Here is a 71359-nt window from a genome sequence, read left to right on the forward strand (position 1 = left end):
TGGAGTTGAGTACCTATATTTAATGCTTAAATTACTATGGGTTCTTAACCATGTGCCCTGTCTTTTCCCAGTGTCCTGGGTTTAGCAGTAGCAGTTATTTTTTCTCCTTCTTAGTAGCTGGTGCAGTGCTGTGGTTTTGACTTTCAGCCTGGGAACAACGCTGATAACACCGATGCTTTTAGTTGCTGCTCAGTAATGTTTACTCTGACCAAGGACTTTCTGATTCTCATGCTCTGCCAGGGAGGAGGGGAAGCCGGGAGGAAGCAGAGACAGGACACCTGACCCAAACTGACCAAAGAGGTATTCCATACCACAGCACGTCATGCCCACTGTATAAACTGGGGGCAGTTACCCGGAAGGGCTAGATCACTGCTCGGTCTGGCTGGGTATCGGTTGGCAGGTGGTGAGCGGTTGTATTCTCTTTCCTTGTTATTTCCTTTATCATTATTATTATTGGTGGCAGCAGTAGTGATTTGTGTTACACCTTAGTTACTGGACTGCTCTCATCTCAACCCGTGGGAGTTACATTCTTTCGATTCTCCTCCCCATCCCTCCGGGAGTGGGGGGGAGGGAGAGGGAAGGAGTGAGTGAGCGACTGCATGGCTGACTGGGCTTAAACCACGACACCCAGCCACTCATAGAATGTGGACCCCACAAAACACGCATGCTTTAAAGGGCTTCTTTTTGTAGAAGTGAACTTTCAGAAAATGACCAAAACTTTCTGCAGAGGTGATAGCTTGACATGGGCTCTGATACATCCCACTTCATAGGTATTCAGCAGCATCCAAACATATAAATACAGGAACTGCATTTCACTTGTTGAAGGCTCCAGCCGGACATTGGCAGCTTTTGGACTAGTGGCTGTTTTCTCTTCCCAACCAAAGCCTGCTCTGCATGTAATTTTAATGAAATTTCATGTAACTAATAGTTGTATTGCTGCATCTCAGTCTAAGCACAATTGTTTGAAATCAAACAATTTCAACACACTAGAGCAATCGCCTCTTCATAGCCTTCAGCTACTCGTAGCTTTGTACAGGGGGTACCAGGAGGAACATTTCTACAGTATGTTACTGCAGAAGGAGCCTTTCTGTCTGATGGAGCTGTCAACACCATTAACTCTGGCATCTCGATAGAATCCTGAAGGTCTTAAAGACCCAGTAGCTGCTCATACTACTTCTGTACTACAAATACACAGGTTGAAGTTCAGCACTTCAAGAGGAGGCATTGCAGATGGTTAAGTGAGAGGAATCCTTGGGAAAAATCTGCAGAGGGAGAACTTCATCATCCTGATTCCCAGCTGGAGAAAAGTCCTGCTTTTCTTCAGGGATACACAGACTTTTTCTACAGATTTCATTCCATTTCCCATGAAGAACAACTGCTACCCACACACATTAATCTATCCTGTTCAAACATGTCATCTAAAAAATAGAAAAAATTGAATACTTCAGTTTTTTTCAGAAGCGACAGTTTATCATTGAGAAAAATATATATATTCACTTCAAAAGCTCAGCTTCTGAGCACAAGTTAAGTTTATTCCCATTGCAAAATCTTGTTTCAGGAATGCTCAGATTGAAAACATGATAAGAAACTAAATACTAGAATCAAGATTTCCATTCCGAAAAGCACAATTCAGGCAGAAATAGCCCATTTTGCTCAGCACGCATGTCTTGTGAAAGAGGAAAAAAAAGCAACAAGGGAATGAACAGAAATAATCTCTGCATTTAACAAAAGGTGCCTTTAAATCCAACTACATATAAATGTTTTCAGTGTAACATTATACACTATATTTTAAAGATCAGTTGTATGTGCCATCACTTGATTTACAAGATCCATTCATTTTAGTTTATAGTTTCCTCAGTACAACAACAATCTTCCAGAAAGTGCTAGTACAGCATCCAGAACAAAAACTCTGCAAATTTATCTCAGGTTTTGGCTTGCTACTTCGACATCACTGATTACTCAGCTAGATTACTTGAATAGTGGAGAATCAGTGGGCTTGGTGAAAAGAAGCACGTTAAGGAAAGGGATAGAAATTAAAGTATTGCTGCATTCCCATTCCATGATTTTTCACAGCTTAAGCTTTCACAGAACCCAGGACTAAAACCTGCAAGAAAAGAAGCCAATTTAAATAAAAGCAAGTAGTGAGTAACTTTCAAAAGAGGGCCTTGGTCATTTAAATATATGAAAAACAGCAGACCTAAGAGGGAGTAGTCCAAGGATACGACCCCTCTTATGCTCCAGCCCAACCCTCACTTCAACTGAAAACTCTACTGCCTCAGACCTGGCTCTGGATCCAGTTCCCTTTGCAGATATGTACTCAAATGGGTATCTAAAGCCTATCTACTTGCTTAGTCCTACAGGACTACCAGAGCCAAAACTGTCTCCTGAAATTCTCATACTGTGCTTGTCCAGAGTAATGACTATTTTGGCAGGACAGAGAAAATCTCTGTATTTATATCAAGTCTAAATTTATTTAACATCCACAATAGATGTCTACAAACAAAAGACACTCTAGCCAGTAGGATAACTCGGACCATATGTAATACCGAGTTCAAAAGAAAGCATAACCATTACTCAGAAAAGCTCGGCTTCTAAGAAGTGTAGGTCAGTTTTGCTGCAGCCTGATATATGTGAGTGTGAACCCATCTCAATCACCAAAAATTACTGAGTACACAGAGGTAACCTCTTCCCAGGTAAGCATGCTAGACTGACTAATGTTTTAAAAAAAGCACAGGCTATTACCACCTTTCCAAGTACCTCCGAAATCCTGAGTCAGGGATTCATGATCAAGACGACTAAATCCAGGACAGGATTTTGGAGGGGGAGTCCCAACCCTGCCTGCAGGGATAGCTCAGCTGGGGAGTTGGGAGAGGGAGAGAGCAATCACAATTGTAGTTTCACAGGTACATCTCCCCGTTTGTGTTCATAGAGACCTGGTTTCACATCCTCACTGGCACAAACCCCATTCCCAGCCACGGCCACTGGCTCCCTGACACCGCTTAGAGACTTCCTTCCAGGCTGCAGATTCCCCTCTCATTCCTGCAGGCTGAGTCTTGGCTCCATTACCAGCCTGCCAGGTAATCCCTGGCAAGTCATGTTGCCTGTGTAGGTCTGTTCTCCAGCAGAAAGAAAAGCATAGTACTGATATCAGTGGTGACGTACTTTAAAGTCCACTAAGAAGGACGTTGCCACACAATGGCTTTAGAAAAAGAAGCTGTAGGACAGTAGCTATAAACATTTAGCCTGCATTTGGGAAAGCCAGGGACTCCAATCCAACAGAGTAGAAATGAACACCGTAACAGCAGAAAGTCAGATGTTAGGACAGAGAGACTAGAAGGCAGTTAACTCAGTCCTCCTTCATAAGGTATTACAAACAAACTAGCCTGGAAGTACTGTTCAAAACACATATTCTCTGGAGTTATTAATTTCATTCTACACTGACCCAGTTAATTTTCAGTTTTATACAGGAAGTAAAAGAAAATAAAAGGATTAAAGGAGTGGTAGAACTTTTGTCTACCAATTTTCATGTCCTCAGGATACTTAATTAGGAGCAATAGTTTCAGATATAGCCACAAGAAAAACAGCAGAGACCATGCAGAAGCTTCAAAGAACCAGCAGACTCTGAAATGGCAAAGCAATCATGAAAACCAAACCATAATAATAATAAAAATAACCTCATCTACCAGTTAACACTGTACTCAAATCAGAGCTAAACCCCCCTCACCTTCAACACTTTGGGTTGTAAGTAAATGCCACACATCCTGGCTCCTTTAGTCTCCTAAAGAATATTAAAGAGCTAGACACTACTATATAATCATTTTAATTTCTTTTTAATACATAAAAACCACCTCCTATGCCCGTCACCCACTATTTATGCTGCTTTCATTCCTGACGGCTTCTTCCACAAAAGGTGTGTGTGTGCATTAATAGACCATCTGTATAAAGAAAAGCCCCACCCAACTTTTCTTTCTCCTTTCACAAAATATATTTCAGTGGTAGTAGGAGGGGATAGGGAGGAAAAAAGAAATCAGGTTAAAAATGTAGTCAAAATTATATTAGGGCTGGTACAAAAAACTGCCAGTATTACAATCTGCTATGAGAAGAAGTTAAACTTGTCCTCTTGCAGTTCAGTTGTGTTAAATAACACTTGGCAAAAGAAGTTGAAGGAAGAAAAAAAGAAAGGTCTGTTTATCAAACTAAAACTAGAGATGCTTAGAGCCTTCCCTGAATCCCATTTTCATACTTGTCTTGGCTCACTAGATCCTATTTCTTCCTATCTTAGAGGCTTTGTTATAATGATGTGTGATATACAGTATTAGTATCAAAAATTTAAACATGCATTGTGCTGAAATTATTAGGTACTACTGCAGTATTCTATACATGAGATTTAGAGTGATCAGGACTTGAAAACTTCAACTGGATTTTACTGTGCAACAGAAAACAAACAAAAAGAGAATAATATTGTGGATAACAGACACCATCAGATATGGTAGAGTGCGGTAATCCCTGCACAGCTCCTAATAAAGTGCAGTAGGAGTGGAAACGTGCCATGGGCAGAGCTTCATGACACAGCTGCAGAGCCGGGGCATTTATCAGGAGATGGCCAACAGCGCTCCAGGCAGACTCCTAACACTAGTTAAGTTGTGCAAAAAGCCTCTGACTGCCAGAGCAACTCAGGATGGGAAGCATGGAAAGCATGTGGCATTCTGACTAGTTAAACTGGATTTACAGCCCCTCTGCACTGCCGAAACAGTGCTAAGCAAGCAAAGAGTAATGCTGCTGCTTACATCTCCCTCTGCTCCCTTTTCCTCCTCTGCTCTCACTTCGCATGTGGTTTCTTCCCCATATACACCCCATGGCCCTAAGACTGCACACTCCCCTGTTTCTCACTGTTTCCTCCACCAAAGTACCTACTTATTTCATAATGAAATACATTTGGTGCAATGAATAGTTCATATGAAGAAATACTGAGCAGATAAAAGAACTGATAAAAAACCTGCTTTTGTGGAGTTTTTTTTATCTTTAGAAAAATAATTCAGGGGAAATTGCTTACAGCTCTCAACTTTGGAAATTTGCTGTTATTTGCAATATGACCAAGGTCACAAGTGCTCCTCGTTTTCATGGATCAGGCTAGAAATGGCTGGTGTCATCATCTACAGATAGACTGAAAAATGACAGGAGCTTTGTGTAGAAAATTGCTTCTGAACATCCTTGTTCCTTCTTAGCACATTCATAAGCTCAGTACTTTATTTTTCAGCTTTCAGTCATGAAAAAAGAATAGTCATGCCAAGATTAGGAACTTCACAAAAGAAAACTGGCACAATCACATTGAAGATCCCTGATGACACAGAAATTCCCACAACATGCACCTAATAAAACTTGTTGAGCAGAACATTTTGCTTGGGATTTGGGAGGCTAAAATTTTGTTCCCTCCTAATTCGACTGTTTGCAGATTTATATTTGTCTGCTCTGCAGTTTCCTGATCTAAAATCAGGATCTCCCCCGTGCTTTAGCCTTTGGCACAGCTTCAATAAGGAGTAACATGCAAAGATTTTCTTACAGTTCTGTGGAAAGGACAGTGTTCTTGAAACTGGGAGACGGAAAGAATGGCTTGAACAAAACCCATGTATCTTATTTCCTAAGCACAAGCAAACCAGTTGCTATGTGAAGCAGAGAGACCACTTTGCTTGCTGGGGTCTCAGAACTGACAGTAAACCCTGCCTCTCTGAAAAACACACAGGTCCCAGTCCTGAGAAGAGAGCTGTGCGATATGGATTCCAAATGGCTGAAAGCAGTAAAGCCCATAAAAGATACTCAAAGCCCTACCATTCCTCTCCTGAGCACTACTTACGCTGAGGTTCAGGTGAATTTAGTGCTACATTAGCCCAAGTTCCCTTGTGAACCACATTACACTCACTGCTGCCATTCTGAATTTCACTCTGACCCTTAAAACAAGTCTCTAACTTGTACCCCTCAAGTACCTGAAGAGCCTGCATTTAGTAACTTCTGCTGAGTAAGAAAGGCTCCCAGACTTCCCACAACAAATCTCCTAAAAGTACAGCATGCATTTCAAAGTAAGAAAAAAATCCCCAAACTTCGATTTAGAAATGACTGCTGAGAGACTGTGGCACACCACTGGTTAAGTGTTTAATTGTTCCATTAAAATTGTTTGCTTAAAGCCAAGATTTATCTGGCTTCAGTTTCAAGACATTTCATCCTATTATAGCTTTGTTACATCAAGAATTCTCTTTTATCAAACTACTTTTCTCTATGGAGGTAATTATAGGTAGATACTCATTTCATAACCATGTCTGCCTTTAAAGTAAGCTCTCTGAGCATTACAACGCATGTGCTTGATTTTTGGCACAAGAACTGGATACTGCATTTGGCACTAGTGTAAGCACTACTGGAACAAAAGTAGTATTACCTCCCCCATAGCATCTGATATTCCCTTTTTAATGCATCCAAGAATTGCATTTGGCCAAGTGGGAGCTTACGTTCAGCTGACTATCCATCACGTCTCCCAACTTTCTCTCAAAACACTGATTCTTGGGACAGGCTCCCATTCTGTTTCCAGCTGTATGACTTTACACTTGGTGATAGTGAAGCAGGCTGTACAAGCTGGATACCAGCAAAAAAATGAACAGCAATTAACTGTAAAGCCTATAAACCTTCACATCCCTGAAAAATTTGTAAGTTGTTAGTGTTTCAAAGCCTCCTGCTGCTCCTTCAAAGGCTATTAGGTAAAGCTTCTGGCTTCAGTTCTGAGGGAAAAAGGAAGATGTTGGTCATTCTGAACAAGGATAAGAGTTCATCGAAATTTTATTTCAGAATGTGTCATCAGCTGGCAGTTATGGACAGGGAGAAATCAACAGCATGTTCACAAGAACCTGAACTTTGTCACAGAATGTTGACAAATGATCTGTACTATTTACTGTTTGGGGACCAAGCGATTGGCTTTATTAGCTACATTTTTCACTCAAATTACCTCATAAATGCCCTAAAATGTACTATTCATGCATCAAGTAAGCAGATCGTGCCTCATTTCCAGTGCAAATTCTGACCTTAACTATTGGATCATGAACTGTTTCTAAAATTGCCTACTATGGGACACGCATAAAGAGTAACATTAAAACTCCTGAAAGCAATGCTGGTATAAAAGGTGATCAACTATACAGGGTTACCAGCTTAAACGAAGCTATGCTTTTCATGCGAGTTCCCACACTACGTATCAACATTTTGCAGCTGTTATTTGAAAGTGCATTTCAGAGACAGGTAAGGAAAATGAGTTGCTCAAGTACTCTGAACACCAAACTACTTTTCTTCTCACTAACACTTCAGTGCATGTGCTCCTTAAAACAAAATTCAGGACCTACGGAGCATTCTTATTAGGTCTTGTTTGTCTGATATGATTTAACTTCACCAGCTAATCTTTTATTCTCTATACCTATCATACAAAGTTTGCTATCTATTTGCATGGCTTCATTATATCCATTAAATGCTTTTCTGCTAAGAATATACAAAAAAAATATATACGAATCAAAGGGAAATAACCAAGAACCTTGTAGCAAAGTAACAGAACTCTACAAATTGAAACAAAGACACTGAAGTCAAAACTTCTCAGATACATCAATTTCATTGCCCACTGGTGCAGTTTTAAGCTGAAAGGAGTCAGACTACTCTTACAAGATCACAAGATAGAAACTGGGGTCTCCTATTAATAGTACAAAGTTATTATTATAATTTTCACCATTCTTTTCCCCTCATCCAGCAACTTAATGGGAATTTACCTGCTGATCAGTCTGCTTATCACTTTACAAGAGATGCCTAACAAATTAAGCAGTTCTATAGTTTTCATTCACTCATTAAACCCTTTCCAGGCACGTTATCAGTAGTCCAGTTACTTGCACTGAGTAACTGGAAGGAACTGCCAAGTTCTTCTGACTTGGCGGTTATCTTAAATGGACAAAGGTGTTGGCACTTTCATGCTTAAGACAGAAGCTGCATTACCAGATTTTGGAGCTCAAGTCACAATTGTCACTTCAGGTTTCAGAATTCAGTTGTTCCAAGGATCTGGAAACCCTCCAGTGTCCAAACACATTAACCAAAAAAACACACCCACTATTTTCAGTTAAGCCACCATCATAATTGGCAATTATTTAAAATCAAAACTAGCTTTCGGCAAGCTTTATGAGCTTTTGTGCAAATTGGAAAAAAAATAAACAATGCCAGTGATTTTTAAGTGGACATCCTTCACTAATAAACTATGTAAATACAGTCTGTCACTGAGAAAAGCTCATCAGTGCAGAGGCAGCTTGTTGAGCTCTTGTACCAAACCCCTCCTCCTCAGGCTAAGGCTCCATCACTGAAGTGTTCATAACATGAGCAGTCAGCCTGAACACAAGCTGAATTACATGTTTTACCAGTCCCTGGGTTTCTAATATGTACTCTGCCAGACCTGCATGCACAGTATCAACAACTGTCCATATCCTCATCAATCCCATAGCCTCCACTTCTGTAATATTTGAAATAAAACACTGCAAACAAATATAAAGCGGAGTAATTGTTTACAATGTGGAAAAATTCTGCTATTTGTTAAAGTGTTTTGTGTTTCCTCTGGTAAAAAAAATACCTGAAGACGTTCAGAGCTGGAAGGAATTAGTCAATATCTTAAGTGAAGAACTGATTTACTCTTACCTCTTCTTTATATACAAAAATTTTGCACAGCTTCCTGGTACACTATAACTACACAGGAATCCTGCCCACTCAAGAGCACACAGCTCAGTCATCTGCTGTACTTTTAATAACAACAAAGTAATTGCTGCCACCCTAAGCCTAATGTGCTAGCTGCACAAATCCTTCCACATTTTCTTCCTCCAAATGAAGGTGAAGGAATATTATTCATACACTCTTACTTCAAACTACACATGGTTCTTTGAAACAGGTTACTCCGAAGTTAACTTAGCAACTACATCCACAAGAGGGTCACAAAATGAAACCAATCGAGACAACACTGTTTTGTGCAAGATGGTTTTATTAAAAGACCAAAGTTTGCAGCTGGGCATCTGAATCTGAAAGGTAAAAAAAAAAAAAAAAAAGGTATTATTAGACATGTGAATCTGAAGCTATTTTGGCCACACAAAGAATTAACGCATTTCTACAGTTTATCATTTGGGCTGAAAATACTAACTTTGTTTAACTGAATTTAAGATTTCAATAGTCTTGCAGACAATAACTAACATCTCTTCACTCAAAAGTCACGTGCCAGAACTACAGAATAAATATTTCTGCTTTGAACTATTGGTACCTATTTTCCTATTTGTCTACAAGCTTAACAGGGGGAACTCGATATTTAAAGACATACTGAGGCACTGTGAGTATTCTAACTTTTGTTAGGTAACTATTTTCATCACATTTTATGGACTGTCTACATACAACAATGAAAGCCAAAAAGACTTAAGACCAGCTCCCATAAAATTTGCTTGAGAACTAATGAAATTCAGTATTTTGCCAATACTGGACTGTCAAAATTTGTTATCAAGTAATATGCTGTTTTTCACGATCTATATGAACAAATTGGTACTGGATGTCTTTTTATTTTTTCAGATTTAAGACTGTCACTTAAATATAAAATTAAGACAAACAGCAGGAAACCATCTACGTATAGGGAAGAGGAATATTTACCTTCAGAACTTACAGTACAGAGTATTACCATTACTTTAGCTGCCCATTTCCTCAGTAGAAACTACAACATTCTCCTATTTTCTATGTGTACATTATTTGTATTTCAGACACGTACTCTATTCGGAACAGTAGGAAAACAGTGGAAATATAAAGTGCAGGAAACAAGATCAGTTTTCTCAGCTTTATACCAGAGGTCTGTCTGTTTGCAGTCCAAGCAGACCAACTGCTTCTAAGCATGAAGTAAGGTCACTTCCTAAATTGAAAGACAGATTAAAGCCCTGATGTCTGCTACCTATACGGGATGCTGAGCTAGAAGTCCAATGAAAAACACAAGCAACCAGCTGAATATCTGTAGTTTCTCTGCCAATACATTACTCCTCTCACAGGCATTTATAGACATTGCAGTAGTGAACTAGAAGCTTCCTTCCTGTAGGAAGGGAAGAAACCCCTCAAGACCACCAGCATACTTTTGGTGTTTGGCAGTGAAGAGGGAGGAGAAAGGATCCACACTGACTGAAAAGCTGCAGGTTTTCAATTAAAAACAGCAGTTTCCATCTTATGCTCAGAAACCAGACAAGAGCACAGTGAAAGTAGCTTAGCTCAATCTTGGTTACGCTGCCTCATGCTAACTTAAGGGAAATGTCTGCTGGTACTGAACTTTTAACAGTCTATGCCACCAGCAGCACAATTTCTACAAGAAAGTTAGTGTAAGTAAAGTATCTCCTCAGGCACCAAACATTACAGCAATTCTGCTTCTCAATGTTGCCCACTTCTTCCCAGAGTACAGCTAAAAAGCTTTACAAAAACACTGTCCCCAGTAAACAACAATTTTCCTAAGCACAAGTTTCCATGTGCCATGTAACCAAGTGCTTTAAAACTCTGCTGCTTCATAGATGGAGCCAACAAAGCAGCATGCAAGAAGCTTGGGGGAGCAGAAACTGAGAAAGAACAGCCTACAAAAAGGCTTCAAGAATAAAAAAAAGCTGCCAGGCAAATGGAAAGATATTTCATAAGTTTCCTTTAGCTCCTTGGACAGTCAGCAGACCTTCGTAAACGCAACTTGCTTTGCCCTGTTGGCTATAAAGGCTTAGAAGCACCTTTCAAAAAATCGTATTTCTGAGAACTCCCACAAACAGCAACTGCACCTGTTTTAGGCTGTAAAGTCACATCACTACCCACTGTATTTTTATTAACCAACCCTCTGGAAGTTAGGAATTCCTAAGTAAACTGCACATCTTACTTTTAAAAAACACACACCCCCTAAAACAAGCAAGCAAACAAACACAACACCCCCAAACCCAAAACAAACCAACCAAAATCCTTTCCTTGGGGAAAATTGGGTCTTTGTTATTCTTTCCAAGCATTCCAACACAATGAAGTTTTCCTAAATTCCAGCACAGCTGTCATACCACAAAAGCATTTCTCCTTGATTGAAAATAAGATACAGGCAACACCAAAGCTACTCTGGTGTGTAAAGAGAAGTGGAAAAGTCAATGGGAAGTATGAGAACTAAAGAAAAAAAAAAAAAAAAAGATTTAGCTTTGAATGGCAGACTTTTCATCAAAGCAGGAACAGCAGAATGACAACAGCAGATGGGAACACAGATTGTTTGAACTAGATACTAACTTCAGGACAAAGCCATCACTGTCAAACTGCTTTAAGTATTAATAAACTCTCCTATTTCTAAACGGTAGACTATTCAAATGGTCAAATTAGACTTTCAAAATTACCATCTTGGTTATGTTAATATGAAAGCTTAAACCAAATCATTCTGAAGCTTGAAGCAGCTGAAAATTTCTAAGATTAATATGGTCTAAGTTGGTAATTTAATTTCTCCCAGTTCTGAACAGGTTTTCAGAGCAGAAATCAGACAATCCAAAAAAAAAACCAAACCAAAACCCAAACCAAAAATCCTACTACTTGCAATCACGAGGCTTTGATTATATTCAGAATTCATTAATGAGAGCTGAAAATTTTAGCAGAGATCAAGGCTTCTCATCATAAAACCCAAATAAAGTTTTAAAACAAGTTATGGGTGAATGAAAAGTTATTGGCAATGTTTAAACTTCCTAAACAGACCACCTATAAAGAAGATTTAACCTCCTCACAAATGTTTTAAGCTTTATTAAGATTTTAAAAATAAACACTATTGCCCAAGTAGCTTTATACTGTAGGTACCACCCAAGCATGAGTGAGTATGTATTAAACCTGAACATTCAGTCAGTAACAGCAGCAGGCTACACAGCAGATAGAACAATGGGTAGTAATAACCTTTGGTAACAGCTCACCATCAGTTCATCCTCCTTATGAGTCTGTTGATCTGGTCTTCTCTGTTACCAGCATCCCCACCTTCCACGAAGTGGATCGTTTTCTTCTTCATTCCACCCCGAGGAGAGGACAACTTGAAGGGCCAGAGGAAGTTGTTCACAACTTTGAAGTTCTTGCCAACAGTGTAAATTTCATGGATCACATCTTCCATGCAAATGATACCAAGTTTTCCTAAAATTCAGAATGTTCCTTTCAGAAAGACTACAGAGCCAATGGTCAATAACAAGCTATAAATTATCACACCATTACAGTCATACCTACTTATTTGATAAGCTTCAGAAAGTCAGAAAGCACCCACTCTATCATGACACCCATTCAATTCAAATGGCTTAGCTGCAGCCAACTCAGCATTACTTAGTTGTTAGATTTCGCAAGAGGCACCAATTTCAACTGTTGAGTATTTGTAGCCAGCAATGAAGAACAACAAAACCAAACCCCACTTAGTGAATCTTAGAAAAAGACTGTGTTTTCTGAAGAAAAGCTAGATTAAATACACTTAAACCATAGTTATGTGTAGCTCAGGGAAATTCACTGAACTACTTATTCTGTTGAGCAGTGCACCACACATTTCATTAATGCCTTTCCAGAGTCTTCAGTGACAAGTCAACAGGTCATAAAATACAATGTTAAAAAGAAAACTTATCATAGCATAATGGTTGTACCCTCAGAACCTGATTATCTGTTGCACTGGAAAAGGAACAAATGTGACAGCCTAATAAGAAGTGATACGCAATCAACTGCCAAGAATTGGAGACATGTCTGCTTGCTTTCACTCCTAGCATGACTGGAAAACAAGAAGCCTCCTAGAACAGTCTATTTCTTGACAACTGACCACCACATGTTGTTTTAACTAAATACACTAATCACTTTTACTAGCTAGTTCTTCTAACAGGAAGTTTTAGAAGTCTGTCTACCAGATCACAAAATAGTTGGGGTTGAAAAGGACCTTAAGATGACCTAGTTCCAACCCCCCTGCCATTGGCAGGGATACCTCACACTAAACCACATCACCCAAGGCTCTGTCCAACCTGGCCTTGAACACTGCCAGGGATGGAACATTCTTCATGTCTTTGGGCAACCTGTTCGAGTATCTCACCACCCTCACAGTAAAGAGCTTCTTCCTTGTATTTAACCTGAACTTCCCCTCTTTAAGTTTGAACCCATTACCCCTTGTCCTATCACTACAGTTCCTGATGAAGAGTTCCTCTCCAGCATCCAAACAGTATCTAATACTGAGTTTGAGACTTCAAAGCTATCATAGAATAGTTAGGGTTGGAAAGGACCTTAAGATCATAGAATCATAGAATAGTTAGGGTTGGAAAGGACATTAAGAACACCTAGTTCCAACCACCCTGCCATGGGCAGGGACACCCCACACTAAACCATGTCACCCAAGGCCTCATCCAACCTGCCCTTGAACACCACCAGGGATGGAGCATTCACAACCTCCCTGGGCAACCCCTTCCAGTGCCTCACCACCCTCTCAGTAAAGAATTTCTTCCTTATAGCCAACCTAAACTTCCCCTGTTCAAGTTTTAACCCGTTAGTCCTTGTTCGATCACTACAGTCCCTAATGAACAGTCCATCCCCAGCATCCCTATAGCCCCCCCTTCAGATACTGGAAGGCTGCTATGAGGTCTCCACGCAGCCTTCTCTTCTCCAGGATGAACAGCCCCAACTTTCTCAGCCTGTCTCCATACGGGAGGTGCTCCAGTCCCCTGATCATCCTCGTGGCCCTCCTCTGGACTTGTTCCAACAGTTCCATGTCCTTTTTGTGTTGAAGACACCAGAACTGCACACAGTACTCCAAGTGAGGTCTCACGAGAGCAGAGTAGAGGGGCAGGATCACCTCCTTCGACCTGCTGGTCACGCTGCTTTTGATGCAGCCCAGCATACGGTTGGCTTTCTGGGCTGCGAGCGCACACTGAAGCTGGCTCAAGTTCATTTTTTCATCGACCAACACCCCCAAGTCATTCTCTGCAGGGCTGCTCTGAATCTCTTCTCTGCCCAACCTATAGCTGTGCCTGGGATTGCTCCGACCCAGGTGTAGGACCTTGCACTTGGCATGGTTAAACTTCATAAAGTTGGCCATCTAGTTCCAACCCGCCTGCCATGGGCAGGGACACCTCACACTAAACCATGCTACCCAAGGCCTCATCCAACCTGGCCTTGAACACTGCCAAGGATGGAGCATTCACAACCTCAAAGCTATCTATGATAGGTTTCTTTCCTCCTGCAGCACCCTTCCATTACTGAAAGATCTGCTGACCTATTAAAGGTCAAGGCATTTACGTTTAAAATTACAAATTTAAAATGCTAAAATTTGATTCTTTACACTGGTTTTCAATACTTTGTAACGAAAGCTACTTCCAGCTTGCTCTGTATTAAGCTGTTAAGAAACAAGGAGAGATTAACCAACCACTACTGTTCACCAGAGACAATAAGGATAGTTGTCCATCTTCACATTAACGATCCAAACAATGCAACAAGTTAGTTTCTTTTTTTCTAAGTGAAGCACTATTTACCAAGGCGTTTCTGGATCAGGGAATTATCAGTAAGAGCAATGCGCTGCTTGTTGATCTTGCCATAACCACGCTTGTAGATCAACTCATGCACAGACTTCAGATTGGGATAACTGAAACAGTCAAGTGAAAAATAATCAGAAACAAATTGTAGGTCTTTGCAAGCCACACTCCAACTTAACACCCCTGAAACTTCCATAACAAACAATTTAAGATCAATTCAGCATGTCCCAAATGTAAACAGAAAAGCAAGTGAGGCAAACATTCCTCACACCAAGTTCCCAAGGACGCCAGTATGAGAGCGAACTGTATCTAGCAAGGATCACCTTTTAAAGCACTGCCTTAATCATGCTTTCAATTCAAAGCAGGAAAAGCACACAGAAGACAGAAAAAGATTTAACACAAGGAAAACCTTCAAGTATAGTGCACCAAAATGCAAAAGACACCAATTTGATAAAACTGGCCATTTCACTCACCCCCATGCAATATACGGTTCAACAATCCGCAGCATGTTGATAGAAGCTTTGTTGAGTTTTACAAATGTGCCATTGAAAATCTGACGCAGGCGAAGCAGCTGCAACACCTTGCGGACTTTGGGGCTGACACCATTGGTGCTAGAGAACATAGGGAAAAAAGCCTCAGTTATCTACGTCCCAGAAAACACTAAGTATCAGGTTAGAAACAATTATATTATTTCCATATGAAACACATTACTATTTTACCAATTACACAAAGCAAACCTAGTAAATTATTTCTATACATTTCAGTATTAAAACATTAGAAATAAGCATTACACTGAAACCATTTACAACTGTCCTTGTGCTTTCCCTGAACATAATTCTTCCACTTGCACCTTTTGTTAGTTTCCTATAATACTTTGCCAGAGAACAGTTAAACAAACACTTCAAACAAAGCCTGCAGAATGTCAGGGAATACTGGCATGTGATTTTATCAAAATTAAGGCAAAACAGGACAACTGTCTGCATATATCTGTAGCCTTGCTGCCTTCTTAAAAATCAGGGATTCCTAAAGCAGAATACAGACAGCGTAATAATTTTGCACTTAGCTAAATAAGCCTCTGGTGCATGTACAACATCCTGCCAACAACTTTGCAAGCCACCAGTGGAATATTTGATTTGATTTACATATTTAAACCCTCAAAATAGACAGATAGCAGGAAAGCCAATTTCAGTGACTTTAAACATGAAATTGTTTACATCTTCATTCAATCTTACCCTCTTATCCTGATCACAAATGCCAGCTTTGGTTCTGCTGGAACATAGTAGTTGCCAGCTTTTCGGGCCATCCTGGCCATGCGGATCTCCTGCCGATACATGTGTCTGTACTCTTTGTGGTAGGCCTGGGCTCTAGCATAGATCAGTTTTCGTTGTGCCTTACGGAACTGCAATACATTCAAAAATTACTTAAGATTTTAAAATATCTTTTAACACATGGAAATCACCTTCACATACTGTGGCATATTCTAGAGCTTAACACAAATAGCACAGATTAAAGGAACATCTGCCTACATCAGGGAGTTTAGAAGCACTCTCAGTCATATTCTAGAGAGCCTGGAAGACCGTTACACAGCACTGCTGCTTTACCTTCAGCAGTGTTATATGTCAAGCTTACCCTCACAAAAGTGATAAACCTCTCACCTTGCAAAAGACTAACACTGCAGTCCTAAACATTATGAAAATACCAACATGCTAGACCTAAATGCTGCAAACTTCTGTATTGCACTCTATCAGCAGTAGTGTCTGATATTTCTGCAAATGAACAGTTCCAGTTAAGAAGCCATGAAACAATCACCTTTTTTATAGCCAAAATCTTCTTCTGACGTTTGGCTTTCAAAGCTGCATAAGCCTGCCGTTTCTTCAGCAGGCTTTCCGGTACAGATGGCACCTTCTTTGCTCTAAATGAAAACAGATTGGGGAAAAAAAAAAAAAAGGAAATATTTCCTTTTAGCCGATTTGAAGTAACTGGTCTTTAAAACTATACATGATATACAATCAAGCACAGCAAAACTCTTAACACAACGTGCACATGGCCCTCACTTCTTTAAGCCAGCTCACTAACACATCTTCCTTGCTCCCACTGTTACCAGGCCTTGATGCAGCCTGAACAGCTCACCTTCTATACGAGACAAAGAACTTAGACAGACAAGTCGTTGAGCTGCACAGAACAGTAATGACTGAGATCACTTGAATGATAAGAGTTACCCCTACTTTGTTCCGATACAATTTGCAATAAAAGTCTGTTACAGGCACATCTCTTTCAGATTAATCTTTCAATTAGGGCTTTAAGAGAAAAACTAGGTTAGTAGAAATTTACTTCACAGGACTTTAAGCTTACTCAAGTTTTTAAACTCTTAGATGTGACAAACTTGCAAGACCAGTGTTTCTAGAGCCATAATTACCCGGGCGGGCTCGCACCCCCAGCGCACCCGGCTGACTTTCCTACTCGAACCACACACCCCTCCGCGCACCCGGCGCGGCACAGGCCGCCCGCATGACCAAGCCGGGAAAAGCTCTACGGGCCCAAAGTCCCTCACCACGGAAGCGGTGCTTGGGGGCCAGCTCTCCCACTCACTTCACTAAGGACCGACAGGGCTACAACCGCTGCCTGCGGAAGAGACAGGACCGGCAGCGGCTCCATCCCATCGCGCTGGGCCCTATCCTCTCGCCGCTCCCAGACCCAAGTCATTTATGTCCGTCCTGCGCCGCCAGCGGAGGCCTAGCAACCGGGGAGCGGTAGGCAGCGTCTTGGTGGCGCGGACAGGGAACAAGCAAAGCCACAGCCGCCGATGGCGGCGGATTATCCTAGGGCTGGACATCCACTTACTCCTTCTCCGCCATGATCAGCGCCGGAAGAGAGAGGGCGGAAGCATGCGCAGGCCGGACTTAACGAACCCGCCTGCGCAGGCAGGGCCCTCGGAGCCGCAGGACCCCGAGTTCGGGCGCCCGCGGCGATGCCTGGCCGCAGTGTGACCGCCGGTCTGCCCGTCGACCACTTGAGGTAAGAACACCTGGGTGCCGCCCGGCGAGACCGGGACTGTCGGTATTTCGGTCCGGCGGCAGCTGCTCCGCCGTGCAGTATAGCCTTCGGCGCAGGAGGCTGTGAAAATTTGCAGTGCTGAGGCTGCGAGGCGTTTCCTGTCTCCTATTCCAGCCCGAGAAGCTGAGCTAAAAGCCTGTAGGATGGGCTTTACCATCCTGGCTGAAATAGAGTCACAGACTGGTTTGGGTTGGAAGGGACCTTCACAATCATCTAATTCCAACCCCAAGGCAGGGACACCTTCCACTGGACTGTGTTGCGCAAAGCCCCATCCAACCTGGCCTTGAGCATTGACAGGGATGGGGCAGTCACAGCTTCTTCTGGGCAACCTGTGCCAGTGCCTCACCACCCTGACAGGGAAGAATTTCTTTCTCATATTTAATGTAAATTCCCCTATTACCCCTTGTCCAATCACTACATGCCCTTGTAAAAAGTCCCTCTCTAGATTTTCTGTAGCCCCCCTTTAAGCACTGGAAGCTGCTCTAAGATCTCCCGACGCCGTCTCTTCTCCAGGCTGAACAAGCTCCACTCTCAGCCTGTGCTCATAGCAGAGGTGCTCCAGCCCTCTGAGCATCTTTATGGCTTCCCCTGGACTTGTTCCAACAGGTCCATGTCCTTCTTGTGTTGGGGGCCCCAGAGCTGGATGCACTGCTCCAGGTAAAACAATACACCGTGCAAAAATGCTAATTGTGTAGATAGGGAAGGAGGGATGGTTCAGGAGGAGGTTCAACCTTGCACCACAGTGGTGTTTCATTTTGAAGGCTGCGGACTGGATGTTTTAGGCCTGACCATGTGAACACCTACTGTTGCTCTTAAAATCACCCACCAAGGTTCCGGCCTTGGCACACCATTACCTAGGCACAGAAAGAGGGGAAATTAGTGGAACTTAGAGCAGAAAAGAATTATCCAGTGTAAAAAAAAAAAAAAAAAGTGCATGGCATTGGGCTGCAGGTAACAGACACTGAGCTGTGTGTTTGCTGGTTCTATCTGTTGTCTGTGGCATCCATACGTAGCACTGAAGAATGCTACTGAGATTTGAGTTGCAGCTGTGTCAATGCTGATTTTTGTCAAATAACATTGCTTCATGCTAAGACAGAAGCTTGCATTGCTTGATCTCATTAGAAACGCTATAAAAGGCCGCAAATGTGCAATAAACATCTACAACATTCACCAAAGGAAAAGGCTTTCTGCGCTTTCTCCCAGAACTTTAGAACCCGGATTCCTACAAAGCCTGAGAGGCAGCGTTCACAAATACAAACAGCTTTTCTGAGAATGGGTGGTTGCGCAGGGAAGGAGACCGCGGAGGGAGGAAGAACGTGGCAGTGCTCTTCGGTAGGCGGCAGCAGGCCATGGGATGTGCCCTGCCCAGCCACATACAGGAAGCCGTGCCCGGGCACGCCGCGGCTCCAGTCAGCGAACTCCGCGGGCACCCCGGGGCGCCACCAGGTGCGCTCCTCCGCCTCAAGATGGCGCTGCGCCCCGAGGCGCGCTGGGCGCCGCGCACTCTGGGACACGTAGTCCTCGCAGCCGGACCTCCCTCCCCGGGCGGCTCGGGGCTCCAGCCCGCCCCGTTCTACGACGCCGGGGGACCAGTCCCCGGCGGCGGGGCGGAGCGGGGCGGTCCAGACGAGCGGGGGGAGGAGGGTCCGCGGCGGGGCGGGGGGTCCCTGGAATGCGGGGCGGGCTTGACCGGCCCGGGGGTGGGCTGGAGAGCCCGGGGGAGGGGCCCGGCCGCTGGGCCCGCCCTATATATGGGGGCGAGCGAGCAAGATGCTCACTGGCAGTAGCGGAACCGCGGTTGTGCGGTGTTGGGGAGGCGGCGGGCGAATAGTGCTGTGTGCGGGCTTTGGTCTGTGTGACTGAGGCGGGGCGTGGGGCCGCCCGGCTCTGAGTGCGAGCGGAGCGGGGAGGGGGAGCCCAGCCCCAGGCGTCGCAGAGACAGCCTCAGCGGCAGGAGCGGAGTCTGTCTCCCTCCGCTCCCGTAGCGGGAGGTCCCGGGCAGAGTCAGCCCCAGGTGGGGGAGCCGGGCGCTGAGGGGGAGCCGCCTCCACCGCGGAGAGGCTCCGCGCCGCCGGCGACTGTCCGTCCCCTCCGGCTCCGCGGGCGGCCGTGCTGGGACGCGCGGGTCCGTTCCCCCCCTCCGCGGTCGGGGTCTGGCAGCATGAACATCCTGCTGGAGCTCTTCGTGGTGACTTTCAGAGTGTTGTGGGCTTTCGTGTTGGCCGCGGCTAAGTGGCTGGTGCGGCCCAAGGAGAAGAGTGTGGCGGGGCAGGTGTGCCTGATCACCGGAGCGGGCAGCGGCCTGGGCCGCCTATTCGCCCTGGAGTTTGCCCGGCGCCGGGCTTTGCTGGTGCTGTGGGACATCAACACGCAGAGTAACGAGGAGACGGCGGGCATGGTGCGCCTCATCTACCGGGAGATGGCTGAGGCGGCCGCTGCCGCCACCTCCCGAGGTAAGCGGCGGCCTGACGGGGCGGGCTCCCCGGGCTGCACCTCGCCGCCAGGCTTGGACGCTGCCCTTTGCCCTTCATCTTCAGGGCCGCGGAAGGGTTAGCCGTGGCTGCGCGCCCGACGGGCTGCGTCCCGGAGCCATTCTCGCATGCAGTGGGCAGGTGAAACCGGCTCCGGGCTGGACTCCACCGGGCGCGGGGCCGTCGGACGTTCGGTCAGTGCCTCTGCCAGCCGGGCTGACCCCGTGCCTTGGAGAGACCCGCTTCATGTAGCTTGGGACTTCGACAGCGGCTCTAAACCACACAGCTTTTCTTAAAACGCTTTGGCAGCAATAGTAAATAGACGTGTCCTTGTGTACTGTGGCGACACCAAAGCAAATAGAAGTTTTACTGTAGTGGAAGTGTATTTGCTGTTTCCACTCGACTACTTTTTTGAATGTCAAATACATAATACAAGTAAGAACTTAATCCATATCCTCCCCAACCCCTTTTTGTTCTCTTGTCTGTATTCCCTAGTAGCTGGAGATGGAGAGAAAGATGTGCTGCCCCATTGCAACTTGCAGGTTTACACATACACCTGTGATGTGGGCAAAAGAGAAAATGTCTACTCAACAGCGGAGAGGGTCCGCAAGGAGGTTGGCGAAGTGTCCGTCCTGGTTAACAATGCTGGTGTGGTCTCTGGGCACCATCTTCTAGAGTGTCCTGATGAGCTTATTGAGAGGACCATGATGGTCAACTGCCACGCACACTTCTGGGTAAATATAAACTCCATTCTGCTGCCCTTCTTGTCAGTTAATTTTGGGAAACTAGCTGCTGTTGCTTAATTCCTGTCTCCTTGAGATTTGCAATTGCTTCCTCTCACTTGCAAGCTCAGTGCTTTGAGGGTTTCTTGTCTTTAACTTTTTTGTTTATCAGGAATGGTGGGTATTATTAACAAATCCTTTACTTCGACTATATATTCCTCTAACTCAGAGTTCCAAGTTTTGTGTCCTATTTTCTAGCCCTGGATATGAAACCTTTGCAAGCATAACCTCTGAATCTGTGTAAAGTTTGTTACTGTTAATGAATGGTTTCCAAGCCTTCCTCCTATAGTCTTCTTCCAGCATGCTAACAGCTTTAACATGCTCTTTTAATGATAGCTGCAATACCAAACTTGCACATTTCTGGAAAAAAAATACTTAAGACCCCTGCTGGAAATGTTGTTTGAATTGCCTTGGAGGCAAATTGTTCCTTTTGAAGGCTGGGAGGATGGCGAAAAAGATTTCTCAAGAAATCAAGCCAAGAACACTTTTTCAGGAATCCTGCATATTTGTCCTCATAGCTTTCTCTGGGGGCTGCCAGGAGAAGTAAGAAAATCTTTACCATGATTTCTGGGGCGGTATTGTCTCTGTAATGAGCAGATACTAATCAAGGAGAACAAGTTACGTGATCTTACTCTATCTCAACCTTGTTTTCCTGTGTGGTTTATTTTTAAACCCATGATGGTGTGGAGTTACATAAACTGGAGTGTTGAAGGAGGGCATGAGGCACAATTGGGTTAGCATTAGCTGTCAGACTGAGCCCATTGTTAGTACTAAAACTGTTCTTTGGTCCTTCAAATAATGTTATGAAATACACTTGCATAACTATCAAAGGATTAAGCAATCTGAAATATACTTCAATTTAAGCCTTCTTTGGCTTGTCTTACCTTTTCATAACAAAATTCTGTAAAATGCCTCATCTTCAAAACTTATTAAGCCCTCCCAAACTTGATTTATTTTTTTTTTTAATATGGAAGAAAAATGCTGTTTCATAACCCTAAAGGAGCCCCTTCAGATCTGTGCTGTGAAACACCTAATGGCAGAGCAGTTTTTTCTCAATGTATTGTAAAGCTTGCAGAGAGAGTGCTTAAACTTCTGTGCACAGAAGATAGTGTGTTTAGAAACTCTTTCAAACTCTGAAAATGTATTTTAAGACAACTTGAAATGTTCTGAGAAAGCTCATATGACTACTTACAACTAAGAGCTCTGCGTGTTCTCCTTCATAAAAGTTAGATTGATGCTTAAGCAAACAGTGATGTGCACTAGATTTAATGACTGCTATTGATGTGGTTTAAATGCTGAATTGACAAAGTTTCCAAGAAGTCTAAATTATGACATCACCATGAATTAAAATATGGGAGGATCCTAAATTCTCCAGCTGTTCTTCCTTCAGGCCCAAAGTCATACACTTATTTATAACACTTTTTCAGAGGCCTTTTTAAAGTACCTTCTGTATGTTATAGAAAACTGAACTTAGTCTAGTATTGCCATGATTGTTTTTCCATAAGTTTCATTCATCTCCTAATGTTAGTGTGAGGTGACTTTAAAATTAAAAAACAAACAAACAAAAAAACCCCCCAAAAAACCCAACCCAAACCCAAAAGTACTCCAAGAAGGTATAGTTAGATGTGAACTGTGGAACTTGAAATCTTGGCTTAAGCTTCTAAGGAGCAGTCAACACCCCAGCTGAGGATCTGTTCATATGTATGCTTCCTGCAGATCTGGTGTCCTGCTTTGCTTTTCCTTTCATTTTCTTCCACTTTTGGCAAAGCTTTTTCCTTGTCTTCCCCTTCATGATCCCAGAAAAGGTTGGCTTGACCAGCAGTGGGTGGACTTCTATTAAAATTAATAGTACTTAATTCATAAGATATTGTTTGAATCAGCCAATTTGAAGCCAACTTTTTTGATGCAAGTCAATGCTGACTTAAATAGAACAATGTGTCTAGATGTGTGAAGTTTTATACAGCTAGTTGTTTCCATGTCAGCTTAACTGGTGGTCCAAAAGCAAAGCTAATACTCTGGAGCATTATGCAGGCTTTTAACTATTCTTGGAGGATGTTTCTTCCAAAAAGCTGTAAACGGGTTTTATAAAGACATGGATCTTTCATGTAATGTTGCTTCAGTAGTTGTCTCTACTTTCTGGGTTTTTGTTGAGGTTTCGTTTATGTGATGGAAAATTCTTCTTCACCCCTTGATCATTAATCAAGCCTCAGTGTAATTCTATATAAAAACTTCAATTGAGGCTCTATTATTGTCTCCTTGAAACATCTGAAATAAGACTGATTGTCTGCTCTCCATGCAGAACACAGGTAATCTGAGCTTGCTTTGTTAGCAGCTATGATCTGAGGACTGCCCAACTTCTGCAGTAGGCAGTGACATGAAAGTCTGTCACTGCTTTGCTGATGTGATTCCAACTGGGCTGTGTACCATATCACAAACTGGCAGTCAGGAGAGCCTTAGCAGCATGCCACAGCCTAAACAGATGCTTTCCATTTGCTGACATTCATGATTTGTATAATCCTTCCCATGAGTGTTCTATATAAACATGTCACCACTGCATCATGTAGCAATTTCCACAGCATAAAATCCACTGCAGTATTAAAAACCTGTTATTTCATGCTGTGATAACTTGAATGCTTCTGATATTGAAAACATAGGGACAAAATCCATTCCCAGTATGAAACAAGCTATCTCTGGTTTACTATAATTTGCAGATGCATAAAACTGTAGCAGGAGTGTAATGCTATCTTTCCTCCCAGTCTGTTGCAAGAATAACTAACTTGGCTGCTCTTGTCAATTACTGGAACTGAACTTATGCAGACTAGGAAATTTTCTTCCTGTGATATGTCAGGATACAGATTTGAAAAATGTTAAATCATAGTTTAAGATAAGCTGTTGCTTAATCAGTTTTCTTTTGGTTTTACAATAAAGCTTAAGTGAAGTATCAAAATACAGTGGTTTAGGTTGTGGAATTGTATTTAGTAAAACTGCCGTGGAAACTCTTATTTCATGACAATTTGAGGTTCTTGTACCTATTCTAACCTTTTTTTCTGGAAGAATAATGCTATTGCTGGATAAGTAGGTATTAATATAGGACATCAGCTTAGTACCTAGGAAATACTTCTAGAATTAGTGGTTAAATGGGACTCATGGAGAGGCAAGAGCAAGGTGATGACCAAGGTCTGAAGTTCTGTGACATGAAGGTCCTTCTGTACAGCAGATCTTCGGTACTAAGCTCGGAGAACAGTGATCTATGTTTCCCTATCATGTGGATCTTTCAAAGCTTTTAGCTTAAAGCTCTCCTAGAGTTCTCTTCAACTTACCAAAAGGGGGAAGCAAAACCATTCAGCTCTGGCTCTGTCATATTTATTTAAAAAAAAAAAAAAAATCCACACAGTAAGAGACTAGAACCCAGAGTCTGAAGACTTGTGTATGGCTGACTTAACCAGAGAAGTTATGTTCATTCACTTACAAATTACTTGTTTTTTGAAATTATGCTGGCATATTTATAGGAATTAGGAAAAATCTTTTAGGTGGCCTGACATCAATACAGAAAAATATAATACTGAGTAAAGAGGGTACTGTTGCTTAAGGAATTAGGGCATTCGTAAGTAGCCTAAAATTTGAATTATCCTGGAAAGAAAATTAATGCAGAGTTATTAAATCAAATACCTATTTATGCAGCTCTTTGTCAGTCTAATTAGACTGACAGGATTGCTAAAGCCTTGGAAAATAAGTGGCTTGTAGTTACCTATCATGTATCAATACTTACGTATTATTATGCTAGTCTCTTTAAGCTCCCTGGTGTTAAATAAAGCTCACATACTTGTAGGTTTGTTTTGGTTTAAATATGAAAGTATTGCACTTAGTGTGCACACTGAATATTCTACAGAAGAAAAGACAGCTTGTTATGTTATTTGGAACTATCATGCTGAGTCTTGTGGCCTGTTGGCATAGCAGTTTGATTTTTGTCTTCATCTCTAGGATTCTAGTATCTATGATCACATATATAGACACAATATTCCACGGACAGGCTAGCTATCTATATTTAGCATTTTGGATGAGAGGAATTAGCTGCTTTAATTATTTTCTTTTTTTCCCAGTTTCATGATAGTGTATCCCAAGATGCCCAAATTTACTTACAAAGTTTAATCTACAAGTTCAATACTTTTTTTCTTTGAAAAATGAGCTGGATCAATTTCAAGCAAAACATGTGTATGTGATCCGAAAAGTGTCATCAAAACTAACTCTTCCCTACCAAAATGGTTCCAACTACATGCCACCAGTAAATTACTCTGGACAGCACATGTATCACAGTATCACAGTATGTTAGAGATTGGAAGGGACCTCAAAAGATCATCTAGTCCAATCCCCCTGCCAGAGCAGGAACACCTAGATAAGGTTACACAGGAATGTGTGTTTCATATACTGTGGTAGCATGCTGGATAATGAATATGAAGGAGAAAGCAGTCATACTTTTGGATATAGAAATAGTCATATTGGTTGTACTTATAAGTGCTTTGGTATGGTTTTGCAGTTCATATGTTCTTCTTGGGTTCAGTTCTCAAGAAAATAGAAGGGAATCTGTTAGTTGAGAAAATACTACCTTTCAGATGCATGCTCTAGAAAACTGTACTTTCCTGTTTTATTAAAGGAGGTATTTACCACAAGTTTTAGAGAATAAATAGGTGGCCATATATTTCTGGAGCTTGAGTGGGCACAAGACTACTGGCTCAGAGCTTTCCTCACAATTTTATTTTAGAGTCTACTAGGAGCTTGTCTAACGTTGTGTTAACCACAGTTGTCACAGCATACAATGCTTAATTTTGTAACCTGTATCTTGTGATCAGTATCTGTAATGTAGCCTTGTAGTCAGGTTTTAGTGGTAGTGATAATTTAAAAATAATTTAAATAATTTAAATTTAAAATTTAATTCTGATCCTGGGTGGTTGTTTTGGGTTGGTTTTTTTTTTTTTTTTTTGGAGGGGAAGGAAACCACACAAACCTTTTGGTTAGGTACCTTAATGTCTAAGTTTTGGCTGTAGAAGTGATCTTTTATCAGTTTCAGAGTCTTTTATCAGTTTCAGAGTAGCTGTGGATAAGGATAAAAGTGATTCTTCAGGCAGTGTACTCATCTGAAGAGTCAGCAAGCACAGTTAAACAAGTTGGGATGGTGTAGTAGGTGGGTCTTAGTCTTATGCAAAGTGTCCCTTTATTTGCCTTGTGTGAGAATCATGAGAGTTCAAGCACCTATAACTGGGGTTCCATAATGCTGCCCACCAAACTTCTGTTCCACAAGTTACTGAACTCCTAGTCCCTGAGGTCTATTGCGGCTGATTAGTCATGGCTCTCCATCATCTACTGTACCTTCATGATAAATGTCAAGGAGTCTGAACAAAGCAGCTTAGACCATTCTTGATATAATTGGCTGCACTTCCATCAGGGCTGTGAAAAATTGCATAGAAGACTCTCAATGTGTTACGACACCAGCGTTCCTACATACACTTTCTGTGCTAGAGCATCTTCTTTGCATGATGAAGAATGCTGGCCTATTTTGTCCAAGAAGCAGCTGAATTCATGCATTTCTCTTCTCTTGAATGAAAATCAAATACTTTGCATCATTACAGTCAGTTAACAAATATGAAATGAACATTCAGAATGTTTTACTTAAACTTAAGTTACACCTGAGGTTTTGCGACAGCTTCTTTCAGGTATATTTTGGAAATCAGTTTGCTGCACCACTTGAAGGTGCATTGGTCTTAAACAACAGAAAATAAAGATTCCTGTTGTGATTTGTGGATTGTTTGTTGCCTGTAGTTTGATGTCCAGTATAGTAACATAAGGTGTGATTAGCCAGTTACTTCCACGCACTAAACTATATGAAGCTTGAAGAGTTTAGGTAAAAACATTAATATACTTCCCAGAAAAACAATGTAAAAGTTCTGTGAAGGAAAGGGAGAGTTGTCCTGAAGAGAGCATGCTAAGACTTCTCAAACTATTTGAAGCATATTTGAAGTATTCATTGATTATTAGTGGCTTGCAAATCTGTAGCCATCTAAAATAAAGCTGGAGTTTCAGTATAGCTTGCAGAGGTAAGGCACTTGGGATAATCTCACTCTTCAGTCTTCTGTGACGTTTTCTGCAGGTTGGAGGCTTGTCACAAAGCCATATGAATGCTTTCAGGGTTGCTAATCTATTCAGAAGAAGTGGTCCTGGGTGACCAAACAGAGTGATGATTAAATTCCTGCTTCTTATCAAATGAGGTAGGTCAGCTGAATAAGCAGAAACTTGTGCCCTGACTTCGGGGCTTTGGTCTGATTCTATGCTGTTACTTGTAATAGCATAGTAGTCTTTGCCAGTGTGGTGCCTAATTTTACTAGGAGCAGAGAGAGTGGCTTTTCACTGTTTCAGTGAAATACTCAGTTTAGAAGATTGTGTATGCCTTTCTTCTCCTTTGAATGGTTAAGAGAGCAATGGAGTTTAAAGTTCCAGATTCTTCTGTCTACAAGTAACATCTGCTTTTATTTTATGAAAATCAGCTAAGTTAATGAGATCTCATTGTGTTATTAACTCTCTATAATAACCAAGAAACTATAGCAGACTTCTAGAAGATATGCCTGTTCATGTGTTCAGCTGTGGAGAAAAGCTAAGTGTCCTGCTAACCCGGTGTTTCCATCACTGCCTAAGACCTGTCTTAACTGATTTGTGTGGGTAAGCAATCCTTCTGTAGCTCTTGGTGTCATCAATTACTCTGATCAGACAGGTTGAGGAAAGATTAGTGTTATGTTTGCTGGCACTATCCCTGCCATTTTAGCACTGCACTTCTTAAATCTTTTCTACTTTTATCTTATGATAAAGATATGAAGTAGTATTCTTTTCCAATGTTTCTCATGCTTTGATTTCACTTCTGGGGTTTTTTTGGGGGGGTGGAGGGGAAAGGGAAGATTTTTGTTATGTTTTCCTAGTACTAAACCTTTCCACAGCACTCTATGTAAAAGCCAGAGCATTACTCTCTTGATAAACCTTTCTTCTTTGACCTTTGAGGTTTTCTGGCTCTTCACACTGATGGTAAAACTAAGTTACTGATACCTGTTTGTCTTTTGTGGAAAAAATGGTAGAGGTCTTTCTGCAAAAGCAAACTGAAGCTGATTTACTTGTGATGCTGTGCGCTTTTACCTGTGGTCTTGTGCTTCTTCTGTTAAAAAAGTCTTTTGAAATACAATTACAATGTAGGTGAGTAGGCGGACTTTGAGACTGTCAGAATCTCAGTTTCTGAGGCTTTATTTTGAAAGAAAGTATGTCACAAACAGGAGGGATTTACGTATGTGCTTACATTTCTGAATGAACACTCTGTTCTTATAAATAATTATATTAGCATAATGATTTATATGCCAGTCAAATTAACACTTGACATGAGTGAGTTATCACAATTGGGATGGGAGAACATGGTAGGCCAGGGAATGCCAGAACAGCTGCGGAGCCAAGGTGGCTGACTTGGTGTGAGCCTTTTGAAATTCAAGTTTGTTTGGCTGTTGAATTCTGCACCTAAATGTGCCCTGGTGCTGGTCACTTCTGCCATCTGTTTGAACTTGTGTGACAGTTTCTTAAGCACTCCCCTTTCAGCATTGGTTTTGAGAAGTGCTTGAGTGCGTATACTTAAAATGACTTGTCCAAAGTTTCTGCTGATTTTAGGGTTAAACTACAAGGAAGATTAGTGGTATCAAGCTTTCATGTGTGGCCACCCCTTGAATCTGCATCTTGCTTTCCACTAGTTTTGGTATTCATTTGATCCATGGGTGAGCCAGTTCAGTTCACTAACTTGTCCAGAGGGCAGGGAGGAAAGCTGTTCATTTTCTTGCCAGGTTGATTAGTTTTTCTATTTAGAGACTAGAATCATAGACATTTCGATTTAGAGACTCCTCATAGACATTTTGGACTTGGACTAGCCAGTGATGGGGAGGAAGCTGTGTTGGGAAAAGGATGAGGAAGAATAAGATAAAACCATGTAGCTGTGGCTGTCTAATGAAATCTCATTCTTGGAGAGATTTTTCTGGAATAGGATTTAGAGGCTGTAAATAGTTAAGCGTAAATGGTTCCAGGCTGTAGCAAATCTAACACTGACATAAGTCTGAATGTAACAACTTCTAAAGAAATTGCAGTATTTTAGTTACACACTAACTAGTTAGTTACTACACAAACTCTTAGAGGTAGGCTAGTTTTCTGAACACATGAAATAATGTGTTAACAGCTCTAACTTGTTTACCTTGCACTGATACTGTAATTGTTGTGGCATGCTGTCAAGAGCAATGATCTCTGTACCTACTGCACTGTTTGGCTTCTCTGAAAATCATTTGTACTAACACTGAATGTGGAAAAGCCAAGACAGAGCTGTGTTTCGGCTTGTGGGAAACGAACATATTTTCCACAGACAGGCAAAGGAAGTATCTCTGCCTTTGAAAACTCACCCATGAGAAAGGGAGCAGTTTGCTGGTGTTTGGTTAAAATGCCTGTGCAAGTAGAATCTTTGACAATTGCATCAGTCACTCTTTTGGTCACTGTATCAGCTGGAGGCAATTTGTCGTTTTAGCTCTTGCTTGCTTATGAAGATAAAGTTTACCTGTTAAGGCTATTTTCTGCATACCCCTTTTTGGGAGAGTGAGGTGAAGTATGGAACAAACACCTTGTTTTTTCTAAAAACCTCTAAGCTGCATGCATTTAAAATGTTACATCTCATTCAGTGAGTTACTTCATAAGTTGGAGCCTTCTGGGGCGTAAACAAACTTTGAAGCTAAACTTCCATTCAACTATAATATATTCTTTATTTTTCTATTTCTAGTAAGTAAGACTGTTATGTGAGAAGAGAAGCTTTCCTTCTAATCTTGTTCCTCTTGTGAGATAGTTATGGCATAATCACTTTCCTTTCTATAAAGTAATCAATTTAAAACAATGACTTAGTGACTGAGTTGGGGAGGATGAGTAAAGTGACTCAGCTTTCATCTGCCTACTACAGCAATTGTAGTGCTATGGAGGTACTGCCCTTAAGGTATCTATAAAATGAGAGTCACAATTTAGCCGCTTCCTGAAATGTCTGTTACATAAATCACAAAGTATGAATGATGACTTCATATTTTCTGTAAGTAGTTCTGACAGTGCTGTTCTCTAGTAACTTTTTGGAAACATGCAGACTAAAATACCAAGGTTTACTAAATATTCCAGAGGATGACTAAGCTTATGGCAAGCTGTAGAAAAATGTGTATTTAAAAGCTCAATTGTGTTCTTGTTCACTGAACAATATTCTGAGTTCTTATCTAATAGTTGTTCTGAAATGAATTTGTGCATTTTTCACTGACTCATAGGAGCGTGTTTTCATTTTTGTCAAGATTATCAAATAGCTGGCAATAAATAACTGCTCTCCAAATGGTTGGACATTTGCTTCAAACTTGTGCTAATGAAGGTGAGGGACTAATGTGTTTGTTACACTTATGTCAACATAGCTCTGAAACACTACAGATCCTTTGACATGGCCATTTGTCAGTGTATAAACAAAGTCGAATTTCTAGTTACTTGACTTCAACAGGACTAAACCAGCTTTTGTGAAAACGAGTAGCCAAGTGTCAATTTATTATATCACTTGACCAGCAAACTCTAAAGTTATTTCAGATTTGACATTTAAATAAATGCAAGGTAGGCCATCTTTGCTCATAGATGGAAGAATACAAGGTTGGTAGTGCTGCCTACTGGGACTGTAACTTAAGATCCTGAATTTACAGAAGTAAAACTGGGCTGTAACAGCCATGTTGGAGCTCTGTATTAATTGTGGGTATATGGAAAGCTCAAACGTTGACAGGTAGATCTGAGCAGAAAGATTCACTTTCTTTAAACTGCACGTTACTTTGCATGTGTACATTTATTCCCAAGTTCTGCTTCAGTTGAGACCTGTATCTTGTTTGTCTTGCAGTGTAAGGCAGGCTAAAGAAATAGCTGGGCCTCCAGTAGCCTTTCTACCATGCCATCTTACCAGCTACTAATCGTTCTCAGCTTTTAGGTTACTTTGGCATTTGAAATCCACAACAAACACCACTGGCAACTTATGTTCTGCACTTTTACTGTCCTTGTTCTCCATAGAGAGACATACTGTCTTTCTCCTGGTTCATTGCTAGCTGTCAAGAATCCAATATGATCGCTTTGTCCAAGCTTTAAAAGCCGTTAAAAGTAGGCAGAATTGTCTGTGATGGCTCAGAAAACCCTTAAGAAGCTGGCAAGGGAGTGAAGTTACTGAAAGGCATTTAGCAGGTGGGAAGGCATCATTAGATTTTTGGAAACAGTTTGCTATGTGGATGTTCTGGACTCATCTGAAAATATTAATTCTGCAAAAAAAATCTAGGTGTTCTGCACTGCTTCATTGGACCCTCTCTCCAGCTGAAAGGACTTTGAGACCAAAGGGAAAGGAGAAAGAAATGGAAGAACAGACTCTGTTTCAGACAGAGCAGGGTAATTTACTACAGGCGAGAGCTCCTGTAGGGGAGATATAGGAGAGAGATTATTTCCAGATAGTTACGATTCTGTGTTGATAAACTTGCATTTCATGTAGGAACAAAAAGTGCAAATTCTCTGCTTGCTTATGAGCTTCTTCCTCTGTGAGAGAATGGGCTGTTGAGCCGGGAGCTGGTATACTTAAGTGGAGGGTCACAGAACGGTTGAGGTGGGAAAGGGACCTCTGGAGGTCGTCAGGTCCAACCCCCTCCCCACCCTGGCTCAAGCAGGGCCACCTAGAGCTGTGGGCCTAGGACTGTGTCCAGTTGGCTTTTCAATATCTCCAAAGATGGACATTTTCCATGGCCTCTCTGGTCAGCCTGTGAGGATGTGCTTCATTTTTCATAGCCATATGAAATCAAGGACTTGCTAATTCTGGAGGGAAGAGTTCTATATATACACCACCAGTGATTTTAAGCAATAATATATGCTGCTGTATATATATAAAGCAGTTATACATCAGCAAAGTGATATCTGCGAGAACAGATGAAAGTAGACAAGTAGGTGTGTATTTATGGTAGCATATACACAAGCATGTCCATTAAAGGCAGCTAGATGCTTCCACAGAAATGACTGGTAGTATATAGTCATTAGAAAGATCAGACACTTTACATGACACACCTGACATCTGAGGGTGGAAATAATTTTAAAAGCTTGTAAATCTAAAGTCTTATTCCTCTTAGGAAGAAAAAATATAAAAGTTCTCAGGAGCATAAAGATGGAGACTGCTTACGAATAGCATAAATTACCACTTGCTGGCATTGAAATAACAAGGATAGTTCACCTTGTATACCTGAACTTCTTCATGGCTGGAAGGCATATAAAGTAGTGCCCTGTCTAAACTGAAGTGAAATGTTCATAAGAAGAAATTGGGGCCACCTTTGGCTATGTTATATGTACCTAAACTCTGTTGCAGCTGAAACCAGAACAACAGCAGATGACTGTAAAGCTTAGGTAATAACTTTTCTACCTTAAGCCTCAAGAAGAAAGTTTCTGAAGCAGGAATTGTATTTAGGTAGTGTTCTTGAGTACTTAACCTATACTTCAGACAAGTGGGAGAACAAAGCTGTTTTCTGCTTCACTCTTAGTTACCCAATTTGGGGTTAGATCGTAGGAAACGAAGCCCTTAAAAGAAAGGGAGTGGGAGAAACAATGTAGTGACTTGGTAAGGCAACAGTAACAAAAGTTACTGTTGCAATATCCTTCTCTGAGGGCTTCTCATATCCCAGTCTCTGTAGACACAACCCTTTTTCAACTAAGCCTTGTTAACAAGCTATACAAAAGGCAATTTAACCAGGCAATGTTCAGTTGCTCTAGGCATAGCATAATTAGTTCTAGTAGTAAAGAGTGGAAATCAATGATTAATGTTTGAGAGATAACTAGTGGTATTAGTTTCCTGTGTGGTTTTTTTAATAGCATTACTTATCTTATCTTTACTGTCTACCCAGTGTAAACAGCTTTATGGCACTAAGTTCTGATTAAGGAAACTACTTAATTCAGTTTCAGCTTTCTTCTGGTATACGCAACACGAGTTGACTCTATGTAAGACAAACTACTACAGTAACTGAATCATTCACAGGAAACAGTGGTAACTATTGGCTTTGAAAACTGAAGAAATTTTAGAGCTGGAACCTAAATACTATGAATGCTAAAGAAAGTAGTAATGTAAATATGGACTGTAGCATACTTGTTCTTTAGCAAATGGCATGACAGATGTTTCTTACTACTAAGAAACCCACTTAAAACCTCAGTAAATAAAATTTAACCTAGTTTTGTACACTTTTGGTGCTTTTCAGCTGATTAAATGTCTGTTGTGAAGCAGGGGATTTTATATATATATGGATTGGTCATGAGGGTGAATAAAATAGGAATTTTAATCACTCACATGAATTAATAATGAATTAAACAAGTGATTCAAGTAATAGCTTATGTTTTTATTAAGCTAAGACTTCATGTGCTTCAAATCAGTATTTCATGCAGACTTGGAAAGGAGAGGAAATGTACTTATTTCTCTATATTTCAAATACAGTTTTAAATTAACCGATTTTGCTTTTCATTGTGACTTAATTCTTCACAGTATTTATTTTGCTACCTTCACCTTTTAACCTGGTTAGATCTTATCTGTAGTTTCACTATGTCTGCAAATGTAGGCTATCCAGAGTATTGGAGTGTGTGTGGCTTTGCTTTCTTGTTACCAGTCATCATTATAGACTTCTGTTTAAGTCTGTTTCTTTCATGAGCTTCTGGTTGCAAGGCAACTGTAACATTATTACTGTACATGTATGTTAAGCATTAACTGCTGTTGCAGTTCAGTGTTAAAGGAATCCCCATGGCCCCAAAACAGTGGGGTTTTATGTGAAGGACAAATAAAGCTTTAGTGAGAAATTGAAGGTTGTGTTGCCTGCCAGGAGTTAAACAACTAAGGGAACCCTTTTGAAATGAAATATTGGAAGGTCTAGATTTTTTTTGTTTTGAACACAGGGCCTGCTCAAGACACTTGAGGGCAATCCTTGAACAGTTTCCTTTAGTGGTTTTAATACAGCTGTCTATGGAAGCTTGGCTTGAGGACATTGTGTTTATCTCCTGATCCTTTTTACTCTGAAAGGACCTGAGTAGAACATCAGAAATCCAGGCAAATATGCGAATTTCTCTTTTAATCCATTCTTTAGGAAGACTTGGTAAATCTGGCCTATTTTTCATTATCTTGAGGATAAAAACTGAAGATCAGAAATAGTTCTAACTTCCACAGCTATTCAAATATTTACTTAGACAGTGGCTAATTATCCAGAAGGGGCCCAGCACTTCTTAAAAACAGTCAGCAGAGACATCTAAGGTCCTTCAAAGTACAGCTTTGGTCCCTTGTGTTAGCAAGGTCAACAGTAGTTGTAGACTCCTGTCTGCGTTCTGTATTCAGCCTATTACTGGCTGAGCCATGTCCTTTGTGCTGTGTGGTCTCTCTTGTCTTCAACTCAGTACTTGGTATTTTCATATAGTCTTAGCACAGTTGCTAATCTCACCTTAACCTAGCATTTTGGAGATCCTTGTATAATGGAATTATAAAGGATGTGGAGATAATATGGGAAAACTAATTGAGATGGAAGTGCAAATGAGAAGTAATTATTTTCAGTTCTCATTGGAACCAGATAAAAAAGCTAGAAGGAAAATAAATGGCTAAATCCAGGAGTTTAGCTGCATGCTATGATGCGTGAGAAGGCACTTTTAATATTATAGCCTATAACTTGAATAAGTTCCCCTTTGAGACTTACACAGTTCTAGGGTGTACTTTCAAGGCCTCTTCTGAAACTATTTGGTGATGGCTTTCACTGTAATCCTGTAAGTGAAGTTTTACCCAGTGTTTATAAAATGTATTTAAAGTGGTTATCTTCTGAAATAAGCTGGGCTATATGACTGTAGCTGAAAATAAATTCAGTACATTTACTGATAAGCTTGCCATGGGGATTTTCTGCCTTTCAGGCATCTCTCTTTCCCTTTTAACATATAGTAGTGCATTAGTGCTGTACTGTGCAGTTTGGAGAAATCTATTTTAAAGCAAGGTGCTACAGCCTGTCTGCACAATAGTTAGAGGTGCTCTTTTGTCAGACCTTTGTGCTTTCCTTCTCAGTTACTGGAATGGAAAAAGAAACTGGGGCACGTGGAAATCTCTCTATTTCATTCCACGGTGGAGTGAGCGGCCACATGCTGTCTTGCAGGGGAACCTGCATTGTGTCCTGCTGTGGGCTATGAGGAACGGGAAGGAAAGAAGGCTGAATGTCAGTGCTGAGGGGGGAAAGGACAGAAACTTCGAACAATGTTTTCTTGTCACCAACTCTGTTGCTACATGATTTTTAGAATTGGCTAACATATGGCAGCAGGCTGCTGTTATCTCTGGTACGTTAGCTCCCAGAGCTGTCTGGATGGGTCCTTGACTAATTGCACCAATTTTGTTTCTTGAGTCTGGCCAAATAGTGTTTAACATGAAGATGAAACAATACATTTACCCAAATGTTGGACTCTTGCAGTTATGCAGCTGCTCTGGCAGACAGGAATAGCTGTGGCTTGGGAGGAAATGTCCTGTTATACTAGTACACCACTGTTGGGGATAACTAAGGTGATGTAAAAACTCACCTGTTTTGATCAGCCCCAGAAAGAGATAGCCATGTTCTATCCTCCTTACCTGATGGGGCTGTATGGGAAATGAGTTATTTCTTTGGCATAAAGGAATTTCTGCCTTACGGTAAAGCAGGCTGTTTATGCCATCAAAACAGTTTAAAAGGGCTGACAGAAGGCAGAAAGTAAGAAAGAAAATTACTGTATTGAAACAATAGGTACCAACACATAAGGTCCTTTACGTTTCTGCTTTATTTCTTTCGTTTATATAAAGACAACTCTCTAAACATCAGGTAGCACATACTTTTCTACTGTGGTGTGCTTTCTTCATTCAGTATCCATTGTCTCGAGCTGCATACAGCTAACATTGTTTTCCGTGGATGCTTGCTTTCTTCTTTAAGAGTAATTAATCCAAAATTTAATTAAAAAAATCACTTTCCCAAACACAGTATTTCTTCATATTCTCATTTGCTCTATTTAGACTAATTTGTTTTGACATTGCAGCTGTGCTGTTCTTTGTGTTGCACAATCTTTTGAGTTTTGTTTCATTAAGAATGGAACTAAAGAATTTGGGGAAGGGGAGGGAAGAAGTACTAGACTGTTAGAAGTTAATTTGCCGTAAACCAAAATGTTGAGAACAGATTACAAAAGCTATGAAGTGACATGTAAATGCTTGTTCAGTTTCACACTTGTGAGAAATAAGTCATTAAAGCTGTGTGCACATGAAATAGATGTTTGGTTACAGCTACTGGGAATAGTTTGTTTTTACTGGTATATTCAGAAGCATGGAGGAAAATGGTTAGATTAGGAATTGATCTCTAGGCTTAAAAAAAACTTAAAGGTTAAACTAGCTTGAAAAACTAGCCCTACTCTCTATTCAGAACAGCCTCATGTGTTCTATCTAAGCCTACCTAGTTGTTCTATCTAAACTACACTGCAGGTTAGAAAATGCATGTTTGCACTATGCTTTGGGGGTTTTTAATTTTTTCTGAAAGAAAAAAGCTAATTCCAAGTGAAGAGGATGCTTAAGTTAAATTTCTTGCTGTTGAATGCTGCATAACTGTCCCAATTCCTCCTCCTGATGCATCACAACACGGTTCCTTTCATCTGCTATATTCTCCTTACTGGTTTCTCCTCAGTGCTGAAAAGTGTGTTTATGTTTGTCATTAATAAAAGACTGAGGTCTGACTTTAAGTACTTAAATGTTTTGGTTAAATGTCTTCCTCTGCAGCTGTGAGAGGTAAAACTGAAACCTGAAATATCAAACTAGAAGGCACATAGTTGATTAAAACACTTGAGTTGATTTGAATTATTTTGAGGGCCTGGTTCATGACCTTTGATGCCATGGACAAAACACATTTCTTGCTTGGTATCTTCTAATACTTTATTTTTTTTTTTATGGAGGATTAGCGTGTCCATGCATCACCTCAGAAGACTAATGTGGGCTGTGCTACCTGTTCAGACAAACTCCAGATGGGAAGGCCACCCAGGAGGCATCTTGCCCTGAACCGGTCAAGCTCTTAACTAGTTTCTCAGCAGCACACAGAAGACTTCAGGTCTGGTGGGCAGATGTAGCTGAAGCTGAAAGAAACTAGAAAAAAGAAACTAGGTTGATCTGGTTTATGTAACAGGCAAAAAAACTGGGGACCAGTGTATGGAGGAAGCTGCTTTGATCAAGGAAGTGGGCTGTGCCAGAAGCTCAGTAAGAGCACTGATTTATTTGGGGATTGCTTATACCACGAAAGAGAATAACTTCACTTTGGGATTGTTTTTCCCAGCAAGAGGAGGCTGGGAGGAGCAGTGGGCAAGCCTTTACTCTGAGACTGGAAATGCTTCCCCCCCCCATAGGGTGTGTCTGCCTCTGACTGCTTGTTTTTAAGTACTGACTCCCAGCTGTTGCAGATGGCTGGAGGGTGGCAGCAACCAAGACTACTTTCTCTGGCATCCATTGAGCTGAAATGTTGATAGTTGACTGCTAAGTTTTCTACACATATGATAGTTGTGCTAACTTTATAGAGTCCTTCAGCTTCAGGTTTTAAATGGGTTTGCAGGATAATGTCCCATGACAAAGTACAGAGGCCTGCTGTGAACAGGCTGTTTCAGAACACTGAGGTCTCACGCGAAGATTTCCATGAATTGGTAATTGTCTTCAGAGCAGAGAAGCTGTGTTTTTTCCTATGTGGCTATAAATGGCCTTTTAAGAGATGACTTACGTGAAGTGACTGTAGTTCTGCTGCTGGAAGTTATTCTCTCTGTGCTTAAACTGCTGAAGACATCACCCAAAATTGTCCTCAACAGGGTTTATTTATGTGCCAATTTCCTCTTGGTTGAAAATGGGTACTGGGTTACTGTAGCCACAAGCTCTGAAGACTCAGTCTTTATAATCTTTATGCTTTGAAAAAGTGTAGCATAGTTGAACAGGCTTCCTGAAATTTACTGATTTGCAGTTGTTCCAGTTACTTGCCGTTATCTATATGTATATGCCTGTGAAAATTCTTCTCTTCAGCTGTAGATACAGGCACTTACGGACACCTAGTTATAGTTCATCATGTTTTTAAAAAAAAAAGGCAAAAAATCCCAAAACTAAGCAGTGCCATATAAAGATCATAGAAAAGCCAGTCCAACAACTCTTGGTGTGCTTTTCTGCTGTTTATTTCTTGGAACAAAACACATTGATTCATGCCTTGAAAGTGATGGTGGTGGGGGGGGGGAATCTATTACTACTTCTTTCCCTTCTTTCTCTTCCCCAAGATGAGCTCCAAGTGCCCCTTCATTTCTGTAGTTGCTGTGGTTTGCAGCCAGAGCTTCAGTCTGCATTATCAGGCTTTCTGGCAATGCGAGGTGGCAATCAGTCATTCCAATGTGATGTGGGCAGATAACTGAGACATAAGTGGAAACTGCTGATGGAGCTGACTAATGCTCCAGAGGTGGGAGTAAATTGTTAGCAGGACTGAGCTGGGAGCATGGATCCCTTACAGGGGTTGCGCGGAGTTTCAGATCTAGCATACACACTCTCAGTGTTGGGGTCCATCAGGCAAGCTGCAGATAAATAACATACTGTAGAACTTAAGTGTTTCTGAGTGAAGTCTCTTCCCTTTAAGAGGGCACTACCCTGTGATCACTGGGCTTTGTTGCCCTGCAGCATGTGAAGAGAAGCTGAAACTTTGTGGTGCCTGGCACAGATTAGTTTAACAGTGAGCTAAATGCTTGTTCAAGGCTCTATATAAAAGGTTTAGAGATCCCTGCCATGAGAAGAGAACAAATGCAAGGCAGCTTGCTCAGATTATTTTTATAATTAGCTTCATTATGCAGTTATGACGGAATCTAGGAGTTGTATGAATCAACAGTAGAAAAGGAAAGGAGTCAGGAGGCCTGTTAATCTTCTATCATCTGCCAGCTGTCCAGTGAAAACACTCTTTTGTGTAGTGTTAGGAGGTCTGGATTAGTCATTTAACACCTGCAGGCAAAAATGTTGTACAAGAACATGTGAAAATCATTAGAGCAAAACTGTCCTGACGTCTGTGATTGGAAAATGCAGACAGCATAAGAATGGAATTAGATGGATTCAGCTGTAGCTTGCACATCTTTTTAAGAATGCAGCTGACACAGACCAATAATTAAGCAAGTAGCAAATACTTGAGGGGCATTTGCATGCTCTGAGTTTGTATCCAAATTACATGGGAAGACGGCATTTCTAGGAGGATTGAACATTCATCGTACTGAGCAAATTAGACTTGAATAGAATACCAGCTTTGTCATTAATAGATTTATATATTAACTACGCGTGCTTGTGATTGAAAAGTATTGTCTCAAGTTCTTTGGCAATTTAGAAGTGATTTTTCATAGTACGCTGCCAATCTAGAAGCTGAAATAAATCATAAATCAATGAAGTAGTAAAATGGTATATATAGTTTTTAGCATATACGGTTATCTGCTTAATACTTATTTAGAAAAGGAAAGTGTTGGGTCAGCTTCAGCAAACAGATATGACAAAGGTATTCTAGCAGGGGTGAGCTTCTAGCAAATGGCTTCAATTTATTGCTTAAAATTTAATTTTTTAAAGGTGTTAACTCTGGGGTTTTAAACAGAAACAAACTTTGTTATAATTCAAATCATAAAAACTGGAGGTTAAAAATCAAAGTTTCATCTTGTGACTTGCGTTTGTTTTATTTCGTTTTGTTTTGAAACTGAAGGAATTGATAATAGAAATATATATCTTGTCTTTAGTTAGAACAATTGCTTATGGATACTAATAAAGATGAAAATTAATTTAGACTAGCAAATGCTTATTGAATTTTGTGTAAAAAATAACATCATCAAAAACTCTTTCACTATAGTATTTCTTTTAATGTAAAATGCCCAAGATAAGTTAATTGGATACAATGAGTGATAACCAACTTACAAAATGCACTGTCAATAATTAGAACTGATAATCTTCAGTGGTCTTAACACAGTTGTGCTGGATGGTGTAATTAAACACTTGGCATTCCTTTTTATGTCTTAAAAAAAAATCTGACTTCCATTTTAGGGTCAAATTATCTCTTTCTGATAACTAGTCTCTTGCAGAAAAATAAACATGTCTGAGCTCAATTAATCCTTTAACCTTAGGATTTCTGGAGATATCCTTGCTGCCTTGCTGTCTGAATTCACAAACAAGCTGTAGATTTTCTTGTGGCCTTTTTTGACAAACTCATAAGTTCAAAACCTGTACATTGATTGTACTTCTAAATTCTTGATGGTAAACTGAGATGGGGGTTTTGAAGGCTCATCACTAATGTAGTGTGTTCATGGTATGGGGTTTTTTTTATTTTGTGTTTTTTTTTCTTTTCTTTTTTACTTTGTAGACTACTAAAGCATTCCTTCCCAAGATGCTGGAAATGAACCATGGACATATTGTGACAGTTGCAAGCTCTTTGGGATTGTTCAGCACTGCTGGAGTGGAGGTTTGTTAGACTATAATTAACAATAAATTTGTCACGTCTTGCTTAGGATAAGCTTTTTTGTATTGTCAACTAGAGAAAATAAAGTCAAATCTTCAAAGGTACTTGGAAGCTGTGGTGCTGAGTACCATATAAACACATGTCTCCGTGTGTGTGCGATCCACAAGACTCAGGCAGCCACTGTATTCAACTACTTCGCAGGTGGACTTTCCACTTAAGAGTGAAAGCCTGGGATGGCAAAGGATTTCAGAATGCTAAATGGTCTTTGAATTACCTGATAAAATTAAGAAACTGACAGATGCCCATATCTACTTCTGTCAAGATCTTCAGTGCTAAGCTTGAAGCCAAAGGCAAGGTATTTCAAAAGTAATGTTTTCTGTTTCCTGTTTCTGTGAGGAAATGGCTGCCGGCCTTCCTCCCAGAATATACAGCTCACCTGCTTTACTATAGGCTCCCAGTTACAAGCATGAGGTTGTCTAGTTGCTAGCAGCTGTTTGAGAACACTGGTTTGTGAAACTTGTTTGGTACATAAAGCTAGGTTAGGGTTAGAGCCTATTATCTTGCTTTGGGGTCATTAGCACAAATGCAAGTGTGAACAAAAAGTGTTCAGTTAATGAAAATTAATTAATGTGCCTAATGGAATAATGATCATATTATCCCGTAAACAAAGGCTTAGTATACAGGTGCAGTTTAATCAAGGGCCTTAGAATGCAGTGTTTCATAACAGAAATGAACAAAGCTGGTATAACTTAAGAAGACTAAAAAGAATTTCCTAGACTAGACTAGAATTTCGTAGTGTGTGTGACCAGCAGAGGTGGATGCATCCATGGGGAAACTTGAATGCTACTGCTGTATATGTAATTGTTTTTTAATGTTGCTGAATTTAAGTATTTTTGAGATATACAAGCTATATCCTCTTCCAAAAATTGAATGTACTCAGATCTCTATTTTATCTTCTCTTGAAACTAAGCTTAGAAGTAAAGTGTTTAAGATTTTTTACACTTATGCCCTGCCAACTCCCCAGTCTTTCTCAAATCTGACCCAAGATAGTATTAGGTTTCTTAGTCCTTTGCTTAATATTAAATGTTACAACAAATTGATAATTGGAGTAACTTGCTATGTGAGCCTGCCCAGTCAGACTTGAATCCAAGGTAATATTCTCCTACATTGAGCTTTCTTGCTTTCATGATTCTGTGCTAATTGCCTCAAAAATAAAGTGATAATGAGTTGATGTGATGCTGTATTCAGTGGGTGTCTTCTGTTGTTGCTTTGAAAGTCTGTGCAGATCTGCTTTGGCTTTGAATGTGATTCGTATCTGTCCTTTTTAATTTGACTTTTTTTTCTTCATTCATTGGCAACACAGGATTATTGTGCCAGCAAATTTGGAGCTGTGGGTTTCCATGAATCTTTGAGCCATGAATTGAAGGCTGCTGAAAAAGATGGAATCAAAACAACTTTAGTCTGCCCTTATCTTGTAGATACAGGAATGTTTAGAGGGTGCAGGATCAGGTGAGTAACATTCTCCTCCTGCTCTGTGTTTGTAGTATAAAAGTATTTGAAGGTAACTAACCTGTTACCATAAAAATACTTTCAAGTATTATATCTGCTTTAATGTGCATTAGTATTAGACTCAAAAAAATAGACTTTCTGAATTCACTGTCTTCTGTCCTTTTGTACTTAGACTACGTGAGTTCTGAGCTATATGGTCTTTGTATCCTAAGAGTGAATATAAAAAAAATTAAAGTCTTTGTCCCTGCTGAGGCATTCCAGAGAAAGTGAGTTAATGAATGAGGTCTGCAGTCCTTTATTTATCTTATTAATGTGCCTTAAATATTTCAGAAAAGAAATTGAGCCATTTCTTCCACCCTTGAAACCAGAGTACTGTGTGAAGCAGGCTATGAGAGCTATCCTTACAGACCAGCCAATGATTTGCACACCTCGTCTCATGTATATGGTCACCTTCATGAAAAGGTAAGAGCTGAACTACTAGTTAGTTGGCAGTACACTCTACAGAATACTAGTAAAATCCATGAACATGTCTGCTTTCTGGATATAAATACCCTCCCACTCACACAGGCTGTTGGTGCTGTTTTGTTAGAATTCGTGTTTCTTGGCTTGCATGAGTGTAGGTTGCTTGCTTGGGAAGCTCCATAAAACAGATCTCATGTATTATTCATCCTTGTTTTACCTTTCTCATATCTTTTTTCTTAGATTCCTACTTTCTTTTCAATGGACTTATTTCTATTGTTTGGGTTCCTCCTTAAGAATAGGGCCCAAGGCAGCTTCCAGCAAGAGCCTCTAGCTGTTTGTCTCTAGAACCAGCGTGTAGGAGGCCCTGCTTACAGGTTCTCTAGGACTTGTACAGATACGGTGGATAAACTGCAAATCTGCACATTTTTCAGAACCATTTTTCAGAGTCTTAAGTTTGGAAGAAGGGCTATTTAAAGGAATATTACCTCCTTTGTTCTATCACGCCACAGTTTTTCGATGGGAACGCTTTAATCTGTAACTAGGCTGACATTTCAATGATGCAGGGTAATACAGGAATTGGCTGTGTTCCACTAATGCAACATTACTTGCATTCTATTATAGAGGACATCCTCACAGCTGTCTGTTTTTGTTTTAAATGTGCAGTGTGTAGAAAGAATCTTTAACATATAGGATTGTCTTATTTGCCTTCTGTGAGGGATGGTTGAAACAGAGAAACTTGGTGATTTCTGTTCCATCTGCACTTTTATTCTTCTCTGCCTCAAGTCTCTCATGGTGGATAGGCTCACCAAAGACTAGAATAGCCATCATTGCTCACCTCTTTCCTGGAAGAGCGTATGTATGTGTGTCTTCTGCCAACAAATCAAGGCCACTGTCAGCATCTTTAAGAACGAGCTTCTTCAACCAGAAGCTCAGAGGGTCCTTTGGTGTTCTCTGCACAAACAGTGCCTTATGCAGCAACAGTCACATCAAAGGCCCTTCATGTTGTCTTGGTTCAACACTTTAACTTCCAACAGGGAGATCAAAGCTTCTGTATAATCCATGCCTCAGGCAGCAGCACAGATCAAAGGCCCTCCAGTCACTAGTGCACAAGTAGTACTACTAGCAGTGAGGACACCTGTACCATGACGTACTCCTCATTGCTTCAGTGGGCATTACTCCTAATGGCTAGATTCTGTGCACTGCTTTCCACTGAATGAATGTTTGCTGCTATTTCCTGGGGCTGAGGAAATCCCATTCTAGTTCTTCACCAGAGTTCCTGAGTACTACACTTGAAATGAAAGTATTTTATGGATGTGGGAAGGAGGGGAGGGTCTGTAGTCAGGTACCCATGACATAGACATTTCCTGGAATTTTATCTGGAGAGGGAGAGAGGCAATTGCTCCCTTTACTTTGGATCTCTCTTTCTGAGGATGGATGATTGAGTTTAGAATATAAGTCAAGGCAGTTAGACATTTGGTGATCAAAGAATGGCATTAACTAATGCTAATCCCACATTAAAGAATATCTTCAATATGTGGTGACCTCCACTGATGTGGCTTTGAGCAGATGCTTTGCTTTCAGTAGACCTTCTGTGATGACCTTTCCCTCCTCCACCTCTTTAAAACAAGCTATGATGCTGTTTGTGAAGAGACGGCAGAAAATCTGTCCTAAGCTGGAGGCATGTGACTAAGCAGCTTCCTCCTTTCTGCTTGCCTGCGTGCTTAGCACTCTAGAATTTAAGTTCTGTAAGTATCCCTGTGAAATAAAAATCTCTTAAGTCTTTTAAAAAGCCTCTCTAATAACTGTTATATTGCTTTTAAGGAGACCAAGTACATAGTGTAAGCAGAGGTTTTGTTTTACTCTGTCCTCTAACAATTTTCTAACCTGTTTTTCACAGTATCCTGCCCTTTGAAGCAGTGGTATGCATGTACCGGTTTTTGGGAGCAGACAAGTGTATGTACCCTTTCATCGCTCAAAGGAAACAGGCTATGAACAATAATGAAGCGAAAAATGGAATGTAACACTATTTTGGATGGACTAACATTTATAGGTGAATGCAATAATGTTACACGACTGAATTGCGAAGTGCACTTGCATCTAACAGATGCAAATGTCAACATCTTGCTGTGGCATTCTCTTGGGTCCTAAACCTGTGTATTGAGCTCTAAAAATCAATGGGTTTTTTTTATATACTGTAAATAAAACTGACTAGAGTACTTGATAGGTATACAGAATGAATTTACAATGTAGCTGCCACCACTGTCCTTTAGAATATCACTGTATGTACAGTAAACTAGTCATAGTACTTGTTGTAGGGATGCACTGTGTGTTATCTCTTCCTCAGCCTTCCAAGGCTTATAAGAACTGTCTCCTACTAGAAGATGCAATGTTTCAGAAATAGTTTATCTTTCCCTATGTTGTTTGAGAAGGGGGAGGAAAATCTTGCCATTTAAGCTACTGCTCATGACCTTTTAGTAAATTCAAGGACAGTTTCTGAATGCATCTCTTCACTTTTTCACCCAAGCTTTGAAGGACACATGGCCCAATTGTGGTGTAATTCTCTTTTGTGTCAACTGTGTTCTATTTAAAGATAAAAAGAAATTTGTAAATCTCTGCCGATTCAAAGGCAAGTGAATGTCTTAAATACCCTGAGCAAACTTGTACTGGGCATCTGGTTTTCTAGGAATGCAGTCAATGATTTAAACTGACTTTTTTCAAGTCACTTGATTTGAAATATGCTCTGTTCTGTTTCCTTTTACATGTCAGAGTCCAATCTACTGTTATGGGTTATATGTTTCTTTTCTTCCTCCTCATTCTTTCTTTTGCCAGAGTTCTCTCATCCCCCTGAGGAAGCTGTTGTATTCAATTTCTGTAACTGGACTTGTGCCTAAAAGACAAAGCAACTCAGCCGAGATACAAACTGTTTATGTAAGTGCTGGGCATATGCCAATTATTAGCAAAGGAAAAATAGAATAACGCCTGATGCAACTCTACATGCAGAATATGGAAGGGTGTAAAGATTTTTTTTGAGTTGTACTCACATTGTAGAACAGCAAATGAATTTTTACAGTATTTTTTGTAAGGAACAATTTTGTGCCTTGAATTTGGTAATCTGTACTAGTGAAGCATTGTAAAAGTGAACTTCTACCTCTGTATCTTAATGTATACCATCCACTTGTAAACTACTATTGGAGAAATTGTGATTACTTTTTTAGAATGTCTTGTTAAATAGTGACCAATGCCTGTGGTTATTAAAGTGAGCCACCTTTTCCTTAAAACAGTGACTGGAATGCCTCCTTTAAAGACTAAACTAATGCAAACTACTTGTGCCTGTTCCATAGCTCTTGAGTATCAACACAGTTGAGAAATGTATTGCTCAATTCCTATAGCCACTTTGTCAGCTACATGGTTTTACAGTGTAATCTCTTAAGTTTATCAGTCAGTACTGTGAAATTAGGCTTTAGGAGGTGACTGTTTTCTCTGGTTTCTAAACTCACCAATGAAGTAAATGGTCAAAGAGCTTTTGAAGAATATTCATTTTGGTTTTGTATGGAGCTTTAGATCTATTTAAAAATGTTGTCCTGTGGGTGCAGTTTTAAAAGTAGTTTCAATTAAAAAACATAGTTTCAATTAAAAAACGTAGTTTCAGTACAGTTGTAGTTATTACTGCATATATAGCATACATCTAAAATAAACTGGTATCTGTGTGGAGAATAGTGGTGTTAACTAAGCTTGTTTAGAAATTAATCTAAAGTAGAAAAAAACTGTTTGCATTAAACCCTTACTCAAAATTCCATACTCTTTTGAAAAAGTCTCTTAATGACTTCCCCAGGGCCAAATTAACTTCTGAGTTCTTACAGCAGAGTCACTAAGAGCAAGTATGGCAAATTTCATTCTATTACACAGCATCGTTTTAACGCACATTTGTTTTTCTAAGATGTCTCTATATTGCTGTGTTGGATTAAGAAGCAACTTTTAAATTTTGATATATTGATACTCAAGACATTTATTAGCCAGACAAAAAGGAAAAAAAAAAAAAGAAGCTGACCAAGTAATACCAAGCTTCTATAAAGCATCATGCCAATTTACAATGGTTACAGACTTAAAGCAAGTTTCAGGGCTTGTAGAGTTCTACTTTAATTATCAAATACATTGTCATCTGTGTTTCTCTGAGTTTACTACTATTCCAGAAATACAGTAGTGCATCTCAGTTCTTGAACTGTGTGGCTGAGGGGTGACTGATGGCTGATGCACTCAGTGAGCATATTTCTAAGTCTCATTCTTTTAATCTGCTATTCAAAAGTCAGTTAGATACATATAGAGAAAAGGGATACTGGATATCTTGTACATCTGGTGAGAATTGCAGAAGTGCTTGTGGGGAGGATCTTTGAGGCTAATTTTATATTTTAGTTTGTGAAGTAATATCAAAGTTACTGCATACGACATCCCTGGAGACAGCCGTGGCTCCAAACTTAACAAAATGAACAATGCTTATCTTGCAGAATGGGAAATTGAGCTTAAATTGAGTTCAAGCCTCCAGAGAAACAAATGCAAAGTGTTAGTTTTTCCTGATACAGATGAGGTGTTTTAGAAACAATTCTGAAACTTCTGCCACCTCTAGTCACACTTAAAAAAAAAAAAAAACCCAGCACATAAAGAAGCTGGTCAACTGTACAAGAGGGTTTTCTACAGACTTGATGGCCTCCCAGTTGCATGGGTGCCTTCTATGAAGCAGGAAGAGAAGACTTGTGACTGAGGATGGAGTGAGAACTGGGGTTTTCCCTGTTTAGATTACCCTAAACTACTGCAAATACCATGTGATGCTGAGAGTTTCTTTTAACACTGATTAGAAACTATGAGAATGACTGTCTCTTCAGGGTTGTGGCTAACTGATAGACTGCATTATTTTGGCACAAAGCCAGTGTAGTTTAAGTAGCTCAGGTAAAAGTTTTAAATTAATACTTTAAACTAGTAACTTGGTGTAGGAACGTTTTCCTTCATTCTGTAGTTTACTGGTAAACCTGGGTGAGCCAATATGGTTGCACCTCTTGGTATCTTCCCATCCTTGTCTTGCTATAACAGCCAGGTGTGATAGGTACCTGATGACAGTTTTCTCAGAAAGCTCCTAGCTTAATGGTGCTACGCTTACAGTCATGTAAGCAAGGTGTTTGAAGGTCATTCTGTAGTGCTGTACTTCCCAGTAAGCAGGACAAATTGCACCCTTGATGCATCTACAGTGGTGCTCTAGGGTTAACAGTTGGTGAAGAGAAATAGGAACTGATTTATGGACTTGGGTGTTTTTTGGTAAGTCTTAGTTGTGTTCCTATCTGATGATTAGATACACTTTCAGAACACGGGAGCCAGCTGCTTTCTTGCTACAGGAGAGCAATTGGGGAGTATCTTTGCTTCAGGTATCTTTGCTTTTGGTGTTAGTAGTTTGCTCTACCTTGTACTTGTTTATTTTATGTATTAATGTAGTTGCAGCTTGGAGAGTGCCTAAGCCAGATATAGTGTAAATTGTTCTTTCCCACACACTCCATTAGGCGTGTTTGGGTGGTGCATGCAGAGTTGTTAATGCACAATAAGTGTGTGCTTTGGTTTACATCATAGTGACGTGCAGAAGACCTCTAAGTCAGGTAAGCTAATCAGGAACAATGCCTTTTTGCTTCATAATAAATAAACAATTCAGGAGCAAGCATTATTCTTTACATTCAAACACCGTCGTAGTCTGTTGTAACTTTGGTGTGTAGACAAACTCTGCTGAGCCTTATCTTCAGGAGCAACTTGGGAAAATTTAGAGAAATCAAAGTTGTGTAGTGAATACAACATAAAGGCTTAAGTTACAGACCACACTGTCGTCTGCATAAGAGTTTAATGCATATAAAAGCATTAATTTAACCTCTGAATGTGATACCTAATTTTTCTCTCTGTCTCTGAGAAGATGAGTTTTGAGAATCTGTTCTACAAAGCCAGATGATCATAACACAAATAGTAATCTGGTAAGTATTTAGCCTCAGAGTCTGCTTCTGTCCATTACTGCTTTAAACCCAAGTTTTCCAAGTACAGAAGCTTTGCGTCTCTGCTCTGTTTTCCACTGCTGCCAAGTTCATACCCCACAAACAGGAAATAAAACTGTCTATCACAGAGATAAGGTCTTCTAACAGCCCAACCCCCAAAACAGCAGATTGGGCAGAACTGGTCAATGAGAGCACCTGATTTAAGGTGCACTTTGTCATGAAAGCTCCTAACCCTAAATTCCAGATGGTTAGTCACTCAGCTGCTCCCCTCCCTTGCAAAAAAAAGCTGGGAAGTCTAGGGACAGTTCCCAGCAAAGTCAGAAATGTAGATACACAAAACCCCCAAACCTTATTAGCCTGTCATGTTTCAGCCTGGCCATCAAATGCTGTTGTATGTAATGACAGAAAGTATGGCTCTGTCATGCCATCAAAGAAATGAAGAAATTAATACTAGCTTTATTTAAACATAGTTTAAGTGGACAACCCAAATATTTAAAATAACTTTAGAAATAACATTCCAGCTTACATACTTATCTATCTGCTTAATGCTGACAATACACAAGCAATTCATTTCTTCCACACAAAAAAAAAAAAGCTTTTGAGCTAAATGATGAATATGCAGAAGCCACGATTGAGTTGTGTGTGTGTGTCTGTGGAAAAGTTAAATTGGCAGGATTGGCTTCTCTCTTCCTTAGCAGTGCAATGGTAGCTCTTAGCCAAGGAGCTCTAATGTATTTTGGAAAAATGAAACCTTTAAACACATCCCTGTCCGTACAGGCTGACCGGAATGCCTTCAGAATGTTATCCCATTCTGACTGAAAGCATTTTGGCAAACAGTGTGTCTGGGCCAGTGTCTATGGGTAACTGCTGCCTTTCTTTCCTAATCCAGTTGTCAGTCAAAGCTGCTGAGGCAGCAAGATGTAGGGAGTAGGTAGAGCTAAACCGTTAGGAAAGCTAATAGCTGTATCTGGGGACAGGTTTTTAGCAGGAGAGGAAGAATGGGGTGCTAAGATGGCTCTAGGGATCTCCCCTCTATACCGCGTGCTAGCAGCTTCTGTTACAGCGTGCGTGTATGCGCAGTGTCCCGCTCGTGTGCTGACATCCAGCCCTCCCTTCTCATCGCAGCTGCAGGCAGCCATAGTCCTGAGCAAATCTATGAGGGCTTGTCTACACACGTCTGCTCAGAAATTATTCTGGAATAACCACGCTTAAGTGTGTGCCTATGTTTGTATGTGTGTGTGCCTTTATATTTTTCAATGAGCATAAACTGTTTCAGCCTAACTCAAACAAAAGCAATGCTTTGGAGTAAGAAGTCCTGTGCTCTGAGACATAGTTGGGACTAGCCAGTGCAATTTGAATGCCTGTTGTACTCTCATCTGCGTCAGCTGTCACATCTAAATGAGCCCTTGGAAGATAATTACAAACTTTCACTGGGATGAATCCACTTAAGCTATGGATAAGCAAAGTTAGCTTAAACTTGGTCTGTTTTGTTAACGGGCAAGAACAGTTTGATCCACAAATCTTACTCTATGAAAGTTAAGTGTTTGCATACACCAGTAATTAATGGGCAGGAGGAAGTTTGATTAGGACGTTAGGTTTTCCTGCCACACTCAGAGCCAGGAATATTGACCTTCCCAGCTGTTTTAGAAAGGAGCTCCTGGCTAGTTAAACTTCTGCATGTAAGGTAAGGAGTTTCATGTCAACAGCAGGATTGGAAGAGAGGTTGGAATTAAGGTCTCCTAAATATCCCCAAATCAAGCTAGTGTCAGTGCTCTTTGTTTTATGGGTATCTGTGCAGAGGTTTCATCAGCAGTTCTTGTCTTGTTACTCCTACTAGTTCAACCTCACTTCTGATAGCAACAGTGGGAGCCCTAATGCAGAGACAGCTCCGAGGGACCAGTGTTTCCTCAAGGCCTCTGCTTTCCCAGGGCTTGCCTGTGAACTGCAATGCTTGAAATGCTGAGGACTGCCTGCTTCTTGGCCAGCAAGTGCTCACAGTGGTGGGAAACAAGCACGAGGCAGATGAGACCAAGGCTTCCAGTGGAGGGATCACAAACTAGAACAGTCCAGCAAAAACACTGATACATGGATTTTCTCATCTCTCACTCGTACCCACTATCCAAACAACCTGATAAGAAATGCCAGCTTTTCCCTGCTTGCAGTTGCTCAAAATAAAAGTAAATTAAACAAGTGCTCTCAGTATTTTATTTCTGTACTTACAGAAGTGACCACTTCTCTGGTTGTTTAACTAGCAATTTCTACATTTAAAAATAACATGTGACTGCTGTAGTACATCCTCTGTTGCCATGTGCACTTTGCTGGTCCCAGGGCTAAACTGGACTGAACTACTGCTTGAGCAACCTGCATTTTCAGAACCACTTTAGTATTCCTCAGAAATTCCCAGTTTAGCCCTGGGTCATCTTTATTTCATGGAGCAAACTAGAATAAATGAAGCAATTAGAAGATGCGTGATTGTCCTTACTGGATGGGGAAACAAGTGAAGCTCTCTGCAGTAATGCCAGGTCTATGAAGAGGTTATAAGCTTTGGGAATAAGTTTTTAAAAATAATTCAAACTATATTTTACTGTGGCAACCTTATTTATAGACCAGGCAATTCTGAGCCACAGCTGTTGGTGAGATGGTGTTTTCTTAAGGAAGCAATTTATTTCTCCTTTACTGAAAGAGATCAGTAGTAACTTTCACCAAGCTGCTGTCCAACTTGGGTTACGGCTGGGATGGGACAGGGACCTGAAGAAAGTTGTGCCCAAGTTCTCCATTCCTGGAAAAGATGCAAGCTTTTAGCTGAAATCAGGCAGGATGATAGATTTGGAGGTGAGTGTTCCCAGAGTCTCCAACAGGCAGCTTTGAACTTTCTGTGGCTTTTTTGGAATGATAAATATTTGCAGTCCTCTGTGAAGGTTTTCCTCTGAAGATCATCTAATAGGAGTGGTCAGGTCAGCCAAGGTAGCCCCTTTTTTATTGAAGGGGCAAAACTGCACATGAAATTCCACCACCATCGAGCTTGTGAGACCCAAGTTTCTTGTTTTCTCAAAAAAAACCCACCCGTATTTTCATTTTTGCCTTCCTCCTGATGCTTGAAGGATCAGATGTGGAGATGCTGTCAGTGTTCCTGGGATTCACCTTGGGAAGTCAAACCTTTGTTACTAAATATTTGGAATCAGACCTAAAATGATTCTCTCACTGGGGACTCATAACACAATCTGCTGCCTTGAAAATTCTTACACGAAACAGCCTGTGGGACCAGGATGGCTGGGAAGCAGAGAAACTAATACGGCACTCTGGGCCAGAGGGAGCAAGGCAGAGCAAAAGCTAAAGCCCCACTGGGAAATTCATTAACCACAGCTCTACAGCTGCTGTAACTTCCTGTTCTGTCACTGTCTGGAGTTTTTCCTCAAGTCCCACTCCCGGAAGACAATTCCAGTGTCATGGTCAGGACTCTGAGGTTTCTCACCTGCCAAGGTGCTGCTTCCTCCCCTCTCCTCCTTGCTGGGGGTGATGGGTCTGACCCCAGGGGGTGCAGGAACTGAATTGCATGGGCAATGCAAGGGCTCCCCATCTGTCAAGTCACTCTCATGAGGGGAAAAGGGAAGTTATTTACCATTGTCTTATTGCTTTTGCTTCTCTCCCAGCCTACACCAGGAAGTCTCAAGTGCCCACAACAACAGAGGAGAGAGAGTTACCACTTGCAGGCTGGCCCATGCATGGGGGTGATTTTTGTAGACCAACCTTCGGGGCTGGAGAAGTTGCCCCTTGGGCTGTTGTGCTGCATTGTCTGCCTACAGGCCTATGAAAAAAAGCTCTAGCCCTGGAAAAATTAAACACAAGGCCATTAGTAGAGAACATATATCCTAACACCCATTTCATCTGGCAGAAGGAGAAAGTGAGATAATATAGTGCATGAACAGGAGTTTACATAGGTGGTTAGGAATCTCTGATCCCTCGGGCAGTGCGGTCTCTGCAGGTAGCTCCAGTGCCCCCATGGGCAGTTGTTTTCTTTCAAGCACCTTTGACTTCTCACCAGGTAGGAGTGAGTTTCACATGCAGCTTTTTCAAACAGAAGGGCCCACACATGGAAGACCCTTACTCCTTAAGAAGGATAAAGTAATGTATTGTTTGCTGAAACATGGAGACAAGTCCTTCCCTGCCCCACCAGTACCCTTTGAATGTCATGTCATACCCACTGGTGCTGTCAGCCGTGTGCAGTGGTACCTTCCAGGAATGGCTCCAGATCTATAGGACAACCCCGGCTGAACTGCTTACTTTTCAAGGATCATGGTGGTTAGGCCAGGTCTGTCACTTGAAGCCATTTAGGAAGGCTCTCGTTCAAATTAGTGGGTCTCACTGGGAGCTGGAGGCTTTCTCTGCTGAAATTGTCACTGCCTGTGTGCCAGCGGCAGCAGAACAAACTCAGATGATTTCTCTTGATAAATAGCTGCCTTTTCATTGGATGGCCTGGCAGCAGTCTGGACTAGACAAATCATTGACTTTCAACCTGGTGTTCCATGAAAGGGTCCTACTGCTGTTCTGTCATACGGCATTGTCTGTCCTGTACCAGTGCTGATGTACCTGTCTCACAGTAACTGGGCCATGAGCTCAGGCTGCAGCTTCCCAGTCAAGCAGAAGAGCTGGAGGACAACTGGGACGCAAAGGGGAGGAGACATAAAGCTTGCAAGAGACACTTCTCAAACAGCGCTGTGTAATAGTATTGTGTCTCCAGTCATTAAATCACTGCCCACTGTACCTCTGAGCGTTCCACTGGATTGTTCAGGCTAGAGATTCCTGGTAAAAAATGTTATCTGGATCTCACAATTACTGGAAAAAATGGTTTTCATGTCAAACTACTGGATCATCTTGTTTCTTTGCAAATCCTTGCTGCATGAGTACCTCTGCCTTCTTCTCCAGATAGTTATGCTGTGTTAGACCAAATTGTAGATTTTAATCCTGGTCTAAGTCTTTCAGTTTGCAGTTTACTTCACTTGGACACTTCATTTAACTACTGAATCTGCTTCACATGGCAGATCTGTGGCTATCTAAGCAGTGTGTGCCCTTGCAATGAGCAGTGGTTATTAGCCAGCGCCGCTCAAGGGAAACTGGCATTTGAAAATAGATCTCAAACACAGAGAAAGAGAATCTACCATGCATGAAATGCAGATCCAGCACACAAAAACATCCCCCTTGTTCTTAAATCTGTATTTTGAACTGACTTTCAACCAGGTGTTTCCACTTTAATTTGATCCCAGGCATTCCTAGAGGTGATGTAAGACCCAGATCCACAAGGTAATAATGAAGTCAAGAGTTGAAAAATTATCAAGGCCTAATCTGGCAATTTAGTCCCTTGTAAATCATTGTGGTTAGTTATTGCAGGGCCATTCTTACCAGCCAGGTTCTCTTGGGACTTCGCATTAACTTCGCCACCTGTTTGACTGTCAGAGAGATAAATTTCCTTGAAGGGAATCTTCCACTCCTGACTTTATTTATGTCTGGGGGGAAGAGGATGGATTGACTGGGAAACTTCAACAGCAACAGTCTGCATATGCTGAATCAGGGAGTGATGCAATTCCTTTAATCTGTTTGGTATTACATATAAAGTCCCAAAATGAAACATACAGGATTAAGGAATTCTTCTGGCCTGTTTGCTGGACGGAAAGCTCTAATGAAATGTAGTCAATTGCTGCTTTTTCTATTTTTTTTTTAAACAATGAGACCCGAAAGTCAAAATATCACAGCAGAGCTATTCTGTAACTTAACACTGCATGTCTTTTAGAGCACCTGTGCGCTCAGCGTCCCAATGGCTAATACCCCAAAAGCGTACCAATGAGTTTAAAAAAGCTCTTCTACTGGGAGACAAACAAAAAAAAACCCCAGGATAATAAATATAGCTCGGTGGGATGGATCCTTCAGCAAACTGCCTGGGTTACGGGAGCAAACCATGTGATAGCTTGTAGGTTCTGAGCTGTGTTAGTGAACTGAGCAGCTTGTGCCTTGAATCAAAGGTAAAGCAAAATACTTTCATGAGCTTGAGCTTGAGACTTCCACACAAAGCATAAGCTCAAATTGCTGCTCAGGCTTTTTTCTTCTTTCTTTTTTGGTTTTTTTTTTTTTTTCTTTTTTTTTTTTCTTTTTTTTTTTTCTTTTTTTTTTTTTTTTCTTTTTTCTTTGTTTTTAATTATCTTTTTGGAAAGTCCTTTGAAAACTGAAACTTGAGTGGACTACAAGTAAAGAATAAAAAATAGATTTTAGCTTTAAGATCTGTGAATTCCTGCACATACCAGTTGCTTTTGGCACTATTTTCTTCAGCTTCTTCAGTTTAAAATGATATAGCTTATTGTGTGGGCTGTATAGTATAGATACTGGGTATGGACACACACATGCACACTGCAAAACTCATCTTCGCCTCCTCTCATTCGATATCCGGAATCTGCATCCAAACCACATGGCTTATTCTGTGTAAAATCTGATCACGTGGCAAGCAGTTTTCTACTGCTCACAGCAGTTTTGCATATATTTATCATAAGTGCTACTATGTTAAACCCAGCAAATTGATGCTGCCTCTGCTGAAAGGAAATAAAATGGCTTCTACAGCTTCTTTTTTATTGGTGTTCTTTACCACACAAAGCAGGTAGTGTAAAGAAACCTTTTACCTGTATTTACACAGAGTGTCTCATTTCCTAGGCTTTTCAGAAGTATTTGTTTTGTTATTCTGTACTCTTGGAGACCACTGGCAGTGGTGGAGGGGAGGCTGTCCTCCATTGGCATGAGGGCAGAAAGCTCCTTGTTCCTCCAGGCTGATTTAACTGCCAACACAGTCAGAATAACCAACAAGGTGCTCTTTATCATCAAGGGGTTTCAAATATTGATGAGAAGGTGTAGGGTTGGGAGGGGACATGCTTTTAGCCACAGAGAAGTTCTGTATTGAGAGATATAAACTAAGGGACAGATCAGTGGGGAGAAGCTGGCAGAGCTCTGGAAGATGCTGTGAGCAAAGTTGGGAATAAAAATGAACCTGAGGAACTGGACAAAGTAAGAAAGATGATACAGAGTTAAGGGAATACTCAGGATATGATTTGGACATGTTTCTTTTCAGGGTGTGAATCCTGCATGTTCTTTAAGTTCAGCTCATGATGGGCAATGCTAGGACTGCGGTCTTCAGCAGTGGTCCCATTCTCCACAGCAGGAAATGGGGTAGAGGGAGAGCACCAGAGCTGAAGCTCTAAAGCACATCTTTTGAGGGCACTGGAAATGTCTCCATGTGGGTAGAAGCTTTTCTGGACTCTCTGGGAACACGTGGCCAATCAAGCTGCTGTTGAGGATATACTCCATATCCTTTCTAACCCTCACTGGCATTTCTGGAAAAGACTGACAAGTTTCCGGTCCAGAATCCCAGCAGTCCTCAGCCCAAAAGACCTTGGGCTGTTTAGAAACCATTCGCTCAGTTAAATTCATGACATTACTTTTGATTATATTAATGTTAGCCTTTTTTTGACCCAAACTTTATCCAAATGTGTGGAGCTGCAGGTGTTGCATGGGAAACCGAAGATGGAGTCAGCTGTCTCTCTGAGGCAATCCTGTTTACTTACAGAAAATCTCAGAAACTATGCTTTCCCTGGAGATCTCAAGCTGCAGGTGACAGTCGTTTTGGTCCCTGTTCCATGTTGCTGTCAGCCAGCTCTCTGTTCAGGAACTGCCTCTCCCCAGGCTTTTCTCAGAATCACCTTTCTGGAGAGACTTAGCGATGCAGGAACTGCCCATGCAGCATAAGCAGGGATATCACACTGCAGACTGCTTTTGGGGAGCCTTGGAAATGTGTTTTTAGAAGAAAAGACCAGAATTCAGCTGCTTTCCAGACAAGTCCCACAACTTTCAGCTACGGAGCCATGGTCCTGTCCGTGCTGCCTTGCGTGCTTCTGGTCCAGCTTCCAGTTTCTGACTGTAGAGCAGCAGCTCAGGCAGCCAGATGTCTGCAGCTCCCTGACAAATTGCTGCTGCAGCACGTCAGCCCCACTTGCTGCACCTGGTCAGGTCTGTGCAAGCATAGTGTGTCCTGTGTGTCCAGGATGCTCAGCTCAAGCAAATGTCTAGGCTGGCTGTAAACTCTTTTTCATCTCTTGTCTTCATCCCCTATGTCCTTCATTTGCCTTCATCTGCAGACTGGGACTATTTGTATCCTCTGCTGACTTGGGCAGACAGCAGGTGAAGCATGTAGGAGACCTGCTGGTAGAAGATGTATTAGTGTACGTGCAAAGTAATTGCAGGACCCACACCAGTTTCCCTCTGCTGTGGTGTGCCAGAGTCTTCAGTGAGAACCATGCTTTGATAGAAGAGCAGGGAGATGGCTCTAGCTTTTGTGGGCCAAGAGCTTAGAAGCAGGGTGGAAAAACAGGGTAAGAGGGGTGAGAGGGCATGATGTGATGAGCTCTTTGGAGGACAGGGCTTGGCTGGCCAAGGTGACAGGGACCCAAGAGGACAGGAAGGGCAAAGGGAGCTGATAACAGCAAGTGCCAGAATGAACTGGGTTTGACTCTAAGTGGAAGCTGTCTCCCTGTACATAAGCATAAAAGAGGTGAAAGGGCTTTACTTAACTGTTGAGTCCTTGGATCACTTACTTAAAATCTCTTTTTCACTGTGTTGATAAGAACATATAAAACATACACATGCTTAAAATATATTAAAATGAAAAGAATAACCCCACGCTTTCAGAATAACATTGGTTATATGGCAAACTAATTAATCCTTTCCCAATCCCTCTTTCTAAGTGATATCTTTTGAAAAAACAGACAAGAAAGGCTGTAGAAGATAAAGGCAAAAAAGGAAGATCCAATATAATCAGGGCTGCGCAGAAACTGGGGTTAAGTCTCTCACTGGCTATTTTTAAAATATAGCCCTATAGAGAGAAGAGTTTGTGTGTTCAAAGGTACAAATTAAGACCGTGTGGGTCCAAACTCTGAATTTCCTGGCTCATGTCAGTATAAGCCTGACTATAAAAATGTGTGTATAGGGGTGTGGGTACTTATAATTCATGCCTTTCAGCTATCTGAGATACACTTTTCGTGTTATTTGTGTATGAAATTTAAAAAAGATCTTGGAAAAACAAAACCTGAAGAATTAAATCATCAATTATAATTTGAATACACACTCTTAATCATGAGAACACAGCCAAATTGGGCATTAATTTTCCAAATAAGTGAGTTTAAGATGATTTACTGGCAATTGGGGGTGCTCACATGTACACACACACACACACACACAGAGAGAGTTTCTTGCGTTCAGCTTTACCAGAAATCTCGGAAAATATCCCAGTCTGCTTTACAGAATTACAGTAAGAAGAATGTGACACTCTTTGCCATTCTGTTTGCTGCCAGTGATTCAAGCGGGGGTGGTGGGGGAAGGGAAAAGCTTTTGGCAGAACAGCTCAAGGTCCCCCTACACTTGAACTTTGAATAAACAGTGACTGTATCTTCAGGAGAACTGTGGGTGTTAGAGCAGGACAGTGAGATAGAGTGAGAGTAAAAATATCTCAGCAGGGGTTTTCCTTCTGCTTTATGGAAAATGATGCAAAACCATTGGTGAGTTCCTTGTAATGGGAGTGAAAAGATTCTTTTCTTTATGAAGGCAAATGGTGGTTTTGCGAGGTCATCATTCTTAGTCACAGCTATCTCACGGTGGCTGAGCAGCCTTTCTATCTTCACCTGGCTGCATTGCTCATCCAGTGCCCTGGACACCTCTTCCTGACCATGCTGGAGAGGGCTGTTTGGATGAGAGGAGCCTTTAAAACATGGTGTACTTCCTTGTGTCTAATCCCTTTCTGATTTCTTTTTGGTGATGCAGAGCCATTTCTGGACAAAAGTACGGCTGATACTGCATCTACTGATCTCCCCAGCGACTTGCCCATTTGTCATTGCCCTGGAGGGACAGCTCAAGAAATGTCTGAGAGGGTTGGAGCTTTTTCCATCATATTCGCACGTGTGGGACTACCGGAAAGTGAGGGTTAAAGGGTGGTGTGACCCTGGCACAATTCCAGGATCACAACGTTTGCGACATCTGTGGGGCTGGGACACTGAGCCCAGTCCTCCTGGGGTTTTGCTGGGGGCATAGCTCCCTGCACAATCTGCCCGTCCCTACAGTCGAGGGGCTTCACTGCAGCTGTTTCCCCCCAACCAAACCCCTGGGAGGAGGTGGTGGGCAGGGGAACCCCTCCTGCGTTAGCACCACGCTTGCTTCCGCCAGTGCTCAAGGCACTGAGAAGACCCCATTGTCATATTCCCCCAAACATTTGAATGAAAGAAACATTCATGACTCAAAGATTAGAGACAAAGCTGCACTGCAGACAACAGCCTGTGAGAAAGGCATTTTGCCGAGTGAAAAACCATAAATGCATTCACACGAGCACACACAGATATACTCCATTCAGACAACCAGCACTCAATAGACACTCCCTCTTCGTGCCTGTATTTAACTAAAAACATAAACCTATTTTCCATATGGACTTCAATAAAGACGTGGGCACTTCAAGTGTATCTATCTCATGTATTATGGTTTAAATGCATGTTAGATGAACCCATATAATCAACTTCAGTCTTTACTCCCGCTTCAATGATCATTGGATCAGACTGTAGCTAGTGTCTAAGAGCTTCCTAACAGCTTGTAATTAAACTGTATCCCTGAAAATATCACTAAACCCTACCAAAGTCTTCTCACATTTCCTTCCAAAGCAACTCCAGCCATATGAGTTGAGAATTATGTACTATGCCTCATGGCAGGTTTTTAAATAACATACCAGAACTGTGTTTGTCACTTGCTAGCCCTAGTAAATTTGATATTTACACTGTCATCAGTTAAAGTTTGTTGGGCTCCTGTTGTGTGACTTTGGGGATTTGCTGGGGTTTCTATAAAACACAGGCCAGCTGCAACAGTGAAGGCAGTTCAGTTTAATAAGCTAATAAATACATTTAATGACCCTCATTATGTCTTGCAGTGATATCTGGTATTAAAGTGCAAGTGTTAGCCCGAGTAGAATGTAAAATAGAAAGTCCCCTGCTGAAATCGTGCAGTGTGTGTATGCATGTGTACGTACATAAACGCACATACATATGCATAGAAACCCATTGGAAGGTTCCTATAGAAGAATGCTGTGGCATTTATTTTTCATTAATTCTTGAGATATTTCAGCTATCTTTGCAGCTTGAAAGAAGAAATAATTTTAAGTTACAAGAGAGTAGGGTAGATGGGAGTAGTGGAATAGATCTGCTCCAGTATGAAAGTAAATGGTTGCTTGCTGGTTAGCAGACATACTTCACCCGGTCTGTCACTGGTGGGTAGCCAAAACAATCCTCCATGGGGTTTCTTGTGCTTTCTAGTCAACTGGGGGAGGGGGTTCTGAAATCCCCATGACTTTAAGCTGTGGTGGCAAAGCTGGTTACCAAGTGCGCATTGAGTGTGCACCAAGAGGCTCCTCTTGGGGCTGGCAGATGGGAAAATAAATCAGTTACCTTCATCAACATAACTTGGAGATAGCACAGGCAGCAGAGGCACTGAGTCCCTGTACCCCTGTGGAGCTGTTGGCTTTCTGCGCACTCTCCTAAGAGGACACCACAGATAATCCATCTGGCCAGTGTCCTGGGGTGATCCTCTCGCCTCCTGTGAGACTGTTCTGCTTGTGTGTGAGAGGGGACACACTAAGGAGCCCAGAGCAACTGAAGGACCATGTATCAGCTTGCTGAGTCAAACATGTATTTGCAGCAGAAAAAGCCAAACAGGAGCCATGGTTGTGAGAAAAGGCAAAAACCTGTGTGTTGCCTATACATCGTATGGTGATCACACAAGTCACAGCACACCGGTGGGTACAAAAGCCAGCTGAAACGGGTTTCCTCCAGGACTGGAACTGTCCATGCCAAGATAGTACAGCTCAGGATAGACATCGGTATCCCTATGGGATATCTTCACCCTCAGATTGCTCTGGGCTCTAGCTAGGCTCAGGCAGAGCACCAGGACTGCTGTTGGGATGGCAGGGAGTTTGACATTTCAGGCTAAGAGGGGACTATGGCAGGTTTGAAAAGAATTCCCTCCCTGATGAGGTTTGTGAGTTTGGGTGAACAAAATGAAAGGGAGATGGGAGAAAAATGTGAGGTAATTAAGTTAAAAAATACCAATCTTGTATGTAAAAACAAGTCTTTTGGTAAACTATTCAGCATATAGCCGCTGAATCAAAATATGCCAATCACTAGATCATCTGGACCCAAATGTCAGCACATGCTCTAGGCATAAACATACCTTCTTTATGTAAAATATAGATAAACTCGTGAATTAACCAGCTAGTATGAATTTGAGCACTAGAGAAAACAGAGGAGAGAAGCTTGAGAGGTTTCTATTGTCACCAGAAAAGCAAGATTATTCTAGAATTCCAAATATGTCCAATCTTTATTTTTAGTTAATATGTTAATCCGCTTAACAAAATCTCCCTCTCTTACAATGCCCCTCTGCTTTCCTGCTTGCGGGATAGAAAAAGATCTTGATTATAAAAGAATCTGCTCAGGCCCTGTTTCTGGTCATTTTACCATAAACACAGAAACTTTGCTGTGCTGGGCAGGCAATGCACTAACACCGTGACTTTCCAAGCCAGGCAACGTTTCTGCTGCCTGCCTACTGTGAGTGCATTGGAGAGAGCACTGCTGCGTGCTCTCTCTGCTCTGGGCTCTTCTCAGAGGCTTTGGAAGAGCTGGGGTCAGCTCTTTGTTCCTTCGCTCTCCACACAAGATCAATTTTTTACCCCCATAAGAACTTTCTAGCCCCAGCCAAGCCCTTTTTCTGGAGGCAGTGTGCAGCTAATCACTATTACAGTTAGTTCAGCTGCCGTGAATGAGACGGGTGCTCACATCAGACATACTGTGCTGTTCTCTATACCAGCAACTGCAACAAGCCACATTTTTGCTTTGATCAACTATTCTTATCAGAACAAACTGATGAATGATAACTTCTGGAAAGAGATTTTGTAGCAGGTCAGAGAGATGTGGGACAGGCTGTAGAGCACTGGACCACAGGGTTTCAGAGAAAAGGAACTGTCTGAACAACAGGCTGCAAGTGGAAAGAGCCAGAGACGAGGCTGGGACCTGTGAAGCAAGCTGGTCAGCCAGGGCCAGGAAGATTGTCCTCAGAGTTCAATAACATTGCTAGTCACCATGAAAATATTGAAAAATGTAAACTGTGGGTGAACTTCTCATGGATTAGAAAGCTTAGCTGACTCCCAGAGCATCCCCTCTGAACTGGAGATGGGAACAGTACGTAACTGCAGGCTCTGAAGTTCAGTGACATGGCCCCAGCTCCTGTGCCTCCAGGCAGAGGCAGGGGGTTGTAGTTAACTGTTTCTAACCAGTGTTGCTGTGTTTTCCTTCATCTCACCATAGGAGTCAGTGTGTCCACATGTAGTGACTCATCCTGAGAGGTCCCAGACTATTTTCCTGGAAGGCCTTGCAGCAGAAAGAAGCTGTAAGAAGCACAAGCCTTGGACAATCACAACCTCAGAAGGCAACAGAGGAAGAGAACAGTACATTATAACAATAGTTTAAATCTCGGGGGGGAAGGGGAAGGTGTGTTCAAAGTATGACTGTGAGCCTTGCAATGGCAGTAGGCTCGACAGCCCTGTTGCTTGTTTCCACAGTGGACCTTTCTGTACTTGGACAGGGATATTACAAGCAGCCTACTTTATCATTTCCAAATGCCATGTGTATGGCCCCACAGAACAGCAATGACATTTGGAGGGCTGGTGCTGTGGTAGTCTTGCTGCTCGTTGGCAGAGCACTGGGTGGCTGGTTACATGCTAAGAGACAAACCCTGTTAGCAAGGAGAGCCAGGGAGCAACAGGCCCCCACATTAGATTTTCCCTCTCACCTATTACCAGGTAATATCCAAAAACCTCTCAGGCTGCACGATGGCACTGACAATTCACCACGACTTCAGAGAGAGTTCTGTGTTGAGCTATGTATAAACTTGTCCCCAGTGGTCTAATCCCTGAGGTACTGTTGTGATTCATGCAATAGCTGTTGTGTTCCTTAAACACCCCGGCTGCTGCAGCACATGACTCTGTTGCACTTGTTATTTGGTTTTGTTACCTTTTTTTTTTTAAGGGTGAGTTTCCCTTCCTAATGGACCATTGCAAGGTGATCATGGGTGTGGAAGAGAGCTGAAATATGACCTGGCGATGTTACCATCAGCAGACCTGCCAGCTCACTGCCACTACAGTGGGTGTTTCTGGTTATTTAAGGACTTCTCAAACCAGCACAGCCACACCGCTAATCACAGGAGAGACTGTAATTGCCTTTGAGCTTAGTATGGCCTCAGAGGCTGCACACTGGCAGAAGGTAAAAGCTTGCCATCGCTGTTGGATGGGACAGGATAAATGCAGAGGATTTCCTCTGTGCGCCACAAGAAGTTCACTTGTATTTTCCCAACAGAAATGTGCTCCCAGTGAGTCCTGGGGAAATCACTGAATAGTTTGGACTGGAAAGGACCTTAAAGATCACCAAGTTCCAACCCCCTGCCATGGACAGGGACACCTTCCACTAGACCAGGTTGCTCAAAGTCCCGTCCAGCCTGGCCTTGAACACTGCCAGGGATGGGGCAGCCACAGATTCTCTTGGTAACCTGTGCCAGTGCCTCACCACCCTCACAGTAGAGAATTTCTTCCTAATATCTAATCTAAATTTACTCTCTTTCAGTTTAAAACCATTCTCCTTGTCCAATCACTACCTGCCCTTGTAAAAAGTCCCTCTCCAGATATCCTGTAGGCTCCTTATGCAACTTACCTCCAAAGGGGAAGGCTGCATTTAAAGAGATCTGGAAGATGCTGCACCCAACAACAGCTCAGCCAAGGCACTGTACCTGTTGCAGCCTGCAGATAAAGCAGATTCATGTCAGTGAGCTCACCTGGGCTGGTATGGCCTGACAGTGCTCTTTTAGGAAAATCACAAGCTGGCTTCTTACTACACAGAATCTTCGAAGGCCTTCTACTGTTCTGTGCCTTCGTGGGAAAATGTAACACCTTTAAAAAAAATAAATTTTTCTTGTTGCAGATTGTGATGATGCCAGTCCAGAAGTCTGAATCTCTGCCTGGATCACACAGTCTCCTCCAGCTTTACTCTGGCAATAGCTCCTCATTCGCTTTGACAAAAACAGACAACTCTTGCCGTGGCACTTGTTAGTGTTTTGAAACTGAAAGGTGCTTTTCAAGCACTTAGTGAGACAGAAGTCCTGCACCTGCTGAAGGAGCTAGAAGGGAGCTGAGCAGGCGATTGGCAGGGGAGGCAGACAGACACAGAGTCAGAACTGATACATTTCCATTTAGCATTTCAATATTTTTAAAGGAAATAAGTTTCAGTATATTTGTCTTTTCATCAGAAAGAGAAAAATATTTAACTAGAAATGTTTAACTAGCTGTGGTGGCAGGGATGGTGCCACTCTCTGGGCTATAGGAACCATAGATAATCTTTCCCTTGTCCTGAATCAGCCTTGAAAGAAGCTCTTGTAGATCATCAGGAGGAGGCCATGTGGTTCGTTATGCTTCTTTCCTTATAAAATGCCTCTTCTGGACTTACTACATGTTGCACCATTGGCAATGGTTTGCCCTGAACAATCTAATCTTTAAAACAATGTGTCTGGTATTTGTGGTGACTAAGAACCGAAGAAGAAAAGAGCTTTTCATTACTGCTGCTCACAATGCCTTCCCCAGTTTTTATTCATCATGATAACCCCAGCCATTCTCTGCTCCCAGGAGAAAAAGCGTTGGGTGAGTCTGGTAGAAACCACACTCATTCCGCCTGAACAAAGAGGTGTACCACATCATTATGGGGATGCCAATATTCAGGCTGGGGATACACCAAGGGCTGGGAGCCCATTCTTTCATGTGAAATGTAAGAGAGGTATTTAATTTCTTTGTATTCCTTTGAAAATGCCTACTGAGAAGACACAGACAAAGCAGACTCAGCCTACACAATCCTGAATGGTAAGCCCTCATGTGGGATAGGTAGTGAAACCTTCCTGCTCAGTGAAGCCCAGATTATGTGACAGAAGCATCTCTGGAAAGAAAACTGTATGTTTTGCCAGGCAGGAAAATCAAGGTGTATGATTTACTGATGTCTGGCCTGCCTCTCTGGTGCTCTTACCTCACCTTAATTCTTCCTTGTATACTTTCTGTCGTAGACTTGTAAGCCCAAGCTGTTGAGGGACAAGAAGGCTGGCTGAACATTCATTTCCTGCAAGAGTTTCCTGTATGATGTAAGAACGAGAGTGGGAGCAGCAAACAGCTCCTCAAACATTAACAGTGTTGGGATGTTTGAGACTGTGTGAATCAAATGGTGCTCAGAGGCTTGTAGGAAAGCTTTTCGTCGGAAAGTTTAATCATTAGGGGATTTTTATTTTTTTAAGTTTTTCTTCTCCCCAGCTCTTATAGGAATTTGAAGGTTAAGAAGGGGCCCAACAAGCTGGAAGGAAATGTCCCCTCTCTTCACGTTTATTATTGAAAGTGTCCAGATGTCATTTGTTTGTGACTAGAAAAGGGAAGTTATATTACAGAATGTGACACTTCAAACCCCACGGTAAAAACAAAAGCAAAAATAGAAGAGCATTCAGCTGCACTCATTCACACTGGTGTTCCACAGCTTGGGGCCCTTTGACATGGAGATAAGAGCTGAGTTTTATCACATTTATGTACATTGTGAGTGTTGTGTGTATTGTACATTCAATTGGGTGTTCATCAGATGACTCTGAAGCCAGCTGAGTTGTTGGGTGGTGGAGTGCTAGTGCAGGAAATGTACTACATGAACTGGCTTGAGGTAGTCATCTAATGCTTTTTTCTTTCTTAGTCCCAGCTGGAATACCCTCCTCTGCTTGGACGCAGAGCTTAGTGAATTGCTGCCTGGTATGTGAGATGAGATCTGCTAAGAAAAGCAATGTAAAGTTCTTCAGCAGTGAACTAATTATTCTGGAACTTGATTCTAAGTAACAATCAGCGTGGAGGAAGTAGAAACACCACTACGTGTAGCTATCCTACTGACTTTAATAAAGAAGAGACACTAGGCAAAACCTCTGCTGCCATTCATGGGTTCATATTAGCATTAAAGATTTTCTGCTATTGCCAAATTATGAGATGGCTTATACCACCCTGTAGCACTTACTCCAGCAAAGCTTCAACATGCCCACTTGAAATCATTTAAGTTGTTTTTCTTTTTCAAGGCATGCGAAAGAGATAAAGTGAACTCATAGGTTAAAGCAGAAATTGTATAGGTGGCATGACATCAGATTTGGGTTCTCCAGACTCAATCAGTTGCTATGAATTTCTCCAGTGAAAGAACATCCTGTGATAAAAGACACATTCATGCTACAAGTATGATTCACCCTGCCTTCTCCATAAGTCTGCACAATAGCCAGTCACAATTTCTATGATGTGAATAGCGAAAGAGTATGAACAAGAGATGAGACCAGTAATTGCTGTCCCGAAGGCTTCCAAACATAAGCAGAATGTCACGGCTTCCAGCCATATCACCAAGTGCTGGACATGCCCTGAAAAACAAACAAAAGTCTCTGTGCTGTCACTCAGATTCTCTGCAAATTCTTTCTCACCTATGGTCGCTTTCTGTGTATGTGCACGAGAACAAGTGTTGCTAACATAAATGCCCACAGAAGTGTTGTCCATAAGCATTTTTTTCTACCAGCTGGGAATTACTGCCCTTAAGTAATTACGTCTTAAATCTCAGAGTTCTTACACCAGGAAAGGGTTAAAAAGTGTTCAAGTTTCTTTGAGTACTATAATGGAAAAAATAGAATGAGATCTGTTCAGGACATGCTGGCTATTTCTGTGTTAGTAAATTAAATAGTACCAAAGAACATGCTTATGTTGTTAAATTGTCATTGGGGTTATAGCTACTGGTGACAGAAAAAGTGAAGTGACTTTTGCTAATCCTGCTCCCACTTCATTAGTCATACAACCAGCATGTTTTGGAAGACTACAGGAGACATATCAGAAAAATGCTGGAGACAAACCCCACACTTTCTGAGGAAAAAAAAACCCAAGGAGGGGGAACGAAGAGCACACCCAAGCACTCAACAGAGAAAGTAGCCTGCTTGGGATGGGCAAAAGTTGCTCTGAGCCTGAGGGTCTCCAGGTACGCTTTCTTAGGTGCCACCACAGAGAAGCTGCTAGCTGTGTGCCAGATCATGTGAAGTCAGAAGCATTCAGCTGTGCAGGCTGTATTTGTGAACCACTTTGAAGGGGTTTGGCTATTGCTAGTGACACCTGTGCCAGAGGGTAGGGCTCCTCCTGATTGAAGGTAATTCTCCCTAAAAAGAAGCTTCCTGAGAGAAGAAGAGACAAGGACACGGAAGGCCACCAATGGATACGTTTCTGGTCATCAAGAAATGGGATCTTATCAAAACATCTTTAAATTCATCTTGGGTAACAAGAAGAGAGAGTGTTGATAAGCCATCAGCAAAGGGATGGAAATCAGCATGCACAAACTGATTAATAGAATGTCCTTTGAGAAAGAACTGATTCTGTTCTCAAGTTGATCTGCAAGATGGCAGTGAAGGAGCTGAGTGCCTGCCTTAGTAATGGTGAATGATGCTACCTGGGCTAAAGGAACAAGGTGCGCTCCTTACCATATCCATATGTGACTGTCCAGACACTGCAAAGGAAATGAAGAGTCGCTCCAAGAGCCCTACACAGGTAATCAGTACCTACTTACTCTTAGCCATCAGAGGTGTGCAAACAGTCAATATGGATGCAAACAGTTTTTCATTAGAGTAAAGCTAGGGTGGGATCATTCAATGCTTCTGGAACAACACGACACCTGTTAGTTACACTAAGCGCTGTTACGGCCTCTGTGATACAACTATTGGCTTTGTCTCGTGTGTCAGCATTATCCATCCCAGCTGGTTGAAATATTCTGGATTGCTTCACAGATCTGGTACAGATAGGCTGCCTCTGAGTCAGTGAACTGCCAGGTCACGGTGAAAACATGTTTTTCCTCTGTGCTGTCTTTCTTCACTAGTAATAGTCTAATTGCCTTGGAATTTGACATATACAGGTTATGAGTGATTTTGTACATTTTAATCTGATCAGTTTCTCACCTTAATTTATAATTTTCCAAAAGTGAAGAAATAAAAGTGTTTCAAAGTGGAAGTCCAATTCTGAAGTCTTCTGTTTAGGCTACACAAAATACAGGAACAAAACCCTTGCCTTAAATGAGCAGTTACAGAACAAATAGAAGTAGTGGACCTGAAACAAATCAGAGCAGACTTGATCTAGTTTGGACGTTGAAAGAATTCTCTTTTTTCCTTTTTCATTTGTCATGGAGCCCAAGGTCAGACTGTCACAACTTCACGTAATACAAAACCCTACTATATATGAGATGTAAAACTTTGATAGGCTTATTTGGCTCATTTTACTATAACAGTACCAAACAAATGATTGACACAGGACTCAGGGAGTGTCATCCAGCAGGCAATCTGCAGGACCAGCTCCAACTGCAGTATAGAGTTAAACTCTTCACCCTTCACAAGCATAATTTATACCTAGATGGATCAAATCTTTGATATAGTGTGTGGCGCAGTCATCAGTCTGAGCTGGCCAGGACAAAACTGAAAGGGAAACAAAGTGAGTGAGAAGAAGCCATTTCAGCTGAAAAGAGGATCTCAGAAATTTGTGTTCCTAACATATTCCTATAATCAGAGGAGCTTTCCAGCACAAATTAGCAATGGACCAATTCATATGTTCTCAGTGTATTTGGGCTCACAGACCAAACTCAGCCAGCGGATTCCAAGAACATTCCTGGAAGAGCAGAATTTGCCCTGCACTGGATGCTGTTCGTCCAGAAATACACCAAATGAAGAAGCAGCTGCTAGAAAGGAGTCAGAAAGCTGGTTGCCATGAACCCTGTACACACTGCTCTGTGTCTAATATCCATGAGGAAAGGGAGATTCTGATCTTGCTCATGGATTTACAAAGCAGCAAGGACAGATGATGATTTTATGCTGCAAAATAAAGGGTACTGACATAATATGGGTGAAACGCCAACCATGTAATAAAAACCAAGTGAGACAAAGGAGTGCCAGGAGTACAGATCTGGATGTGGCAGAAGGAGCATCATCAGTGTCTTCTAACACAGGGAATGAAAGGAAGGGGTAAAGCCTGGAAATGAGGATAAAGTCTATCAGTGAACAGCGCTTGAAACTGAATGATGGAAGATTATGGAACAGAGGGTCCAAACCTGAAGCAGCCTGTATCTGATATAACAGAGAGCGATTGAAAGAGTGTGGGCTTATCCATGCAGCAGTTTTGAAAATGGAACAAAGCAGGCATCTGAGTTAGTGCAGTCAGTGCCTGGCTATTGTGTAACGGGGCTGTGAGAGAAGGAGCAGCACAAAGTGCATTCAGAAAGACTCCTACAGAGACACTTTGGTGGGTGCACAGGGCCATCCCACCTCCCATCCTGGTACAATGGTGTCAGCTGGGTTGGGACCCTCTTGAGCCTCTGTGTAGGGGTCTCCATACTGTCACCTCCTTCAATCTGGGGACATGATGCAGTGACACCAGGTCTAGACCTGCAGGTTCAGGCTCAGCAGGACATGTCTGTTCAGGCTCCATTCCTAACCGATTTTCAGGACCAGCTGACTGTGGCAACCACAGTGGTCTCCTGCTGTGAGTAATCTACAATCATCCACCAGTGATGGAGAAGATCTGAATGAACAGAGTCTTATTACAGCTGGATAATTACGGGTAATGGCAGCTGAATATGTTTATGCCAAAAAAAGTGATTACACAGGATTTAAGCTGATTATTACTTGGAGACCTTTACATGCCAATTGTAAAACCAGTGTGCATCATAGAATCATAGACTTATAGAATGATTTGAGTTGGAAGGGATCTTAAATGTCATCTAGTTCCAGCCCTGCAATGGGCAGGGACATCTTCCGCTAGATCAGGTTGCTCAAAGTCCCATCCAGCCTCTCCTTGAAAATTTCAACACTGCCAGGGGTGGGGCAGCCACAGCTTCTCTGGGCAACCTGTGCCAGTGCCTCACCACCCTCACAGTAAAGAACTTCTTCATAATATATAATCTAAATCTACCGCCTTTCAGCTTACCTTGTCCTATCACTACCTGCCCTTGCAAAAAGTCTCTCTCCAGATTTCTTGCAGGCCCCCTTTAGGCAATGGAAACTGCTCTGAGGTCTCCCTGGGGCATTCTCTCCTCCAGGATGAAAAAGCCCAACTCTCTCAGCCTGTCTTCATAGCAGAGGTGCACCAGTCCTCTGATGATCTCTGTGGCCTCCTCTGGACTCTTTCCAGCAGATTGACATCCCTCATGTGTTGGGGGCCCCAAAGCTGAATGCAGTACTCTAGGTGGGGTCTCACAAGATGCATAGGGGCGTATGGGGGAGAATCATCTCCCTCGACCTGCTGGCCATGCTCATTTTGATGCAGCCCAGGTTTAGATTTAGAGCAGGTCTCACTCATGTTTAATTTCTTTTTTACCACAATGCTACTAGGGTGAAGATAGTGAAGCAACAGCCATGAATATGCATATAACTGAGAAAGTTGTGATGTACTTGCGACGAGGATATATTCTGATTAACTTAAACATGCATCATGTAGCTGCTAATAACAGCTTTATCAGAGAGATGCTGACTGCTAGAAGTGGAGATTCAGGCTTGTCATGTTCCCTTGCTGCCTTGCTCATTTGTGGTTTAGTTTTGAAGACTTCTGTTAGCTCTAAGCCAGGGTGTAGAGCTCCTTGCATCCTTACAACATTTATTAAATTAAACATTTGGGATGATCATCTTTGTGAATTCATGGGAAACTGATGCTTATATATGAGCTTCTCATCATAGCTTTTTATCGTCTAAATGTAAAACCACTTAGACACAGCAGTGGCCAGAAAGAAAGTTGTTTCAGAGTGGTCAGAATTGACTGAGCATGAAAAGGTGCAAGAAGTGTTTGCTTAGATAGTTTATAAGCAAACATTCAAATGAGACAAGGCATGGGAAACATAAGCCATGCCAGTGAATTTTTCAGAATTACGTGTACAGCTATTAATGGAAACTGTGTTGCTCCTTTGGCTCCCTTGAAACCTGGGTGCAATTTGGCGAAACACCAGAATGTGGTTTGTTCCTGCTGAATGAGAAGGGGAATCCCACTTCCCCTCAGTATTTTGTAAATCCCTTCCCCTTCTCTTCATGATCCGTACTGCAAGTGTCTGCGTAGACTTGAAACACTAACTCAGCCTTTCTTACTTGTGGCCTAGCTAGAGATTTGACCATGCTGCTGAGCATGTGCTATCCAGGCTGGTTCAATAAGGCAAGACACTGTTAAATCCTGACACTGTCGAACAACACATTGAATTTTCCTCAGTGGTCTTGAATCTCTGCGATTACATCTTTAACACATCAATAACTTAGCCTCTGGTTAGCAAGGATCTCTGAAGCGTGACTAATCAGCAGATGAAAGTGTCTTTGTGGGGATTAGCTTTAATGAAAAGAAAAGGGATAGTTATTTTGGTAGTTTGAAATCTTCCATAAATCAAAGCGAATACTGACAAAGCAGGTTCATACGGTAAGAATGAACCTATTGTGAATAAAATTAAGGGAACAGCTACTTTTATATAAATCACAGGCCAGGACAGCATTTGTAAGAGAGTTCATGGGAACAAGATCATTTAACTTCTTCAGGTGTAAATAACTGATATTTAGCTAATGTTAAAGCATCCCTAAAGAAAAACAGATGGATGACGGTCCTAAGTAGGGAGTTTCTTTTTTGGTTTTCATTTTCTTTTCTTTTTTGCACGCAAAGAATACCCAGCTAGTTTATCTTGGCCACTTTGTTCTGTGCAGGGACGAACAGCCAACATAGAACTTGTTATTTACCACTTCCAGAGAGGAGCTCATAAC

The 71359-nt window shown here is 41.6% G+C and overlaps 2 protein-coding genes across 9 annotated transcripts; one reads left to right on the forward strand and one right to left on the reverse strand.

The window, feature by feature from the left end:
• Positions 1–9014: 9014 nt before the first annotated feature.
• Positions 9015–17437, reverse strand: RPL7 (ribosomal protein L7). 5 transcript variants are annotated; one of them, XR_013956223.1, is made up of 8 exons: positions 17379–17437; positions 16347–16449; positions 15770–15936; positions 15011–15148; positions 14538–14647; positions 11956–12183; positions 10998–11193; positions 9015–9071 (listed from the first exon to the last, which is right to left on the reverse strand). XR_013956223.1 is itself a non-coding variant. In XM_080610390.1 (7 exons), the coding sequence occupies exons 1-6, from the start codon at positions 17390–17392 to the stop codon at positions 11975–11977; spliced, it is 741 nt and encodes a 246-aa protein (XP_080466516.1). In that variant the 5' UTR covers positions 17393–17437; the 3' UTR covers positions 9015–9071; positions 11956–11974. The 5 variants fall into 5 exon arrangements, 2 of the variants coding, with proteins under 2 accessions (XP_080466516.1, XP_080466515.1); XR_013956224.1 differs by having other exon boundaries at positions 11973–12183; positions 17379–17436; XR_013956225.1 differs by having other exon boundaries at positions 9015–9937; positions 11973–12183; positions 17379–17436.
• A 1973-nt stretch (positions 17438–19410) lies between these two features.
• RDH10 (retinol dehydrogenase 10) lies at positions 19411–50383 on the forward strand. Of its 4 annotated transcripts, XR_013956222.1 has the most exons (8): positions 19411–20044; positions 20558–20796; positions 40326–40424; positions 41785–41930; positions 42261–42392; positions 44290–45320; positions 48334–48391; positions 50247–50383. XR_013956222.1 is itself a non-coding variant. In XM_080610387.1 (7 exons), exons 1-6 carry the CDS (start codon positions 19753–19755, stop codon positions 44411–44413), a joined length of 1032 nt encoding a protein of 343 aa, XP_080466513.1. In that variant the 5' UTR covers positions 19411–19752; the 3' UTR covers positions 44414–44442; positions 45222–46644. The 4 variants fall into 4 exon arrangements, 3 of the variants coding, with proteins under 3 accessions (XP_080466513.1, XP_080466512.1, XP_080466514.1); XM_080610387.1 differs by lacking the exons at positions 48334–48391; positions 50247–50383 and having other exon boundaries at positions 44290–44442; positions 45222–46644; XM_080610386.1 differs by lacking the exons at positions 48334–48391; positions 50247–50383 and having other exon boundaries at positions 44290–46644.
• Positions 50384–71359: the final 20976 nt, after the last annotated feature.

Source organism: Psittacula echo, assembly GCF_963264785.1.
Source record: "Psittacula echo genome assembly, chromosome: 2".
Classification (NCBI taxonomy): Eukaryota; Metazoa; Chordata; class Aves; order Psittaciformes; family Psittacidae; genus Psittacula; species Psittacula echo.

What these genes read in the sequence shown, in the direction of transcription:
- RPL7 (XM_080610390.1), bottom strand. An exon ending in AGATTTTGGCTATAAAAAAG is followed by an intron (nt 15,937 to 16,346) that starts GTGATTGTTTCA and finishes AATGTATTGCAG; the next exon opens with TTCCGTAAGGCACAACGAAA. An exon ending in CCTGATCCAGAAACGCCTTG is followed by an intron (nt 12,184 to 14,537) that starts GTAAATAGTGCT and finishes TCTGAATTTTAG; the next exon opens with GAAAACTTGGTATCATTTGC.
- RDH10 (XM_080610386.1), top strand. Translation starts at nt 19,753, where the DNA reads ATGAACATCCTGCTGGAGCTCTTCGTGGTGACTTTCAGAGTGTTGTGG. An exon ending in ACTGCCACGCACACTTCTGG is followed by an intron (nt 20,797 to 40,325) that starts GTAAATATAAAC and finishes TTTACTTTGTAG; the next exon opens with ACTACTAAAGCATTCCTTCC. An exon ending in TCAGCACTGCTGGAGTGGAG is followed by an intron (nt 40,425 to 41,784) that starts GTTTGTTAGACT and finishes TTGGCAACACAG; the next exon opens with GATTATTGTGCCAGCAAATT.